The sequence below is a fragment of the Perissodus microlepis genome, chromosome 16 (assembly GCF_051167445.1).
Source record: "Perissodus microlepis isolate ML-2025 ecotype Zambia chromosome 16, ASM5116744v1, whole genome shotgun sequence".
Lineage (NCBI taxonomy): Eukaryota > Metazoa > Chordata > Actinopteri > Cichliformes > Cichlidae > Perissodus > Perissodus microlepis.
In genome coordinates this window covers 5719393-5791481 of record NC_140476.1, presented here as the reverse complement: position 1 = coordinate 5791481, position 72089 = coordinate 5719393, and the positions used below count along the sequence as shown (strand labels likewise).

Below are 72089 nucleotides of genomic sequence, written 5' to 3'. Positions count from 1 at the left end.
AGTTGCAATTCCTGTGTCTGAGAGCACAGAAAACCTTTCTAACATGTGTTCATTAAGGTGAAACGATATTTAGCACAAATTAGGGACTCCAGGATGACGTGTGACAAATGCTTTGTGACATAACGATTGCGCTGGTTTAAAGCTGAAGCAGAGCAGATGCTCTGTGGAGAGTCCAAAATAGCCCCACCACACTGGAGGTTTTTCTGACTTAATAATGTCAACACCAGAGCTCTCAAAAAACCAGATGGAGCCACTTTATTTGTTGGACTGATTGCACCTACTCGAGTTTATCTCCAGCCGTTCACAAGGCGGATACAGTATATGAAGGGAGAGATGTCTGGTCCAGTCAATGCTGTAATTTATGAAGTGCTTTTAAAGGCCAGGATTGCCACAAGGTTCTGTGTAACAAAGCACATAAATGCATGATAACAACATCAGAGAACACTGCATAAATTTTAACATATGAGTCCAGATTTGTCTCCCCTCCTCTCATTCTCTGAGTGGAAACATGTGAAAGAATAAATAGTAAGGTGACGAAGTTTGTTTCAACCAGGATGACAACTGGAACCATTTAAACCTACTTAGCATTTTTTTCCCCCTTCTTTTCTTTATTGAATTTCTTATTTTTATTTGTTTAGTTTTTCCTCACTAATAAATCCAGGAATCTCTCTATGTGTGTCTTACCATCTGTTTTTCATCTACCTCAAAAACCTAGTTCAAACCTGGTGAGTATATTGGTAGGCACTTAAGTGCACTCTCGAGATCGTTTGGATGGGGTGGTCTCATTTTTGGGGTCTTCTCCCAGCTGCTTGGCAGTCACTGGGTAGAGCCTGTTAATGATTTTGTGACTCCAGAGATGATTTCACACGTCTATATGATGTCAATAATCTCACCAGTTCAGAAAACAGTGTTTGTTGTAGAAACAAACCTCCACTGACTGACATCCATCTTTGCATGATTAAAGTCTGGGATAGACTAGAGCCAGTAACCATTGTCTGCTTTAAAGATAATGTATTTAGAGTGCAAGGGGACAGCACATTTGGAACAGCACTACGGCGAGGTCCATCACCAAAACTCCTCTTATATGAGAACTAAAAGGCTGACATCCTTTTCTAAATAACACTATCTATTGTTCAGGTGAAACAGTGTGATCTAACAGAAAGTTGTATTAAAATTATATATATATACACACACACAATCATGTATTGTGAATTAAATTAAGGAAATTGTCTCTTTCTGGGTTTGCAATCGGAAAATGGATATTAATCCAGCCCTTCTGCTGAGGGAAATATCAGGATCCTTATTGGCAAACTGCTCCAGTATATTCATCAGGAAGTTCAAATTGTTTTGATTTACTGTTTGGCGCTTCTAAAAAACAAATTCCAGCAGCAATCAAAAATAACAGAGCAGCAAAAGAGTGCCGGAATTTTAAAGTAGCATTGCAGTACACAGTTCCTTTCACATCATCGCATAATTTCCCAGATATTATCCTTTGAGCAGTTTTTTGTCCTGACACCTACATTTGTACTTGATGTGATACAGCTGGGACACAAACATCCATTGGTGAAATAGAGTGGTAGCTTTGACTAACACTATTTATCTAGTCTGACTAGCTCAGGGGTTGCTATTGCCTAAATGTTGCCCATATTGCAAAAGTCTATTTTTAAATCACAAGAGTGATCACACAAACATTCACACACATCACATTTACCACATAGACAGACGGTTTTTAAAGAAAGGGAAAGGGCTCATGAAAAGAGTTGTTAGTTTGTCTTTTTTTTTTTTTTTTAAGTCAACCTCACGCCAAAGTTGCAGCACGACATTGTTGCTGTCCGACTCCAGTCCCTACGTTATTCCTTCCCAGCCTCATCTGCATGGAGCCTACCACTGGACCAGATACAAAAGGGATGAGTGAAAAGAGAATAAAGTAACAGCAGACAATTGTTAGACAATAAATTGGTTCCTCCAGGTGTACACCTTAAATATAAGTGTGTCATGAGTATGTACATGAAATTTCCTGTTCTATTTTCCCTACTGCTAAAGCAGGGGTGTCAAACTCCAGGCCTTGAGGGCCAGTGTCCTGCAGGCTTTAGATCTCACCCTGGGTCAACACACCTGAATCAAATGATTAGTTCATTACCAGGTTTCTGGAGAACTTCAAGACATGTTGAGGAGGTAATTTAGCCATTTAAATCAGCTATTTTGGATCAAGGACACATCTAAAACCTGCAGGACACCGGCCCTCGAGGGCTGGAGTTCGACACCTGTGTGCTAAAGGAACAGTGAGGAGACAACCCTTTAAAGCAGGGGTGTCCAGGCCTCGAGGGCCAGTGTCCTGCAGGTTTTAGATATCACCCTGGGTCAACACACCTGAATCAAATGATTAGTTCATTAGCAGGCCTCTGGAAAACTTCAAGACATGTTGAGGATGTCACTTAGCCATTAAAATCAGCTGTGTTGGATCAAAGACACATCTAAAACATGCAGGACACCGGCCCTTGAGCCCTGGAGTTGGACACCCCTGCTTTAAAGAATCATATGTACTGACAGGGACTAGAAGGAGAGAGCATATTTCTCCTGTTTTGGCTTCCCTTCATTGGCTTCCTGTTAAGTCCAGAATTGAATTCAAAATCCTGCTCCTCACATACAAGGTCTTAAATAATCAGGCCCCATCTTATCTTAATGACCTTGTAGTACCATATCACCCTATTAGAGCACTTCGCTCTCGCTCTGCAGGCCTACTTGTTGTTCCTAGAGTATTTAAAAGTAGAATGGGAGGCAGAGCCTTCAGTTTTCAGGCCCCTCTTCTGTGGAACCAGCTTCCAGTTTGGATTCGGGAGACAGAAACTATCTCTACTTTTAAGATTAGGCTTAAAACTTTCCTTTTTGCTAAAGCATATAGTTAGGGCTGGACCAGGTGACCCTGAATCCTCCCTTAGTTATGCTGCAATAGACGTAGGCTGCCGGGGGATTCCCATGATGCATTGAGTTTTTCCTTTCCAGTCACCTTTCTCACTCACTATGTATTAATAGACCTCTCTGCATTGAATCATATCTGTTATTAACCTCTGTCTCTCTTCCACAGCATGTCTTTTATCCTGTCTTCCTTCTCTCACCCCAACCGGTCGCAGCAGATGGCCCCGCCCCTCCCTGAGCCTGGTTCTGCCGGAGGTTTCTTCCTGTTAAAAGGGAGTTTTTCCTTCCCACTGTCGCCAAAGTGCTTGCTCATAGGGGGTCATATGATTGTTGGGTTTTTCTCTGTATCTATGAAGCGCCTTGAGGCGACTTTTGTTGTGATTTGGCGCTATATAAATAAAATTTAATTGAATATGTGACAGGTTTCTTTTAACAAAAATGTCGAACTGGCAAGAAAAGCAAGAAAATTGTTGCATTACTTTTCCATCCATCCATCCATCCATCCATTTTAGAGTCTTCGAGGTGCTGAGCCTATGCCACTTGTCACAGAGTGAGACTTGGGTCTGGACTGGTTGGCTGTTCGTCACAGTTCCTTCCAATACCACCAGAACTTCAGGTTTTGTCTGCAGACTCTAAATTGGTTTGAAATTTAGTTGATAAGAAAACCAAAGGTTTTGAAATTCATCTGCTCAGTTGCTGGTGAATCAAAAACACCAGCCTGAAACACCAGCACGGAAAAGAATAACTGCCTGAATGTAAAACCAAAGAAATCCAGCCACACCTATGATTAACCTTATCTACTATCACTTGCCCTCCCCCTCCATAACAGCAAATGATTCCCCACGAGCAAAGATAATAATGATACACTGAACTGAACTGAGCAGTAGATGAATGAGTGGGAAGATCTCAAAGGTCAGGAAATATAACAACAAAACCAGAAGTCTCACACGTGACATGATGAGCTTATTTTGCTGACAGCAAAATCCAAACTGATGTGTGATATCTTGGCAGTATGATCGAAAGCCAATAAGTTCATCGTGCCTTAATTATTGCGTGAGGAAGACGATGTTCCAGTAGAGGAGGAATGCTGAACTCCTCACAGAAGTCAGTTATGCTTCGTATTAAGTTTTTAAGAAACGTAATCCATTGGATGGTTTCTGCCTAAACAAACATTCTGGCTGGATCTGCTTACATCGAATCAAAGTCAAGGCCAAACCCTTCAGAATCACATAATACATCTCCTTTTTCTGTCTCTCTCTTTCTGTCATCACCGACTTTGTGCTGTCACTTTTATGGTATGCATCTCACTGTGTCAATTTCACACCCACATTTTGATTCCTAAAGCCAAGATACAACTAAGGTTATATTAATTCATGACACGTCACAGAGGCCACAAGCAAAAGACATGCAAAGCTTCATCCTGTACAAAAACAATAAACCACTTCCAGGTACAAGGTTCCAACATACATCGCAGATTTCCTTCTCCTTTTATTTAAAAAAAAGCATTTGGCTCTGTGCTGCCAGAGGCTTCCTTGTAAGCTGGGTTTGAAAATGAATGCCTTTATGTTTTGGTTTGGACCCACTGAATAATTTACTATGTAATTACATACTCTGCAAAAGCCTCCGAGTCCACTTGGGCCCGTTTGGGATTCTCTGTAGCGTTGCAGTCACAACCAGAGCCTTGACCAAATCAAAATTCAAACCCACTCTCTAATCAAAAAACCTGGAAAACTCACATCCAGAGGCTAAGTTTTATGTCTGCAGTTTGCTAAATACCCTTACACCAACAATTGGGATGTAATTTCTGATTTGCAGCTCAGCCAACCCTTTTTTCCCCCTTTTCATTTGAGCCAGTGCAAAACAGCACAGTGCAAAACATGTCCCGTCATTACAGTTGGCCGCGGCTTACTGAGTAAAATCACAATACACTGCATGCAGCATGTGATGGGAAGCCCCCGGGAAGACTCAAAAATATGATAACATGATAAACAACAGTCACGCAGATGATTATTTAGGTTGAAGAAAACAAAGAATAACAGATTAAAGCTCTGGCAATGGCCACGATCTGTCAGCAGTGTTGAGAAACACACTTTTAAAAGTACTTAAAGAGAAATCTGTTTCATTACATCATTACCTACTGACAAACACACAAGCTGAGACAGGCTCATTATACATCCAATACGTGTGTAACCTCCTGTACCTCTGAGTGTCTTGACTTTTCCTCAGTGAAAAGCAAGTAGCTAACGCCAAGCTAGCTAGTTTCCCTCAGCTTTAGCCTAACTAAAAGCTAGCCATAAAGAGCTGCAGCATGGGCATCATACACCTCTTCAATGAGCTCCCCATCAGCATATATTGTATACTTATGATTAACTCAAAGGGCTTCCTAAAAACAGAAACCACAACAAGCTTCTTAATTAATAGTTGTGACTGGCTCACTTTTGAAGCCAGCCTTAAGTGGCCATTAGAATAACTGAGAGCTTTTGCCTCTTCCACGTTGGCTCCATTTTAAAGCTGTGGGGATTGCTCCTTGTTTGATAGCACAATTCTTCTTAATAACAGCCTGGCTACAGTATGTGTGCATTCATTCAGTCATCCATTCATTTCCCAAACAACTTTTCCAAGGATTGAGCTTATCTGACAAGCATACACCAGGTTAAACTAACATTCATATTTTTGGACTGTGGGGGGAAACCAGAGCTTTGAACAGCAGGTTCAAACTAAAACTGCACTAATTTGATTCTGTTCCAATACCTGGGTTAGTAAACAAAACAGATTTGCTAAAAAATGTCTTATCTATGGTCTGTCTTTCATATTAGCAAACAATCTGCACAGTTTACACTTTTAAACAGATATGGCTTGTCATAATCATGTAGTAGAATGATAGTTCACCAGTGGGAGATTACATCACCTCAGATAATTGTTAAGGAAGCATTTATCTTTAGCTCGTTTTTGCAGTTAATCTGTGAAGTAACTGCAGAGTGATGTGTTTTATGTCCTGCTCATAAGTTTACATGAATTTCAGAGCTCCCATGGTCCCAGTCAAAATGTTGTTTATGTCATATAAATGACTGAAATTGGTACACTTTTTCATTTTCAGCCCAAATCAGCATACAATTAAATATTTAGACATTGATATCATATTTGTATCATATTTGATACATATAGTTTACAGAGACTTCTATATCATCAGTGTGACCTAGATAAACTGCACAGCACATTTTTAAGCCATTTAAAAAAAATTAAAAAAAAAATGCCAGATTTAGCAAATACAATACAAGTTACAAGTCATTTATAGAAATTGATTTTTTTTTTTTTAAACAAATCTGTCAGGTGGTTCAATAAACTCTCCATTTTCAAAAAAAGATGGATTTTTATGGCAATTATTCCATGGTTCAGGCTTTAAAGGGTCAAATATCTGTCTAAATATGTTGCAGAATAGTAATTCAGTACAAAATAAACTTGTGCACCACCACTTGAAATGCTAGCAACATTTTGTAATATTCTGATTTCTTGTCGACTAGCCTGTTTGACCACATTGGGAAAAATCCTAGAAATGCCACTCTTGTGTCCCCAGATGTGTAATAATTCATGGAAATACAGCCAATGCATGTGTATTTTAAAAAACTTCCATACCTGTGTATTACTACTCCAGGTTAACACATCTGGATGCATGGTTTTTTTTTTCCTTAATAAAAACAGACTGTGGGGGTTTCTTTCACTGAGCCACTTACCTTGTAAAACTTGGTTTTGTGGTTGATTTGTCAGCAACTATATAACTATATTAACATAAGTGACCTTTTGTTTGCAGGTCAGACATTTGGAAAGGTTAGCACTTAGTTGTAATTTATCCTGAACACTGTTTGCTTCACTGGAGTCGTGGCTGACATGGAGCTCCTAGGGCTTACCTCCTCCTCCCATGTGCAAGAGCAAAAATTAACTCAGCAGCTACATACTGATTTTATTTTAACTCCCTGTATAAATAACTTGCCACAGTTGTGAGAACACAAACTTACAGGGATACAGAAACTTACCATTGCATATTCACTACTTAAACTCTACTGACCCACTAATTGATCAGATGTCACAAACTCAGCAGCTTTATTCAGACCTGAAAAGATTAAATTTATGTTTCGGTCAAGACCCAAACAATCTGTATCTGAAGTTCTTCATTCAGTATACCTGTTCAACTGTTCATTAGCTATCTAATGAGTCAATCACATGGCAGCAGTTCAGTGCATTTAGGTTAATACGACCTACCAAAGTTCAAACTGAACATCAGAACCGGTAAGAAAAGTGATCTAAGGGACTTATAAACATTGCTGGTGCCAGACAGGCTGCTCTGTGTATTTCAGAAACTGCTGATCTGCAGGGATTTTCCCATACAACCATCTCTAGGGTTTACAGAGGATGGTCTGAAAATGAGAAGCTACCAGTGAACAGCAGGTCTCAGGGTGAAAATGCCTTGTTGATGTCAGAGGTCAGAAGAGAATCGGCAACACTGCTTCAAGGTTAGAGGAAGCCCCGGGTAATTCAAATAACTACTTGTTACAGCCAAAGTGTGCAGAAGAGCATCTCTGAATGCAGAGTATGTTGAAGCTTGAAGCAGAAGACCACACTGGATGCCACTCCTGTCAGCTAAGAACAGGGTACAATTCACATGAGCTCACCAACAGTGGACAAGAAAAGATTGGAAAAACGTTTCCTGGTTTGATGAGTTTTGTTGTCTTCTGTAAAATTTTGATGGAATGTGGTGTAAAAAGATGAAAGCATGGATCCATTCTGCCTTAATAGTTCACGCAGGTGATGATGGTATAATGTGGAGTATATCTTCTTGGAAAACTTTGGGCTCCTTAGTACTAACTGAACACAGCCTACTTGAGTTTGTTGCTGAGCGTGTCCATGCCTTTATGACCACAGTGTACTTCTGATGGCTGCTTCCAGGAGGATGACGCGGCATGTCACACAGCTCAGATCATTTTGTACTAATTTTCTGAACATCACAGTCAGGTCACTTCCTCAAATGACCTCCACAGTCACCAGGTTTCAATCCAACAGAGTGTAGTGAAGTAATGGGAGATTCACATCACGGATGTGCAGCCGACAACTGTGTGATGCTGTCGTGTCAAAAATAAATATCTGAGTAATGTTTCCAGTATCTTGTTGAACCTGTGTGATGAAAAATTAATGCTGTTCTGAAGGTAAAAGGGGGTCCAGCCCAGAACCATCAAGCTATACCTAATAAAGTATACAGCATGCCTTTGCACTGACTGGCTTTACATTACAACATACATATTTAAAATGTTTATTCATTACATATAGAACTTTATTTGTCATACACACTGGTGGATGCTTCAGGGGTGACTTGGGGTTCAGTATCTTGCCCAAGAACCAAACTGGTAGCATTGTTACTAATCTGAATGCTGGTGGTTTGATCCACAGCTACTTCTTTGCAGCGTGAAGTATCTGTGGGTAAAGCACGAGACCTCAGATTGGCTGTGATGCATCTGTCACTGTTTACACGAGTATATTATATCACATCACCATTTACCGCATTGCACACTAATCTGCACCAAAGAGCCACGAGTATGAATGTAGGTTCTTCTTTTGCCTAAATGTTCTCAAATGTTATGCTTATGATATCTGATCTCAGGTTTGCTTATTTTTCTATCCAACTCACTATCCGGCTCAAACTCATCACAATCATAACTCATCTTGCACACACCGAGCCTGGCACAACATGCTAGTATGTTAATGTGCTTGATGTGGTCTCCAGCTGGATCCTGGCAGTGAGAATCAGCCTCTGCCAACATGTCTCCTAACATCCAAAATGCCATTCATACCCAAAGGTTGGCACATACCTGAGCTGCTCAATATCAGGTCTTTTACCCAGAGCTGTTGGCGAGGCCCGGATGAAAGTATTAGGCATTAGATTTAGCCCCTGAAATGAATAACAGACACTTAGCTTGCTTGGGAAAGTTTTCTTTTTCCCTAGACTGTTGGTTTTAGATTCATTAGATTGACATTTTTATATAAATCCAATTCACTGCTTATACACCATTTCCACCCTGACATTTGCTGTTAGCTATTCTAATAAAACACACCTCTGTTCCATAGTGCAGTGAACTGGAATGTCAGTCTGTGAGTTTGAAATCTTTATCTTTAGCTCTTCAGCTTTGCACTGCTCAAACACTGATGATGGATGTGCCTTTTTTGTTTTATTCTGTATGTAGCTGTTTGTGCTTTTGCTTGAAATGTTGCCAGTGAAGGAATTCCATTTAATTTATAGCCGAGGCATTTTTAATGTTTATCTTAGTCTGAGACATTCTGCATGAGAGCATTGGCTAAGTACGGACTAACTAAAGTGTCTAAAAGTGTTTAAAGAATACTCGAGGAGTACTTGATGTAAAAAAAAAAATTTAATATTTGTAAGCTTGATTAGTCACTTTTGACCCGGCCTGCCGCCTTTATGCAAACACGCATATTCACGTACACATATCAACAAAGACAAACATCTTGTGTGAGGTCAGTTGCATAAGATGCCCTGTCAGTTAAAAGCACGAGGAATATGATAGGGAATATGCAGGTGGCAATGAGAAATGCAGCCTTAAGTAAATCATCCTCAACCATCCACAAATACATTACCTTTTAACAAAGCCCAGATTAGCCATTTCCAGCAAATGGTTTGGCACGAGACCAGTCCTCAAAGCAGGACCGTCTCTAAATGGGTTTTGTTTTGGAAATGCTGTAGGCCAACCATACATTAATAGACTATAAAAAGAGTACCACTTGTGTAGGGTTTTACGCCACCAGCTTATCTCGATCTGCAGAGTTTCCATCACAGCGCTCAGATAAGCCTTCGCACCGACTCACGTTACAGGATCATGCAGGTCTTCTCATGGTCACATCCAGGCGTTTCGATGTTAATGGAAACCTGCGGGGCGATCATCATCCCAAAGTTCACCGTGCTGTTGACAATGCCACTATAGCAACACAGTCAACTATCAGGAGATGCGATCCAAGGGGCCACGAGCTGAATATTTCTCACTATTTGGTGAATTAAAAGCTTTGTCCACACTTCCAGTGAGTGGATGCTTTGAGAAAAATAAACCACATTGCTAAGATTTATTTGCATGTTGCTTTCATTGAGCCAATGGATATATACAGCTAAAACCACCAGCTTTTCTTTCCAGTCATCTTCCAAATGGTTTTAAATGCTTCAAGGCCGATATTGATATCAGTTTTTTGGTATTGGATCTGTCAATAGCTCATATTTTGCGTTGACATTCAATATGGTTCATTAACATTTGACCAAAGTCAGGCACCAAAATGTCAATTTTTTTTTTTTATTCCTGACAGAGAAGAAAAGACTATAGCAGCATTCATGGGTAATAAGATATTAAAGTGTTCCAGACAACTGAAGCCCAGACAAATGGAATAAATAGGTTTAGTGGCTCCCTGTAGCATAAGAATCCATTGCTTTCCTAAAAAATAAACCCAACCTTCTCCATTATTCCTTAAATCAAAGTTCCTAATAAGCTCAGCAAAATGGAAAGCTCTCTTCGTCCCTGCATCCTTGTGTCTTTTTCCTTTTTTTCTACTGATTTTTGACTCAACGGCCTCCAGTTTTATTCAGCAGTTTAAATGACACAGTGCAGACGGGACGTTTGAAATGCTGACAATGCTAACAGGTTAATTCCTGGAGCCACGCTGTCTGGTCTCAACAGATATACACAACAACACCTTTCTGTATGTCCTTGGAAGTGAAACTGTTTGTGTGCACTAGAGTGTTTGTGTATCGCGCGCTCCTCGCGTGTATATGTAAAGTGCCGACTTGATGAAGTGGAAGAGGAAAAATTACGAGCTGCGTTCTCTGCTGTTCGTTATTTTCCATCTAAGGGGAACGCAAAGACATGAAACACAAATACACCTGCCCACACAAAGACTCACGCACGCACGCCGTCTACAGCATATCCAGGGCGACTTGAGCACATAAACATAAAATTGGAGCACATGTGCATACGCACACTATTAGACATACATAAACTCACAGAAGCAGAAGCAACATTTGATATGTACACTCTGTACATGTACGCTACAAGAGCTGAACGTGGCACATAGTGCTGACAATGACAGTACTTTAATTTATATAAGCACCATGCAAATTAAGCCAGTTGGCATGAAAAGCTGAATAACTTTATGCCTTGTGTAATGTAGATAGAAAGTCCCCAAAAAGTTTCCTTTTCTTTTACTGTCATTGTTTGAAACTTAGTCAAAGGATTTCATGTGCAAAAACCATTAAACCATTGTACAAAGTGCCATAACTGTGCTGTGGTTACAGTACACAATTTGAAAAACTGTAACTGATATGTTGTAAACTTTGTTACAGCTCAGCTGATCCAAAAATTGCGCACATCAAAACGTGTTTACCGGTCTGTGGCAGACACATCCGCATGTGTCTAACAAATTCCATAAAGCGTTTTGGAGCCCCAGAGGGAGCCATGTGAAGCCTGAAACATGTCTTGAAATGATTTTTGCTTGGGCCAGCATCAGCTGGCGTAGAGGACAACATATGTGCAGATGAGGAAAAAACTTAAGGTATAAAACTGCTCAGACAGTGTTTCAGTGTTTTGTTGCTGTGTTGGGGAGGAGGGTAACAGGCTGCGTTGAAAAAACACATTTTGATTATCCACACAGCCTGAAATTAAAAGTTTGTTTTGGTGCAAATTGTTCAAGAAAGACTAAAAGGTTTGGAATCGTTGTTGCACTGACCCCTGTGGGTTTAAGTTGTCCAGTCACGCCCATCATCTGCGCAGTGATGTCTTAGTTAGAAGCACAGATCTGGATTCCAACCTTCTAGTTTCTTTCTGTGTGGAGTTTGCACCTTTTCCATTTCCCTGTGTGGGATTTCTTCCAGGTAGTCTGGCTTCCTCCCGCAATCCAAAGACATGCATGTCAGGTTAATTAGTTATTAGGAAGCTGCCATAGGTGTGAATGCTGCATCCTTAAAGTGCTTAGGAAGAAACTAAAAAGTTCAACTGTGACTTTGTACAATACCATATCACAGTTATGGTTTGAATAATTCCACCACTAGGTGGCAACACATGCAGGATTTTCTAAGCAATTTCAGTGACTCCAAGGAAATGTATTAAACACACCAACCTTTATGAGTGCTTATTTAAAATATGGGGGTGGGGGTTGGGTATAATTTTAACTCATCAATCCTAAAGCTCACTTGAGATCCAACAGAAATGCCTCTGAACAAAAAATAATTGTGAGAGCAGAGCTTTAAGCATCTGTTGCTGAGATGTTCTGAGATGCTGCTTGATCCCTTGGACTGCAGTTGCAGTGCTGAGCAATAGAAAATGCTGGCAGTTGAGCAGTGTAGATGCACTCTGGTAAACTCTCAGATGAGTCCTCTGGCATTCAAAACACACCACCACCCAAAGAAGACATCTAGTCACGGGTTTGCACACTTTGTGCAAACTTTGTTATTGTTCCTTTAAGTCAGAATGATGCATGGAGAGGAGGAGGGTGGGACAGAGGGAGTAACAGATGGATTGATGCATGAACAGATCTTTGGGGAACCCGGATTTGCATTGAGAAAAGAATGAGAGCAAAATAAGGAGAAAAAAAACAGGAACATCGTGTCCCCTCGGCAGTGATGATATGTTAATGTACAGCCTTAACTGGGGCTTGTTTTGGGAGCATATTTTCTTTGTAATTTGTCATCCTCTCTTCATCCATCGTCTCATGCCCAGCTGAGATTTAGTGGATGCATCATTAATCCACTCTACTTTACTATCTTAATCCGGCTCATTATCGCTGCTCTGGTTTGACTAAAGGAGCTCAGATTTATGTCTTGCAGGGTTTTGCCGCTCCTGTTGGTTTTGGAGGGAACACTGACTCACCGCAGCTCTTCGCCCTGGAGCTGACTACTGAGACATTTAACCATCACAGTTCACCCTGTGCAGTTTTCTGTGGCTTCTGGAGTCCTTTGTGACCACCTTTTTTCCCCCGCTTTTATTTCTTTGTGTCAAACTCTGACAGAAAAAAAAGCTCACTCCGTTTCAGATGTGTATGGTTGAAAGCAAGAGATGTGAGGGTGATAACACTGATGGAGGCATGTAAGGGAAACCAGAGAAAAAGCCATGGGGGAAAACAGTGGTTATGAAAGCTTTCAACATCTTCTGTAAACCAAGTTTGAAACAATCACGGCTGAAATGAAGCGAAGAAAACACTAAACGTGTGCAACACTAACTATGGGGTGCAAACAAATCACATGTATCAGAGCGATTAGAGAGAAAACGAGGTGCCCTGTGGATCCAGCTTCATGTAAGTGAGATTATGTAATCCAGGCACAAATTCTGAGAATTGGCTACAAATAAATATTGATGTAGTCTTTTTTGTTTTAGATTCATATGCACTAATACCATAGCACCACATACTCTGTGCCTTTGGAACAAAGACATGATTTCAGTTATGTGCAAATAGAGATTTCAAAAGCACAAACGTTATCAGGGAGCTCATGTGGAGTTTGTGACTGCTAACAGCGCCTTCTAGTGTTCAACACCTAAACAACAAATCACCTCCGTGGATCCTCAGCCTGCAGGAGCAGGATGAGATAAACCGATAGCCACGTTTAGGAAATGATTGTGGGCCAGTTTATCAAGCGGTGAGTGAATATGGGAAGGAAAATCGACACGGCTTCCTGACTCTCTGCTGGTAGTGAAGAAAGAAAGAAAATCTGTCCTAAAAGCTGCAGAGATGGGAATAACAGCCCCGAGTGTGTGATCGAGAGTGCATATGTGGTAGACACGCACACACAGACACACACGCTGAAGCAATCAGGCACTGTTCTGCATACAGGCTATAAAATAATAGAAGCCGGCTACACTTCAGTTGTCAGCCTCAAACCCAGAGTTCGTGACATCTTCCCCTTCTCTACCCCTTCTCTGACTCTGACTCTTCTTTCTCGAAAACATGACTCTGGGTTTCTTATGCGCGTGCGCGCACGTGTGTGTGTGTGCGTGTGCGTGTGTGTGAGTGTGTGTGTGTGTGAGAGAGAGAGAGAGAGGGAGAAAGGTAGCACATTGGTGGGTTTCCCTTCTGGCTATATTTCTAACGCAAATGGTGCCCAGTAGAAGCAACAGGTGCAGGCTTTAGAGTGGAGAAGGTATCCCTGTGGCACATCCCTGTGAGTGATATCTAAACGTGTGTGTGTGTGTGTCGGGGGGGGGGGGTAAAACTGGATTGAAAAATGGCAAATCTTCTAAATGTTACTGTTCCAACCGTTTTATAGCCCTAAGTAATGATATCACGCACCTTCTCCCGGTTTCCACCCTGAACGCAGCATTGACGATATTCCATCCAACCCCGTGGCAAACACACAGCATTATGACTCAAGTAGGGGGTTACCGATGATCCCGTTTTTATGACCGCGGGGAATCGTTATGTAACGTAAGGTAACGATGTTTCCTTGAGGCTTGAACAAAAGTTTTCGGGATAAAACGTTCACATGTTAGAATGGATTTAAAGCTCATTATTTTTGCGCGTAAAAACGTATTTTCCCCTTTTTGTTTGGCGCCAAAAATCTTGTGTGAGGTTTTCCCCAGAGTTTATTTCTGAGAATCAACAGCTGAAATATCCGTCTCCCTGTTTCGTTTCTTAGTGTGAGAATTTATTACAGAATACAAGTGTGAAAATCTATAGGCAGTACAGAAGCCTACAGGTTTCGACTAGCTGAAATGCTTTGATGAGGGCTGCTGTTGCCTTTTGCCTCTTGCACCTCGACATCAGCTCAGCCTTCAGGGTGAAAGAGCGATCCTCCTGCTCCTGAAAAAAAAAGTTTGGCCACGTGCCAAACTGCGGAACAAGTGCGCCTCCCCTCCCTGCTGTTTAGCGTATTCATAGTTAGGGGTTTGGGCTGTTTTTTAAAAGGCAAGGCTGCTCTCAAGTTGATCAGTCTGCTCAAGAAACTTGTAGTGGAGAAAGTACCGGAGTCCAAACAGACGGGGGAAGAGATTTTGTGCGCAGAATTGCTTTGCTCCAGCAGAGGACAACATTTCGGGGGGGGGGAAATAGCGCACGTACTTTTAATTGGTCCTTTAAAGTCCTTCTGCAGCGTTCACAGAAAAAACCTTACCATTAATGTTTTTTATAGATAGCAACACTCTTGGATAAAGACTCTTGGCTTTAACTGTAAAAATCGGATTATCTGACTGAGGCATTGTGTTCATTAGACCAAGCTACTTTTCCCCTCCTCTTCGCATTGAGGTTAAGCTATAGCTGAAGAGAACGCCAACAATGTTTCTGAGTTTTTGCCTCCTGGTGACATTTATCTTGGGGCTGTCCGGGTGCTTGGGCTCATACGTTCCGTGCGAGCCTTGTGACCAGAAGGCGCTGTCCATGTGTCCTCCGGTGCCGGTCGGCTGCCAGCTGGTCAAGGAGCCGGGCTGCGGCTGCTGCCTAACGTGCGCACTGTCTGAGGGACAGGCGTGCGGCGTTTACACCGGGACGTGCGCCCAGGGCCTCCGCTGCCTGCCGAGGAGCGGGGAGGAGAAACCCCTGCACGCCCTTCTCCACGGCAGGGGACTGTGCACCAACGAGAAAGGATACAAACCTGCCCACCCGCCCATAGGTAAGACGCTCACTGCTGGGTGACTGAATGCATGCTTGGGAGCGAACATGGGTTTAAAATGTGTGAGAAATGTAACTTCTCATCTGCATCGGGACCCCCTGGGTGTTCTCTCTCCTTGTTTATCAGTGTTTGTTGACATCTTGTCCCACGCCGGGATCCAGCGTGTGTTACTCTGAGAAAGGCTCCTGCAGCCTGAGGGACCAACCAAAAGGCAGCACAGTAGCCTGCTCTGTTTTATTAAATGCAAAAATCTCCCTCTTAAATGAAATTCAACCCCTTTTCCCAAGTTCTTCCCTCCTCACTTAGACCACCCGAAATAGTTCTCTTCCATGCAAAAGAAGCGCAGAGCCCTGGAGCGCGAGCAGCCGGTACCGGCGCGTTTGTTTGACATATGGTTTGAGGTGGCATCTGATTAACTTTTATCCACCGCTTTGAATCAACTGACTGTAGGAGCTCATTCCGGCTCTCTGCGCAGATCACACATGCTCCTTCTGGTGTCAGGCTGAGCATCTAGCTGTAACACAAAAGTTTTAAAGGGCTGAATCTCCACAATAATAACACGGCGTGAACAAACACTCCGCTCGTGTCGCCCGGTGCCGGTTAATCTGCTGCGGGATCGACTCTTAGCTGTGGAGAACGCACATGGCGTGTCCCGGCTAAGCTGCGCCTGCAGTGCGGGGCAGTGGCTGTCAGACTGCGGTTTAGCGAAACCCGAAAGTGGTTGACAATGATCCAGACAGTCTCCGCTTTAAAATGTTTACAGTCTTTTTGAAACAGTTTTCACGAGTCTCTTGACGCACGCACGAAAGGTGGCCGTTTACTGAATGTTGGTTTATTCTATGTAAGTAATATTCAGATGAAAATAGGGTTCATGCTTCAGCCTCCTTTAACATCCAGCTCTAACAAGTGTCTGTCAAAGCCCTCGATTTTCCATCCACACGCCAGAGCTGTTCTCTGTTTTGCGCCTTTCCTGTCCAACTGCTTAAACTGTGAAATCGATCGAAGGCTTCTACTGTATGAGACAAAATGAGCTGCCACTCTATAAACTTTGGATCTCTTTAAAGCAGAATTTAGGCAGATTTGGGGCTGCAGGCTACCCCTATGGGTGGTGTTTCGAGTCGGATTACCACTAAATCTGTGTGCGTGAGAGAAAAGAGAGAAAGACCGATATAGACAGACAGAAAGAGAGAGAGGGAGGGAGAAGGAGAGCTGGGCCAACAGTCTTGAATGATTTAAGATATTTCTGAGGGAAGCAGACAGGTCCACCTTCACTCAGAGTTTTAGCAGCTTGTCAACAACTAGATAAGTAGGTGGAAACCACAAAGATTTTGGCTACAAGCCTCACTCTGTAAAATAGGCTTCGACTGGGCTCATTTATACTATTGATGGAGTCATGAGGTTATGTCCACCCTGTGAGCAACCCCTCATCTCTCTTCTATGGGTCCATCTATGACTGCTGTTTCAAAACACTCAGGCAATCACAGGTTTGGTAAAGCTTCAGTCAGTGTGTGAAATGATGTAGTCTTTTGTGTTTGTTTTCCAAGTTTGTGTGTATTTGCTGCCACATATACTTGGGTGGGGCTGTGCGGGTCTCTGGGTGTGTATTGCATGTGATGACACCTCAGGCAGTTTTGTCTCACTTTGGTTTGCGCCGACACACACACACACACACACACGCGCACGCACGCACACACACACACACACACACACACACACACACACACACACACAAGCAGAACCTGGCTTCTGTGTTGGTCCACGGAGGTAACCGGAGCATCTTTTCCTGCCCCGGGCGGTGCATTCATTGCAGGGCTCTCAGTCACAGCGCAATGATTCAGCAGAATGCCTCCGGCACGCTCTTTCCTCTGAAGGGCCTTCTGTCAAACAGCTCTGCGGACGGGAGCTCATGAGGTGAGCTTCTGGTTTCCTGTCGTGTGGGGTTGCAGCTGTCTGCGCGCTGTACCAGCTGAGCAAGGCAAACACAGAGACACAGAGAGGAGGAGCTCAAGTGTCCACCGCACTCGTGAGGCCACGAGAGCTGCGGCCCACTAAATACTGACTGGGACAGTCAAACAATGGCGGGGAGGAATCTTTGCTATCCTCTAGTCCCCCACTCCCCCCTCCCTTTTAAAGAACAAGAATCCTGGCCATCACTCTGCGTCTGGGTTCATGTCCCAGCAGTGCATTAATTCATGTTTTGCTCTTGCACTGTGATCCCAGGAGTGGCTTGGATTGTAAGGCACAGGAGGTGGTATGTGCTCCCGGGGCACTTAGACTTTGTTAGCCCCCTGTGAGTGAATCAGACCCCAGAAAGCTTGCCAACAGATATGACTTCATGGCAGCAGGCCTCCCGTCCTTCAAGCTTCTGAAAAGGCCTTATGTTTTAACAGATTGCTCTTTGCCAAGAAACAAAAGATGATTAGGGAGTGGTTCCAAAACCAGAATACTCTTCTCACACATGGACAGAAATACTATGCTCCTTATTAGCCTAGCAACAGAAAACCTGCTGCCTTTACTGACAACTTTAATACTTTTACATTTGCCCAGGTCCTTAATGTGTGTGTAGATGCAGTTTTCAGCCGCTGCCAGACAGTTTCAGCCTCGGTGACACTTGTTGTCGCATAATTTTAGAATGCTATTCAATTCATGAGCATTACCATCTGCTTTTTCCACGTTCACATCGTCCCTGGCACGGCGGGTTATTCGGCTGTAGCTGAGAAAATGATGCAAACGCTGACTCTCTCCAACTGTAGACTAATGACAACCAGCCACCGTACTCTGTCTAATGTGTACGTTGCATAAAGGCATGCCACGTTAGATATATCTCCGGTCACGAGTGACTCCAGCTGCCTCACAGCTTCATGACAGGCTCATGCTAAAGGAAAGACTGTATGCGGCTCTCCATCCATCTCACCTTGAACATCTGAGACAGTGCAGTGAAAGCTTACCATGCTGCAGCTCGTGTGCTGCAGGTGCTAGGCAGAGTTATTGGAAAGATCATTTTCCAAAGATATCACATGACCACTTGAAAAGCTCGCAATTCGTGGCAAAAGATAGCGAAGTGATTTCTCGGATGAGACACTGATACTACTGAGTTTTTTTTTTCCAGGTACAGAATGAGAGTCAACACCACTGGAGTTGTTGCTGGCAAGCAAATACCCTCTTTGGCATGCTTGCTTGAATTCTCCCAATAAAATTTTACAGTGGTATTTGTACAGCTTACCGGTCACTGACACCTAATCTGCCGGTGGCAACGGTTGTGAAAGAAATCAACTCTCACTGTAGTGCAGGATTTTATGATGATGTCACATGTGTTTAGGCCTGATCTGGATATTGTAATCTCACTCCAACACCTGGTTACATTCTAGACCAATAATCATATTATTGTCCTTATAGAGGACTATTTAAAGTGAGCAGTACAACAAACTTCTAAAAAGTTTGGCTCCATTCTCCTAAACGGCCATGTAGTGATTCCTTAAACTGTACGAAGACTGATTCTCAGTTTTGATTTGAAGAAGCAGCTAGCTTCTCATCCACAGTGGACTTCTTTTCCTCCCCTCGTTCTCCCTATACAGTACATCCACTCTACAGCGCTTGATGCTCGCCAAAATAGCTTCTTCTGCCACTGGGGAGTCAGAACGTCGTCACACCCAGCAATTGTGTTGTGGTAATGGTGACCCAAAAAGAGGTTGCGTCTGTCCATGTGGCTTGTTGAAAACCAAGTTCAGATATGGGATGAGACCTCAGACCAAAATTAGCAATGTAGAGTAGAGCAGCCATGCGCCTTACTCTAATAATTTACTTTTCGAATGCTCTGCAACATAAAACTGAACGTTTAGCGTCACGGAAGCTGTAAACAGGTCAGGAAGTTTGCTTACCTATAGCAGCATTTCCTTCTTTGAAAGCTTTTGCATCCTCTCATAGGCCCTGTTTTGCAATTTATAATCCTTGAATTGTTCTTGCTGCTATTTATACCATGCATTCAGAAAAGCAGGAAACTTTTTGATTGCAATGAACATATTCTGCGTGCACAATACCATGGGAAGTGTTATTTCCTGCATATTCAGAAGCTGATTGAGAGTGTGCACAAGGCCGAACAACAGAAATCCCAGTGAAACAACAGGACATGCAGGTCAAAACATAATTCACTTGCACTTGTGGTAAAAAAAAAAAAAAAACCTGGACAGAATATTTGATAAAGTCCAGATTTTCTCACTGTTCCAGCTGGTTTGGAAGTGAGCCTTTTTCAGTCATCGGTCTCTTAATCCTTCTCATGAAACCACTGCGCATCTGTCATGTCATGTGCAGAGGATGTATCTTGTTGGCCTGTTTGGATCAAAATCTCTTAATGAAACCCCAAATGGCTGTTGGTGCCATTTCATTACTTTTTGCCACTGAAACGAACTCTTCATTTTATCTGAAAACTCTTTTGCCACAAAAGAGCTCTGCAACTGGCAACGTTGCCATAATTTGGACCCATTTCCTTTTCTCATCAGATAACTTTTATGCTGCTGCACACACTCCTTAGCGACTCCCACAATCCCTCTTGGCTTGTTCACACCTCCTTTTCTGCTCTAGAAACTGCGGGGTTATTGGGCCGTGCCCTTGCTTTCAAATATTAAGTAGCGGAGGCAGTGTGACACAGAGGGATGGCTTACTAACGTTGTGCTTTATATAACAGATGCCCTTAGGCTCATTTATCCCCACAATTATCTTGTCCTACCCCCAGATGAGATTAAACAGCACCTCTATTCACTGCTCTCTTACATCTTGTAAAGATGTAATTTCAGATGCAGGGCACAGACTGACGTTATCAAAGGCAAGACGTAACAAACGTGGTGTAATGTTGGGAAATCCAATGGAAGGTGGGAGAATCCATTGTCCTGTTTTGTTTTTTCTCTAAACGATGTTGTCACAGTCTTAAAGACCCAGTGGAGAGAAAAATCAAAAGAAGGGGCAGCTTATCTTTCATTCTTGGACTTGTGCCCATAAGAAACTTGGGATATTCATGAAGCATAATTGTGTGCAGATGTTAATTTTTAAACAGAGGAGTATCAGGTGCACCTCCTTTGGCTACTCCACTCCTCTTGCCCTAATGAAATCTTTAGCTCGAGCAGAGGGAGAAGCGATAGCAGCACGGCTTTGGGCTCGGCTGAATGGAAGAGATGCACATGACTTGGCTCACTTGGCCCCCGTCCAGCATCTTGGCCGAGTTTCAGGAGTTAAACACAGACCCTCTAAGACTCCTTTACAAGCTGGGTACCCTTAGCATGGAAAAACTGAGTTTTTGTGGCAGAGCTTAAGAGGCCACATCAGAAAAGATGAATTTTTGTGATTTTTGTGATTTTTTTATTTTTTTCAGCGCCAGCATGGAAGTCAGGCACCATTGTCTTTTCGAAAGCTGCATGAATTTTTTGAAAACCTTCATCTGTCCCGCATTGTTAACCGTATTCTCTCCAGACAGGCATGTTCTCAAAGCGACCTACTTCGACCATTTATATGCCCCAATGAAATTACACATGAAACAAGAATGCACGTTTAAAAAAACACAGAGCGTTTATTTTCACCAGGATATTTTATTGCCAGATATGTGGCATTTTAATCAAGCGCCCTGAGAAAGTATTAGACTGTACAGCAGAAATAAAAAGGTTTTCCAAAGTGGTCACATGCACGGTGTACATGAGAATGCTTGTTTGACGTGTTTATTTATAGCACGCAATAGCCCCTTAGTCTGAGCGGGGAGACACAAGGACATATCTAAACACAAATTGAGGCCTGCCAAGTCATGAGTTGCGAGATTAATTTCAAAGAGACGGCAGTGCAGCGCAGAAGCCAAAGACCCAATTCTGGTAATCACCCTGCCTCCAGCCCCCACCTCCCCCTCCCAAAGACTCCCAGACACTCATGCTGTGTCAGGCTCTTTGAACATCAGTTTCTCTGAGCTCGTATCCTTGTTACGTCTCAGCGCCTTTCTCCAGGCTGGCTCTCTACCAAGAGGCCAGTCAGAGTCATGCAACTTGTTAAGTCACATTTCTAACATATTGTTATATTCATAAGTAACATATTCATGTATGGAAGTTGATTTGTCTTCCAGCAGCAGTTGGCCATATAGTTTGCAGCCAACATTCCTCTTTGGTTCAGTGCGCCTGGCCTCGTGCACCACGGCGGGTTTCCTTGTCAGATAAATATAACCAGGGTCATCCACTGGCACCATGGCTTCAGCCATTTGGGGCCTGGCAAAGTCCCCACAATAACTCAGTACTTATGGTACAGCTAAGCCAAGAGGGGGGAAGTGGAGGGCTTGTTTCTGTGGCCTCAAAGAACCTCTGGCTGGGGGTCCAGGCTTAAGAGGCTGAGCCCCAAAGATGGGAATAGGGGGAGGGGAGGGTTTGGGTTAAGGATAAAGGACCTCAACCTGTAAATATCCTGTCAGAAGGGACTTTCAGATCTCTGAGACTACAGTGCCCCCTGGGGGAGCTGGAATTACATCTAAGGAGTGCATACAGTGTGACACAAATGTACAAGCATTTATATGATTCCGTGGTGCAACTGGATTTTCCTGAGCTTGACATTTGAATCAGTTTAATGTGGGACACGTCGCTATAAAGTTACTACACACAGGGGCCTCAGGCCCGGTTGCAGTTTAGCCCAGATAACATGTTAGCAGTTTTTTCCATGCAACACGTGATCCAGGCTTCCCAATTAGTAGAGCTCTTTATGCTCATAAATATCAGTGTGTCTGGATTCATGTGTGAAGACCGGCATGTCTCACTTTTAAACTTATGAGAGGATGTGTTGTTGGTAGACTGTTGAGCAAAAATGTTGTGCATATTTTTCTACATATTTTGTGTCTTTTTCCCTCACAGATAGCCCTGAGCTCAAACATGAATGCAGGATTTCAAACTTTTCCAGTTATAAATAGAGCAAAGGGCCTTTGATAAGTGGGGTTGGGTGAGAAAAGATGATTTAAAACTAAGCTCTTACCAGGAGTTCATCAGCTGTTGGCCAGAGCTGCAGCCTTCTCTCCTCCCTACACAAATGTTAAACAACAGTTGGCACAAACTCTGTGAAAAGCACCCACCTGTTATTGTTTGTATGTGGAAAGGACTGACAGGCAGGATTTATCATTTATGCAGATATTATTTTACAATAATGCAAAATAATATCCTAAACTTTGATTTTTTTCTGTTTGTTAAACATTGCAAATATAAATCTCATATCACTGTTAATATTGTACATTAATATGTGATTAATGTCATTTGATAGGACATTACCTCCACAGAAATGTTTAAAGTTCCAGTCAAAACAACTACCATGAAATGATATGAGAAATGAGTATGAGATAAAAGTGAGAAGGAACTTTGTTTGACACTTAGTTGCTTCTCTTTCTCTTGCTCTCTGTGTATATAGCATATAAAAGCTAAATTAGGTATTTTAAAGATCCAAATATGAGTTTATTTTTATATTTAAAAATAGATTTCTCTGATTCTTTAACTAAAAAATCCAGTAATAATAATGCTACCACTGGGCTCCCAAAATTTTCTGACTTCTCTGAACTTTAACGTAAGAGACGAGCATATTATGCTACGTCCAGATGAACAGAATCAGCTTTTTGGGATTTCCTTACCTGAATGATTGAGCATGCATCAAGGCACTTTAACTTAAGAGAATTCCAGTTACACTTGCTGGATGCGCATAAAAATGTAATTTAAAAAAAAAAAGTAACCTTTTTCTGTTGTTGCTGTTTTTTGTGGTGCAGATCGCGAGTCCCGAGAACACGAGGACACCAGAACCACACAGAGTACCGGCGGGGTTAGACCACCACCACTCTATCCCAAAGAGATTGTGAACAGCAAAAAAGTCCTTGCAGTGCGCAAGGAGCAGAAGAGGAAGCAAGGCAAGCAGCGCATCATTGGCTCAACCATTGATTACTCTCCTCTGCCCATTGACAAGCATGAGCCTGAATTTGTAAGTATTCCATGTGCAAAGTTTCATGTGTTTTTTTGCGGTGTAACATGAAATCAGGGCATATATTTCAACGATGTATTCTTTGAAATATATGTATATGTATATCTCAATATACAACTGGTAGTTGTTTGGTTAATAATCCCGTGCTGCATTTCTCTAAAGGGTCCATGCAGGAGAAAACTGGACGGGATCATTCAGGGAATGAAGGATACTTCTCGTGTAATGGCGCTGTCTTTGTACCTTCCCAACTGTGACAGAAAAGGATTCTTCAAACGCAAACAGGTCAGCCATGATTCTTTAAACCTTATATAGCCTCACATCACCCTTTGAGCAAGCATTTGACCAACATTTAAAACTGCATAATTTCATAGTTATTAAACATAGTTATTTCAGTGGAATGACAGCAATCAGTGGACTTGCTTGCTAGCTGTTAGCTTTAGCCCTTTAAGAATTCACTCAAGCTACTAGCCTATATCCCCAGGAAAAGCAAATAAACATTGTTATGATGATAGTGGTAAGTTCAGGTTAGCAAGCTGCCTCCAAATACTGCATCATTCTACCACACAGACACAGATGTCTGTGAATTAGAGCTAAATAACTAACAAATAGTTCACTTACAAAAAGCAGTGCACAGACCTCTCAAATGGAACAACATCAAAAATGCTCCAAAGGACATGAACATCCTAAACCAAAGAAGTCAAATACAGTGACTCCAATTAGCAGTGCTGGAGGCTAGCAGAGAGCTAACTATCATTCACCAATAACTCAAGGCAGCCCCAGCTAAAAATGCAGTTTATCCTTGCTAAAATATAATTCTCCCCCATAATTCAGAGTTACTAAGAAAAATCCCCACTTTGTGGTTATTACATAGTCGGAAAATAGCTCATTTAAATGTAGGCCTTTTAACATGGGACCTTGCTGGATTAACTCACTGTTTTCTTCTCCACAGTGCAAGCCATCTCGTGGCCGCAAACGAGGCATCTGCTGGTGTGTTGACAAGTACGGTGTTCAGCTCCCCGGCACAGACTACAGCGGAGGTGATATTCAGTGTAAAGACCTGGAGAGCAGCAGCAATAACAATGAGTGAAACTGGGAGGGCCATTTTGACCTCCCCCATCCCCCAACCCTTAACCACCACGTGACCCAGGGCCCACGCCTCCTCTCTGAATCACACCTGTATGCTCCGCCCTACGTTCACTTCAAGATTTGTTTTTTCAACTTAAAAAAAGAAGAAAAAAAATCCAATCGCAAAACAACAGGCTGAAAAAAGACACCTGTATTTTTTTTTTTCCTTTCTTTTCAGTTGACCAAGCACTCTTCTCTAAATGAGGGTGAAAGTCCCAGAAGATTTACTAGATCCTTTGACTATTATGATCACGGGACCGCCCTTCTATGAGCCTGGTCCCTTGGCTGCAGATCCATGAAAATATATGCAACTAATGGATATATTTTTATAGAAGCTGTGGGTTTGTGTGAGGTGAAATTAAAACAATTGTAAAGAAGAAAAAGAGAGAAACAGCATCAGGCTTATTGATTGAAAACAGATCAGTTTTAGGCCATGGAACATGATGCCACTGTGGAGCTGACGATTGGCCAGAGTAATATGTTTTTATCTGTTCTCCAAAAGAAAAAAACAAAGAAGAGATAGGGATATGCTGTAACAGTTGAGTCTATCTGGGTTCTGTCAGAGCACTTATGAATAGGGGAACCTGCTTGGATATGTGTAAAAAAAAATCACAAAATGATGCGTGCATGGACGCGTGCATGTGTACAGTTTGAATGTGTGGTATGTATGTTGGTATATGACGGAGTGAGCCTATTACAAAAAAGAATGTCCTTTTTTTTTCCTTTTTCTTTTTGTTTTTTTTTCTGATTTCGTCACAAGTATTGCTAGAGCTTGAAGTGGTATCGGGACTGGCCTTCTCTTAATGTAAAAGCGTATCTTGGAAAAACAAAAAAAACAAACAAAAAAAAAGCAAGTAGACCATCACAGATGAATCTATGTATGTGGCTCTTTGACAATGTAGCTAGCCTGATATGCCAACTGTGCCTATTTGAACAGACATTGCCATGCAGGGCGACACAGAGCTTAGAGAGCACCGCTGGCTCTACTGGTGAACTAAACGTTTTCAGCTTAAGTCTGACTCAAGTCTGACTCCGATCATGAGTGCATGCAATCCAGCTTCCCAGTCGGGCCGGCCGCTTCTCTGATCCATTTGTGTGAAGTGTAGTTTTGTATGGTTTTGTTTGTGCTGTTTTCTTTGCCTTCAGTGAAGTAAAGACCACCCACTTTTGAGCCATGTTTCTTTATCAAGTGGTTCCCCCTCAGTACTGCTACTACAGTGTAACCATGGTGTATTACATTACTTTTAAATATAGTTACTGAATGTTTGTTTTTCCTGTAGAAACAAAGTATGAGAACAATGTAATTGTGCTTGGGGGGGGGAAAATAGCCTGTAAAGAATTTCAAAGGATTCTTGTAGGTCAACTACAGGGAAGTCAAAAATGCTAACAATCTGAAATCCTTCTGCTTACATGCCTCCACACGGAGGTTATCTACCTTTATCTAAGTGGGGCATGATCCAAACAGAAAGGTTACAGGTTATAACAGGGTCTTTAATAGAGTCGCTCTCTCTGTGTGCAAGTCACAGTGCCTTCCTATATGCAAAGACATTTAAATACTGACGTGAAAGTGACATGGATATCATGCGGGGCAATTTTCAGATACTTGATACGACAATAGAGGTTCTGATTAAGAGAAGAACAGTGAATGTGGTAGGTCCTTTGAAATGGTGTCGATAATATGTTGCAAATCCATTTGTAATCTCCGCCTGGGGGTAGTTCTGGACAAAAATGATGTGTAAGGAACTGCAGTCCGTTAAACCTCCTTCTTCTCTTTGACAACCAATAAGCTAAGATTCATGCTTCTTCATGTGAATGCCAATGTATATGATTGCCAGAGAGGGGAAGCCAAAGGATGTTTGGAGGTAAATCGTGTTTTAGGGCTTTTTTTAATGCTTCTGCAGATGTGTGCATCCTAAATGGCTTCCAGTTGGGAATACATTGTCAAGGCTCCTTGCCCCACTTCCAACACCAAATCCCCGCTACCACTTTCGAAAATAAGCAGCTTGCACTTATTTCAGTTACTCACTATTGATATTGACACACGGCAACATCCTGAGATGTGGTATCATGAAGTTAGTTTAACAGCAAGAACAACAAAAAGTAAAAAAAGCTAAATGTTGTGTTATCTTGTGCTTACCTTTCAGAGGTGGTGCTTTGAGGTAATATTTGTTGACAGGGGCTGTGAAGCCCATGCCTGGGACCTCCAATACAGCAGCATCTTTTAGGGAAAAGTAGATTGAAAGTAACACAGCTAGAGATGTTTTCATGGCCTATTGCACAGAGATGACAGCTGAGATAGAGACAGAGGAGACAGGGAAGAGGGAGAGCGAGCGCCATGGGCAGTGGTCATGATCAGGGCCTAGCCACTTCCCCGATGTGGGGTCACCAATTGCATGACGTTAGATACAGTTAGCAGGACAATAACTGGGAGTCGTAGAAATCCGAGGAATGAAATACTGCAATCAGTTTAAATATCTGAAATTGGAACTTGGCAAATATCAACGTTCCAGGTATCTCTTTCATTTCAATTGCAGGTTGGAATTCAGGATTCCTGTTTGCGAGTAGCAGCTTCCTCAGGTTTCATATCTCCTACTTGGTTTGAATTTCTATTCACATACTTCAGTAGTACAGTAACTACAGTACAGCTTTTATTTCTGAATACATAACACTTTTTGTATGTAATGCGACGATACAATTGGTTTTCGTAATTTGGTGTTCACTGGCTTGTGAAATCGACCCATCGGTGGCAGGAGGATAGCAGGAAATAAAATGGTCAGTATTTGGAGCTACATAAGACAAATAAGAAAAAAAAGACAAAAAAGCTCAAATTATTAAAGTGAATATCACTGTGTAATATTTATTCAACTTGTAATTTATGTACTCTTTTAACCTTTGTCTGTTTTTGTTATGACAAAGCATTTATTTAAATAAAGTTATGTATTCATTTAAGCATTCTGCGTGAAGCTTTCATTTCTAGTACTGCATTTTTAAGGGGAGTAAGTAGCTGCTAAACTTGCTTGAAACATACAGTTTGAGCGGGAATCTTCCTGATTGTAAGCACTAACTAATCTCTGAGGCACGAACTGTTAAACCTCTTAGACATAAGTCTGAGATACCCAGGCTACACTACAGGATCTCATCCAGCATGCAGGATGTGACTTTATAAAGCCTCGCCTGAAGGCAAGTCACCTGGTTTTCAACACCATAGTCAAAAAGATTGCACCGGAAGAAGGAAGTCATTTAACATGAGTTTGAACTTCGGGGGGGGGGGGAATAACATCTAGAGGGGCCGGCTCACTATTCAAATGACTGGGAAGAAGAGATCTGTAGCCTGAAGGAGACTTAATCATGTTATGGAAAACCTGCCTTTATCAGCACTTAAAGGAAGAATGCACTCCCTGTGACACACCTCTTTACACAGACATATATATCCAGTTGCGTGCATATGAAAGATATGGAAACAATATGGTAATCTTTGAAAGTATTTTCTGTGGATACTAAATGTGAAGCAGTTTCACCATCCAGGTGTTTGTCACAACCATCTTTTGAAAAACATGATATAAATGCACTCAAAGAGCACAGATACCAGTTTTTGATTAGCTGTTGGCTTTCAGTTAAACATTAAAGGGCTCTAAGGACATGTGCATGCATCTCTGAAGATGGGTGTCTGGTCATTTTTATTCTCTTGTGGCTTTAAGGAAGTGACAGAATAGGACTTTTCTTTTTTTAGGGGGCCACCAAAATCTTTCTCTGGGGACCTCAAGACTTTGACTGACTCCAGATGTGGGTGACTGAAGCAGGGCATGAAAGGGTAGAAGGATCCAGGAGTTCCTGTGTTGCTAGCAGATCAAGGCTGCTGTAAAGGTTGTTGTGGTATGTTTCCATGAGTCTGTGTGTGTGTGTGTGTGTGTGTGTGTGTGTGTGTGTGTGTGTGCGCGTGGACCAGGGGCAGTGCATGCTTTGACTTCAGGGAGGAGGAAACATGTGTAGAAGATTTGATTTGTGAGGTAGTGTACATGACAATTACTATTTGCCTTCAAAGAAACTGACAACTGCACTTAGGACTTCAAAGCATTTATGCCCCTTTTATTAGATAATTAGGCCAACAACGTTGGACGTCTACATCTAACATCAACTCACGCACCTCACTGCATCCCAAATCCAGTCAAACTGCTGTGCTGTGCACTTTTCTGCCCATGCAAGACCTAAGGTGGGATACTTTTCTGTACTGTATTTCAATTATACAATTAAACAAATGATCAGTGCTGAAAAATCCCAAGCAAAAAGCTTTGGAGATGCTTTTAGTTGCTTGTGCATTGCGTTGCCTGTGGCTCACTTCATTAAATGTGACTTTTAGACAGGATGATGGGACATTTAAAGACATAAGCTTACAAATGGCATGCAGATGTTTACACTACGTATTTAGGATCTCTTCAAATCACTGCTTGTGCTCTTGTATAATACTATCTCTTTAAGAGGTAATAGTGGTTCTTGTCATCACTGAGATGGAGATGAAAGGAGATTTGAAAGAAAGTACGGCAGTTGGGAGTAAATCACATGACTTAGTGATAGAATCCGCCAGTGCTGGTGGTAGAAGACGGCAGACAAGTGTCTGCTAGTTTTCTAGTTTTCATCCAAGGCCTTTCATCCCAAATGGACTAAGACCTAGAATCCCAAATGGTGGGTTGTTCATCGTGGATCGGATGTGACAGTGAGACCCACAAATGTGTGTTAAGTAAACCATATTTAGAGATTAAGATTTGACGTCCCTCAAGCCAAGAAAGGAGAACCTTACGGTGCAGTCTAGTAGACGTTCTCAATATTATGGGAGATTCCAGCAATATAAAAACGTAATCTGCATCATTCTAACAATTGAATGAAGTTTTATATTTTAAACAATTGTTTCTAAAAGGAATCAGAGCGAATCTGTGAAATTTCATCAACAAAAGTTTTAAATGAGACAACGAATGAGATTGGGGGCTCTATGGTCTAGGTATTTTTGATTTTCTCTGACAGCAGTTACTTTCAATCACAACAATAAACTGTTTCTTACACAAGCATACAGTTTCTAGTTTAACTTAGCAAGCAAATTAATTTTTACCTGGAACTTGGTACCATCAAGAAAGGGCACTTTATCACAAATCCTTAACTGACCAATCAACACGCATTACCAGAATCCATTTATGAGCGAAATCAACTTTCATGTAAAAAAAAAAAAAAAAAGTCATAGCATTATTTTATTTGAGTTTGGGTATTTATCTGATTACATTAAAACACTTTTTTGCCCGGAAGAAAGTGTATAAGAAAGAGTTGTCTAGAGGTGATTTATATCATAAAGCAAAAAACCCTACAATGTTATAGAGAGAATAAGTGCTTGGTGTTGGTGGGGAGAACAAACTCCCTTTATACAGGAAAAGATTTCCATCAGAACCAGACCTCATGGATGGGCAGAAATCTTCTACGACTGGTTAGTGAGGGAGTGGAAACAGAAGACAGAAAGAGGAGCATGGAGAAACAATGGGCAATAACCAGGACAAAACACAGAATGCAAAAGGCAAAACTTACCTATTTGTCTCTTGAAGACTGCACGGTTCACTGTAACGGTAGTATAGTAGTGGGGTGGGGTTTTGGCTCAGCTGCAAGGGAGGGGTGGAACAGAGGGTTCAGGAGCAGCACCAGGAGAGGCTGGCTGGTACATCTGTCAGCCATCATCTAATCATGATTCTCCTATTTTACACAGTAACATGCAGGGACTGCAGTGTGTGTATGTGGAGAAGCTGGAACACGGATGACCTGGGTAACATTTGATGACGTCTGAAAAGACAAACTGCTATAAGCTGAGCACACATGTAAATAAACCAGCACTAACTAAATCGCCTAACCTGTGTGTGGCAACTTGCTACCAATAACGTAAAAAATCGGTGCATTTTTTAATACACCGAGTTTTTTTTTTTTTAAAAAAACCTGAAGACCCATTAGTCTGTTTTACCTTCTGTTGTGTTAGGTGTTATTGCCTTTTTGTCTCTCTGATGTGTTTGTGTTTCAGTACGAATATGGTCTAGCTTTTTGTTACATTAGACACTTGGCAAAACATTTTGATGGAAGACTCTCTATAAATGCATTTCATCACTATTATTATTATTATTATTACATGCAACAGTTGCATGCAAATGCATGGGAAGCAAGAAAAAAAGAGGGAGAGGATACAAAATGCTCAACGCATCATGGAAAATTCCCCAACAAATTGAACTAAGGGATTGTTCGGGGTCACGTGATCAAGCTTAACTACCATCTTTGTCAAAAAGGAAAGTTTGTAGAACAATCTTAATAAAAGTAAAGAGGCTGCCTGTTTGAAACTCGAGGAACCACAGCATTCACACTGAAGGTGAAGTGCTTAGTTGTGATGATATGGCACCATGACGTGCTCAAGATATGATGGGCCTGATCATTTAGGACTTTCTTTGTACGAGAAAGGATTTTAAATTCAACATAACAGAGCGGCAGATCAGCGCTGCTAGGAGAGGTACAGCCTGGTCAGGTTACCAGTCTATTACAAGGCTAACACAGTAGGAAGAAGACAACTATTTTTCTCACACATATTGCCACAGCATGCGTGTCTTTGGACTGTGAGAGGAAGCCAGAGTACTCACCAAGAGCCCATGCAGGCGCAGGGAGAATACGTGAACTCCACACAGAAAGGCCTGGTGGTGAATTCAAATCCAAGATAATCATGCCTTGATGTTATAAACACTGTACCAACGTGTTCCCTAGTCTTTAGTGTACCTTACCTCTCTCACCATGATAACTGGATTTCTCCAGTCCCGTACGACCCTGAATAAGCGGTAAGTGGAAGCTAATTGCCAAAAGCCTTGTTTCTTGTATTTAGCAGAAAGCTAACTTCCTCTTGTTTTGGCCTTATGGAATCCACTTCATGCAATACCAGAGTGTTCAGGAACTCTGGTATTGCGTGAAGGTAGTAGTTAAAGTGTAATTCCCCTTTAAGATACAGCTTCATTATCTGTTCCTCTATTCGTGCCCCTGCATAACCACATCTGTGCAGATTCAGCACTGTTACTGTCTTCCCTGCCCTGCTGAGCTGAAACATAATAATTGGCTTTTTTGTCCATATTGAGAGTTAATGTTTCTACTTCCTGCTAACATGGGAGCACCTTATCATTTCAGCACAGATAAAACAACAATTATTTTGTTAACATTCAACAAGTACAGCTTCTGGGAGTCTTAGTAACAGACCCACCATCAACATATCAAGGGAAGTTTGTTGAATGCTAACAAAAGAAATAGTAGCCTGAAAGTAGGGCGGATCTTGGACTCTCTGTGCCAATACACACATACAGTACGTGTGCTTTTGCACATACACATGCACTCACACACTCAAAAACACCAAGCAAGCAGAGATTCTCACCCCCACTCTCAATCCTTCTGCAAAACTACCCTCCTTAGCTCATTGTGCCAGATCTATTAAAGCCCAAACAAAAGACACTTGTTTTGATTCGTGTTTTTGCAAAAGACCAGCCTCGAACTACCATCAGATGTGCCGAAGGATCCGAGGATCCACGGACGACACTGAGCCAAGCTGTCAAACATTTATGACAAACTCTCTTCCAAAACAAGGCATAAATAAAAAATAGATAAAATATGTCACAAAAACTGAACAAAGCTGTGAGGCTGTAGCTAAAGGAGCAGGAGTGTGATTAAATACAGCATTGGACTGGTGTTCAGCTAACTGGCACATGGGCACAAGTATAAGGTTACGTGGCCAAAGCCAGTCAGGAGTGGTCTCATATGATACACTTTTGGCCTGGACTTCAAAGAAGTCTCTTTTTACACCCAAGTCTTGAATCATTTTGATGGCAAATCACTGGTGACTGTTCTTGGAGACATTTCCCAGTGTTTGCAATTTCTACTTGATGTCACATGTACTTCAAAAATAAAAACTTAACAGATGTCCAAGGAAGCCTAATCATTCAGTGCAACTTTTATTAGCAAACGTATATTTCATTTATTGAGCAAATCATATATATGCAAATTATTTAGGCTTTTAACCCTGTATACATTTGTTGCACATCTGCAAGCCACTTTTCAACCCACCTGCTCTTCCTTTTCTGCTGTGTCTATCTTAACCAGCCTGATATCCATTGTCACTGCCGCTCTGTTTTGTGCCAGGCTGTTGCTGGTGCTCTCGCCGCCTCTGGCTTTCCATGTATGCACATGAAAAAGCAGGGAGGTGTGAACTGCCAGGCCTCAGAATGGAGCCATGCCACCAAGGATAAATTACTCCAGATGGTGTCACGAACCAGGCTCAAAGGGAAAGACAAAATATGGAGAACACATATCACTTGTATGAAAAGTAAAATAAGTAATTAAGTAATCTGTTATGTCTGAATGGCTGCAGATGGCCGGGGTAAGTAAATAAAGAAGTAAATCAAAGTCAAATGTAAGTCAAATGATATGAAGGGAGAAAAGAGTGATTGACTGCTGAGGAACATAAAGTATATACCTGCAGATGAGCAATCTGCAAAAAACACCCATCCTGCTTGTTGAGTGTAAAATTACATTTAGCTGGAACTGACATGAAGCTTAAGAGCCTGAGTGCCACAAATCAAAGGACCATCTTCTAAGTGGCAGCTGCTTGGAGGTTTTTGCCAATGCCACTTTCTGGCTAGAAACCTTCAATTTGACTAGAAGAAAGAAGTAAATGTGGCTGATGTAGACACAAATATTACATTTGGAACTAAAATATCAAAATATATCACAACAGAGTTGTTTTTGTTCAAGCCGCTAAAAGTACCTGCTGTGAATACTTGATAAAACTTATTATCAAAGTAGTGTCTAAATTCTGTGGCTCCACAATTAGCTTCAGCACAGTTTTGATGCTCAAAATTTGTCCCTTGGCTTTCAAAGGGATCAACTCATATTCATTCTAATCAGGAGCAAATAAAAAACAAATTACAAATAAACAAACAAGCCCCCTAGTTGCAAAAAGAAATCCAGTGGTATAGAAATCTAAGGAAAAATGATCTTGAGATTCAATCCCAGTAAACACTTGATAAGTTTATTGCTCGGGAGTTTCACTTCTTATTAAATACAAACTGAATTTATTTAGTAAATTATTGTCCCCAGTAGAGTCAAAAAGTGTGATAGATTATGTTTTAGGCAGGCCTACCTCATGAGTGACTAGTTGCTACTCTATGACAGTGCAGTAGGTCAACTTTTTTACACTTTCAGTAAAACAAGACAAGGTGAGTATAAAGCAAACAAAAACTTAAAGGAACACTTTTTAGTCAGAGTATAGTGTCAAATTAATTAAATAGCTAGTAGCAGAGGGGGTTGGTATTCAGTTTTAACAGCAGGTGCACTAGAGGGGCAACAATGAAACAACCCCAAAACAAGAACAGTTTGGCAGGTGGAGGGCACTGACATTTTCACTAGCTCTGTATTTGACCAGGGTCAGTGTCACTACTTTAGAGGTTGCACAAGTAATCCAACTCCCCCAGGATGGCACATCAATACATACCTTTGTCAGGTTTGCTATGTCTCTCAGCACAGTCTCAAGAGCATAGAGGAGATGCCTTGAGACAAGCAGATACTCTTGGACAGGACTCCAGAAGCTCCTTAACCCATCAGCAGGACCAGTATCTACTCAGGAACAGAAAGAGCCACAAAATTAGATCCTTCAGGTCACTCGTGTAAATCCTCTAGTGTGCCCTGTGCTCATGTCCACTGCACCATGGAGCCAGGTTGGATTTTGCCACCCTGTGCTTTTCACAGATGAGAGTAGGTTCACCCTGAGCACATGTGACAGACGTGAAAGGGTCTGGAGAAACTGTGGAGAAGGTTATGCTGCCTGTAACATCATTAGGCATGACGATGGGAGGCATATCCATGGAGAGACACACAGACCTCTATAGGCGAGGCAGCAACGCCCTGACTGTCATTAGGCATGAGTGAAATTTCAGCAAAATGGGCTAGCCTTCCACTTTGATTTTCAGGGTGTCTTTGAATTCAATCCTCTTTATGTTGCCCATTTAAATTTTTCATCAAACATTGTGGCATCCTTTCATTCCTAATACACTAACCAGTACCATATTGGCACAGCTATCCTCTGACTTGAAAAAATATCTACTGACATGGCAAAAAGATTTCCACTTACACGAAAGCTATTCATTCGTGTAGTTAAAGTGTCAAATTAAACGTAGATAACAACTTCACTATCCTGCAACTTCTTTGATTCACGCACTGCTATTTTTACAGTGGCAGTGGCAGTACATAAAATCAATGAGAGCACTTGCCTTAAGGGCCAAAAACTGTCTGCAAACATTCTTCCTCTCAGCGTGTATGAGTGAGACAGCACTGTACAGTAAGTTACAAATCATGTCAGAATAAGTATTATCCTTACATTTACACTGGTTTCCTCTCTTAAAGTCATGATGTGCAGCAGTACAAAAGTGTGTGTGCATGGGTTTTTGTGTGTGTAGGTGTTTGTGTGTATGTGTGTGTATGGATGGGCTGGTTTATTCATAGACACCTTTACCACTTAGTATCACATTTGTCAATGTCAGCCTAATCCTTCCTCATGTCAACACTTAATTAGTAACCCTCGCAACACACACACACACACACACACCTACACACACACACACACACTCACAAGCATGTCAGTCCACAGTATCGATAGGAATGGCCACACAGCAGTTTCCAGCGTTATTATCGTAAGTGTTGACAGGCAAACTGCTGAAAAACAACAACAGCTCTCTGCAGTTTATTATACGGATGGGTGTGGATTCCAAGAAAAACATGGATGATGTCAGATTTTACAGTCAAAGTTAAATTAACACAACATTTTCACTGCAAAATCTTTAAAAAAAAAAAAAAAAGACAACCAAAAACTGCAAACAAGTCTGTTCCAGTCATGGGCAGAGCATTTTATTTCATTTTGCACATCAACATGAAATTTTGCAAAAGGTAAACAGAGAAAGCATTACTTGAAATAAAAACTTAATTATCTACTTGTAAAGTATCATAAAAAACAGTGTTCACCAAGTATTACTGCTAAAATATGTATGAGTATAGATAGTATACACATCATCTTCAGCGATTCAAAGATTCTCCACTCAGCTAAAGAAAAAGTGGGGGTTTGTCCCCATTTTGCCATTAGAATAACATTTAATCTGTGTCATTTATTATATTTATATAAATTAATAATAATTTATTGATTTATGCAACAGAAGCAGTGTAGATTAATAAACATAAATGTAAAGTTATCCAAAATGCTACACTGTGAGTCTAAATGCACCAGCACACTAGGATTTCATTGCTGCTCATTGCGAGCTACAACTGTGCGATATGGACGGAATAAATTTGAGCGGGACATCGAGTCTGATGCTTGTAGACCAGGGGTGTCAAGATAAGGCCTGAGGGCCAGAAATGGCCCAGCAAAGACCCCAATTCTTAACACTTAAGATCAAAGTGGGCTGTATGTGGCTCAATATTTAAAATGAGGTTTATATCCCTGTTGTGGGGTGTCCACCATGACGCCGTTGTGGGAACAGCTAGTAGAAGCATCATACAAACAAGCTTTTGCTATCACAATTCAGCTGTGTTTTCTGCTCTATCAGAAGCACAAACATTTTGTTTTGCACGTTTAGTTTTTCATTTATTCTCTTTGATAGCTGGTAAGTTTAGAATTTTAATGCTCCATTCCCATTGGTTGATTCCTAGACAGTAATTATAATGGTAGACTCTCATCTTCAATTTCTGAAATTGCCAGCTTTGGGCTTCGATCACTGAGTAGTGTAAGACTTCTGATATGGAGGCACAACCAATACAATATTTAGTCTCTTAAAAAAGACTAACTACACTTACTGAGATCCTACATGAGACATTTAAATGCAGATAAAATCCTTAGTAGGTTTAGGCTGAAAGTCTATATAATTAACAGGTTTATGCTGATTTCATCAGACTAGGTGTAATGTCAAAGAGCTTTCTTATAATGAAAAAAAAAACAGAAAATGAGCTGACTCTGCAGTTCCCCTTAGCATTGCAAACCAGTTTAGCCCCTTTTAGATGGTTATTTTGCTTTTCTTGTCTCTGAATGACCTCTTTACTTGTAGCCCTAAAAGTTATGCATTTGCCTTATATTCCTTAAAAATCTTTACTTTCGGACAGCTGTACATTAGCTGAAAATCACCAGAATGATGGACTGACAGAGCTGATAACAAGCTGAATAATATGGGGAACCACCTATCATTTAAAGACCTCAGCATGTTATTTTCAGAAGTTATAATGACACTGAGGATGAATATTAAAGGAAATCCAGATTTTGTCTGTGTGTATTAGATGGACACTTATCATGATCTAACTTGGTGACGACCCTAAGCCTAACACACATCAGAATGTATTTATGTCCCCCTGCCTCGAACTGTTGTTGCTTATGCAATGACTGACATGTTTTTGACTAGAATGAGCATTGTAGTTTGAGTGGATTATAATACATATCATACTGCTGAAAAATGTCCATTTACCAGCAAAAATACTGTAGTTCACTCTGCATTTATGCTCTTTTACTGAAGCCACTTTCCTAAAAAAGTATTATATCATACGAGTATGAGCTTAGTCATCACCCGTTGATGAATAATCCTCATAAATTTGGAACTGTGAAGAAAACCCAGCCCCATTGTGATGGTGCGCTAGTGAGATGCTTCTGCAGTGGGCATCGCTCTGTGCACCTCCTGAAACTGGTTACAGTTGGGATCCCCTCTGACTTTAGGTGTCTCTGGTATCTGGACTCCTGTTAAAGGGTCAACACACCAGCATTCTCCCCGCTGGCCGTGGGTGGACATGTTGCACTGGAAGGAGAGAAGAAAAACACAAACTAGGCAAGATGGAAAACACTGGGAAAAAGAGGCGGGAGGGTAAGGAAACACAGTGAAAGCAGGGGATGCATTAATGAAGCATGGCGTAGGGTGGCTTGAGATTTGTGTTCGTGTGTGTGTGTGTGTGTGTGTGTGCGAGGATCTTCTGGCGGCGGCGGGTCATTGGATGAGAGTGAGGACTGTGGTTCGGGTGGGACAACACTCACCCAATAACAGCCTGTCCTCAGGTTATGCCCCCTACACACAACACACAACCCATCCACAGCCACACATGTGATCGCAAACACTCCCACACATACACGCACAAACGGAGGCATGCCAGCAGACTAGCTCCCCCGCAGAGCCCACCCTTCCCCCCCAACCCCCTGAAATGAGGTCGTAATTGAAGTGGACACAGTTTACGCCCCGCGCGCAGGGCGGCTGGGTAGGGGACGGCGAAAAGAATGAAGAGCTGGGGGGAAAGAAAAGACTTTCCATTTTCTTCCTTCGATGAGAAAGAACAAAAAAAGTGACAGTTACAGTAATTACCGCGCGACAAGGAGGGACAACTCCAAAAGGGAGCCGAGTGTTGAGGAGGTACAGTGTTCCTCCCTGGGAACCGTGGACTCTAGTCCAAAACAATGCTGTTGTTTGTGACCAGTGATGAAAATTGGCTGAGTGGTTGAGAGCCCTGCTTTAGGAAACGGTGGCGCCTATTCAAATCTTCTTTTCTGCTCTACTATCCTCGTAAGAAAACACTGGATATGTGACCTTGTTTGTCCTCCCCTGTCTGATTTCTATGGATGGGCATAATACAAATTCAAGCCCCCAGTCGGAAGCACAGTTCGTTCCTCGGCTTAACAAAAGTCTTCCCATGAAGTACGCCAAACAGTTTTATTGCCTTGTAACCTTGAGCTCAGAAGCTTGTTGCCTCATTCATGATGACAACATCTCCCCATGCATTTGTGCGTTTGTGTGTGTGTTTAAGAGCAGAGCGCTAAGGAAGAGGCGGGTGTGAGAGTTTATTAAGAAAAAAGACAGGGGGAGGAGGCAGGTGGCAGGAGTGAGAAGGAAGTTATACTTTTGCCAGGGTGATTTTGCCAGGCTGATACAAAGGAATTGTGTGAGTGTGACTCAGACAATGAGAGAAAAGAGAGGGGAAACCCCACAAAGTAATACGTGGGTGAAAGAGGAAAAACCAAAAAGAAAGTCTGAGGAACTGAAATGAAAATGTGAAAAGCGAAGGAGGAAACATAAATGCACTCAAAACTTTAATGCGTTACACATGTATAGGCACAAGAATCTCCACCGATACCGAAAGCCACAGAAGCTCTTTCCCATCATCAAAGTCAGCGGTCATTACTTACAAGAACCACCAGCAAAGTTTAAAACCTGTTGACATCTGCAACCACTTGAGTTTGTTATGGTCTTGTGTTACAGATCACCACGAAACAGTAAGTCACCAGCAAATCCCACAGAGCATAAAACCGCCATGTATCTGCTCACTATGGGCTGAATCACCAAAACATGTCACAGCAATAGCAGGAACCGTACGAGTGATGTCACAGCAGGTGTGCTGCTTTTTGACAGCAGATGGAAAACACCTGCTGTGACAGCACTGACTGGGGTGTGGCCGTTATTGTGAAACTCGTGAGTTTCTTGATGCGTGTTTCAGTGTTCGTATTATTCAGCAAAGATGACAAACGAGTTTACAGTACATGTGAGTAGATCTGAATAATGGAATTAGTCCAACGACAAGAACGTTTTTTGTTGTTTTTTTTTGAGTAGTTCAAATGAAGGATGAGGCGTGAAATTCAGTGGAACAATGTGAAACACTGCTTAGACACCAGTGTTTTCATTTGGTTTGGTGGTTTGTAATTTTCTATGATTTTTAGTTTTACTTAACAATAACTGTAAAAGATTTTATTGCCATTCTGAAACTGAAATGTGGCCACAACTGTATAACCTGTGTCTTCTGTGTCCTTTGGCTTTTTGTATAAGCAGAGTGCGGCTCTGAGCACTGTAAATGGTGCTCAGCAGTGGAAGATTTGATAAACAAAAGGGTAACTGGTCAAGAAATGATGTCTCTCAAACTGAACTTTTAGACTACCCTGGGCAAAGAATGGAAAACGAGGCACGTGGCATTGTAAAGCGCTTTGGGTGCCTTGAAAAGCGCTATATAAAATCCAATCCATTATTATTATTATTATTATTATTACTTGGACAACAAAGGTGACCTGTTTGGGCTTGCTACTTTCTGTTTCCACCTTCAAACTGGTTACGGATTTAGATGAGATTGTTACTCTAAAAATAGATAGATACATTTAGTGACTCACCTGACATTTGTATACACCCCATAAACAGAATCACATCAAAATAAGCCATAAGCACACAATACTCAGTCACTTGCACTCTCCTTGAATTTTAGAGATCATTTTGGGCATACCAGTATGTGTTGCACATGTTCAGAGTTTTGATGGTTTGATGAATGAAAGATAGTTTGGACCTGGTTTTCTGAACAACGGGGGCAGCAATTTAGATTTCCCCTTGATGGATGAAAGTTTCCTCAAAAATATATTCTTTGTTGTGCCTTTCTGCTCAGGCATTCAGTTCAAGAATCCTATTCCAGGATACCTGTACTCAAAATTAAATGAAAATGCTACCACATTAGGCTGTGTCCATGCAGGAATTAATTCAAGGTGAACAGAGATCATAAAAACTAATGACATATGGCACCTTCAACCTGGCAAGATAACTGCTTGGTACCCAAGATAAACTTTTCTCAACTTCCAGTTCGGTGATTGAAGCAAGTACCAATGAGTGTGTAAGGTAATGCTGATTGACACATTACCCAGCAGTAGATACATAACAGTATAACCTTCTATCATCTCTTTTGAGTCTGATTTCCAGTGAGAGGATGAACATAAATATGCAATAGATCACATTTAGTTAAGGTGACTGATGGACTCATCACACAACAACCCCCAACCAGGAGTCTAAGACATGTCTTTAAGATGTGTATCATAAAACTCGCATTATTAAACATCTTTGCTTCTGCGTGTGATCAAAAAGGTTCTCAATTCTAGTAACTTAGCTAATATCCTTTTTGAGATTTTGTTGCCAGTGCCTGGCTCTCTTGCCAGTTGCTGTTGGGGCAGATCGATCTTAAAGTAGAAAGCTACTCTAGTCACAGCTTACAGCAGTTTGGCTACACTGACCACATCAAGGCTGGACAATATGTGGAATAAGAAACTCACTGGAGAGGCAGTCAATTATACTGTTGTGAAGATATCAGTGGAATCCACACTGACAGTCTCACCCTGAGAGACTAAATAATAGCAGCCCATCATCCTGCTGGTTGCACTCATGACCTGATGCATCATGTTCATGCTTGGATTCTCGGTCTTAGCTGAAGACAGCTGACATGACCAATAATTATCCTTTAAAAGAAAGTAACATCAGTTTGACACACGGGTGGCTGAGATCCACAGACACAGAAAGTTCTACTGAAATTTAACTTGAAGAAAGGATCATCTAAAACCATTTTTTTTTTTAAATTTACTTGACCAAATTTGCAGATATTTTTCGTTTGCTTCTCAGGTTTTCCAGCATTGTTTGGCAGGCTTTTTGCAACAAGGGCTATTTCTTTCTTCCTTTTATGCCTACGCTCTCGTCAATGGGAAGTCTCAATTTTTTCTTTATTATGCTTCAAATTATATCCTGTAAGAATCTAAAACATAAAATAACAAAAACGTGAAAAGTCTTACCATACATATATCATGGATGGGTCTTTTGTGAATTTATCTGACCCAAATGTTCTCTTTTGTAAAATAATGTGACGTAGGACAGGTGATATGCCAGCAGCTCACCTGCTTGAGGTTATACAGTCCATGTTTGTCACAGTTTGGAAACTTGAGCTCATACAGGTTCTCCAGAGGGCCTCTGTTATCCTCTGAAGTCATTTTAGCAATCTCCTCTAAGACCCTGTCCAACTCCTGCTGACAGGCACTCTACATGATGAGGGAGAAAAACAACAGTAAGTAATTAACATGTACAAATACACCTGTAGTCACTTTTAGGCAAGGCAAAAAAGAGAGGTAGGTTAAATTTGACTTGTGCTGGAGGCCGAGCAAAATGTTCTCCAACAAAAAAACGAACAGTGAAATAAAATACATCTGTGTATCTTGTAAAAATGTCACAAATATACACATTTATAGTTAACATTTTTATGAGCCACAGTTAGACAAGCAGCAGTTCAGCCAATATTATTGATGTGAGTCTGCTGGAGCGGAACGTAACTGACTGGGCTGCTTAACTCAACTGGTGGCCACGACCATGACCACACACACACACACACACACAAAAAAAAAAAAAAAAAACCTGTGCTTTCATGCACGCACAAAATTCTTAGCACACTTTTCCTGTACTTACTCTTCTTGTTCTGCACATTTACAGTGTATTCAAGTGTGGACTGTAATGCAGACACACACACCGAGTGCCAGTCTACCCGTGGGATCAAAGGGGTCTGTTCTTATGATTAGTTGGCTGAGGATGAGAGAAGGGAGCGGGAGGAGGCACAGTCTGCCACGAACCTTATCAGACATCTGAACATATGGATGAAAAGCCCTCTCCCCCTCTCTCTGTGTTAGACTCCTTTTCTTTTTCCTAATAAAGACATACATAAACCAACATGTCAAAGACAGCTTTTAGTTTCAGAGCAGAGTCCCTGCTCCTACATATTGGGATGTTAGTGGCCAGATTAAGATGGTCCCTGGACTGATTCTGGGCTGTATTTTGCCCATGTGTGCTCTTGAAAGACTCGTGTTGAGATTGATGTCTCAAGATTGGACAAGCAGTCCTTAAGTTGTAATTTAGACACCCCTTTTACAGAAGTGGTTTGGTGTAATAGTCTTTATCTTTTTATTTTTATTTACTGCAGCCTGTCACCACGACTGACCTGATGATGTGCCTGGAGTTTCTCTTCCAGTTTGGGAGTTCAGCTCCTAATGCTTCTATTACCACTTAGGACTTTAACCTCCACATCTGCTCCAGTTGTTCCTGGCACTTCTTTATTTTCTTGTGCTCCTTCTTCCTGATGTTGTGTCCACTGAGATTGCCACATCTATTAAAATTGTGGTCTTCATTGTCAACCACCACTATGTCTGATTGGTTGGCCAGCAGCTTGTCTGTCTGGAACTCGAAGTCCCACTGCACTGTTGTTCTCAACATCCTGTGGTGGTATTGGATTGGGAGTTACGGACTTCTAATCTGTATATGGTACAGATGTAACTTGTGAAATTCCCTGGAATGGGTTTATAGTGTTCTCTTCCACAGCCCCATGTACTTCCTGATGAATGTTATCAGTGCACTGTTAGCCTCATACAGTGCCAAGCATTCCACAATCCATGTGTGGGACACTGAGTCATGGGCTTTCTTGTAGTAAATCCCAGTGGGGCTCAGGTTAGCCTTCCTGGTCTTAAAGTCCTGGTTTATGCTCTGTCAGCTAGTAGCTGGTGCTCTGACCCTTTTAAGCTGCACTTATGTGTTGAGTCATGTGGCTAGTTATCTTGATTGCTATAATGCCTGAGAGGAGCTTCAGTGTTGTGTAGAGGCAAATAATTGGCCAGTAGCTGGTGATGGTGTCAATACCCTTGTGGGGATTGTTCATGAGCACGATTATTCTGCCCTACATTAGTGAGTCTGGATGAGGGCCTGCTGTTAGCAGGCCATAACCAGGAGATCATGGAGTGCCATTAGTTTCTTTAGCCAGTAGGTATGGTTCATGTCAGGTCCTGGTGCTGTTCAGCTCTTCATTCTTGAGGCTTGCTGGATGTCTGCCTTTGAAATGTTTACTGATTCTTGAGGTTGCTATGGTCTGCTCTTAGGTCCATCAGCCACTTGGTGTTGATATCGTATTATGTCTCTTTGTCCCAAATGTTCTTTGATTATTGCTCATTCTGAGCTTTGGCTGTGTCTGTCTGCATACTTGTTCCCTTGCAGTTCAGAGCACACTCTGGATGGGCCTTTGGAGAACAGATCATCTCACTTGCAAGAACCACAATTCTAAATGTTAGTTTATTGATAATGAAATTTAAAAAACTGGTCAAAAAGGCTGCAGTTTGGGGAAGGCCTTATCAGGAATCAGCAGCAGTCGACTGGTTGTGGGCATACCATGAGTCAGGCGACAATCTTCAACCTGAGCTCCATAGAAGCATCTGTCATTCTAGATGGTTAGTCATCCCAAAGTACATTTCCACTGCTCTCTTTTATCAGGGTTGGCTCATTATGTGCATACCGCTAAGCAGTGTTGGGACTAACGCGTTATTAAGTAACGCGTTACAGTAACTACGTTATTATTGTGGTAACAAGCACGGTAACTAGTTATTATGCCAAAATCAGGAACGCGTTAATCGTTACTGGGATTTAGATAGGCTCGTTATTCGTTACTTCGTGTGGTGACTATCGCGGAGCTTCCACAGATTCAGTAACATTAGCAAGTGGTGGAGGCCAGCAGGTGGATGAGGGAAAGGGGAGGCAAGAGGACAGACCCGAAGTGGCCGCCGGTCTGAGTGTCAGGTGAACTGAACTTCAGGTAAGAAGTTATGACCTGCAGTCTATCTGGGTCAGATATAAACCAAGTTTAGGTGGAGTTTATTTTCGTTATGCTGACTTTTTTGTACTGCGTATTAGCTAGCATGACGGAGTTTCTATACAGCTGGGTGGGTGCTATGATGTTACTGATGTTGAACTTTATTTTGTTCATAAGGTTAATTATTAGAGTTGCCAACCGTCCCGTAAACAACGGAATTGTTCCGTATTCAGAGAAAATATTACGCGTTTCGTATTGAGGTGAAAAGGAACACAGTTTGTCCCGGACTTCAGCTACAATGAAAAAGACACAAAGCTGGAGTTATTCTGTCTTTTATGCTGTCAGCTGCCTCTTCTTCTCTCATTCTCTCCCTCTCCCATTTCTATTTCAATCATGAAACTGATCAGCTGGTTACTGTGCAGGGGTGGGTCTAGCAAAGTTTTGCCAGGGGGGCCAGGTAGGGCATTAACAGGGAAAGGAGGGCACAAAGAAATACTTTTCTTTCTTATTCTCATTTAAAATGTCTAGCTTTTAAAAAATAATTATCTGAGTCTTACAACAAACGATTGATAGATTAATGCATATATACCATCAAGACAGTGTACATCACTGTCACAACAGTGTTTGTTTTCATTCAAAGGCTTTATGATTTTTCCTATAATGGCGGGCCAGTCTCTAGTCAAAATGCCCGGGCTGATTTTTTGTCCCAGTCCAGCTCTGTATGCAGCTCATCTGCAGTCTGGTGTTACCTACATCTTCCTATTCAGAAGGCAGAATTTCCGAGTTCTGAGTACAGTCAAAGCACCACGACTGCAGTTTTTGTGTTGGATGTAAAAAGCGCACATGACGCTGTGACGTAGGCTAGAATCATGGCGGCAGTCAACGACGGTCCAGGCGTGGGATTTCTCTCGTGGAAATATGCACATTATTTTTTCCTTTCTATTGGTAGGTGGCACAGTGCACTTGTGGCAAGTAAGCAAGCTAGAAGACTGGCACTCTTGCTGGGTATCCAGTTACGGAAGCAACACATTAACACTTTCTAAAATGGCGCCGGTGAGGTCGGCTGCCGTGCTGGATGCTCTGCCCCAACTTCTCCCTTTTTTGCGGTTTTTCGTCACTTTTTGCTATATCTGCCATAATCTTGCATGGGCATCATGCAAAACACACAAATTCGCTACAGTAGAGACACTCTGGTTTCTATTGGTCTACAGTACACGAACATTTCACCATGTTTAACTCCGGACCCAACCTGGCCAAAGGAGATCCTGAGAGAGAACAAAGGACGCGACCCTAAGCGACGGCCTCGAGGGAAACGAGTCGGCATCAGGAACAGGCTACGGGCTCGTGCACACCGCGCACCCATGCCCAGTATCCTGCTAGCCAATGTTCAATCCATCGAGAACAAGCTTGATGACCTCAGAGCCAGAATCAAGTTCCAGAGAGACATTCGGGACTGCAACCTCCTCTGCTTCACCGAGACTTGGCTGAACCCAGCAATACCAGAGGCGGGGTTCTTTTCGGTTTACCGCATGGACAGGACAATGGAGTCAGGGAAGAAAAGAGGTGGTGGAGTGTGTTTGATGGTGAACAACAGATGGTGCGACAGCACAAACATCTCCCCACTCACACGCTCTTGCTCGCCCAATCTGGAACTTTTGATCGTTAAATGTCGCCCTTTCTATCTCCTTCGGGAATTCACTGCGGTCATTGCCTGCACTGTTTACATTCCGCCTCACGCGGACTCGGACACTGCCTTATGTGAGCTACATGAGGCTCTCACTCATCAGCAAACACTTCACCAAGATGCGGCAATCATTGTTATGGGAGATTTTAACAGAGTGAATCTCAAACGGACATTTCACAACCTTCACCAGCACATCAACTGCCCCACCCGGGGCACTAGGACATTAGACCACTGCTACACCCCGTTCAAGAACTGTTACAAGGCTCAGCCCCTGCCGGCATTTGGAAAATCAGACCATGCCGCCATCTTCCTCATGCCTGCTTACAAACAAAGGCTAAAGCAGCAACCACCAATCAGGAGGGAGGTCGCTTGCTGGACGGACCAATCAGTGGCCGCGCTTCAGGACGCACTGGATGATGCAGACTGGGACATGTTTCGGCGCAGCTCTGATGACATCAACATGTTTACGGAAGCGGTTGTGGGATTTATCAGGAAACTAGCGGACGACACAGCAGAAAGAACTATCATCCGAACGTTTCCCAACCAGAAGCCGTGGGTGGATAAAAACATCCGTGACGCTCTGAGATCACGCACCGCTGCCTACAATGAAGGGCTCGTCTACGGTAATATGGACCTATACAAGGCTGCGTCCTACAACGTGCGCAGCGCGGTCAGAAAGGCAAAGCGGAGCTACGGGGAAAAACTAGAGTCACAGCTACGACAGTGTGACTCTAGGAGCCTGTGGAAAGGACTGCGGACTATAACGGACTATAAACGACCAGCTTCTTCAATGATGAATGCCGATGCTTCACTGGCTGATGAGCTGAACACGTTTTATGCTCGCTTCGACGCCGCAGCAATTAAAACAACAAACGGCTGCGCGTGCTCGGAGTGCACCAGTGAAGAAAATGCATTCATCATCACAGAGCATGCCGTGAGGAACACCGTCAGGAGGGTGAACACCAGGAAGGCAGCAGGACCAGATGCAATCCCTGGCCGGGTCCTGAGAGCCTGCGCTGACCAGCTAGCACCGGTGTTCACGGAGATCTTCAACCTCTCCCTGGCCCAAGCAGTGGTTCCCACGTGCTTCAAACAGTCCATCATTGTCCCTGTTCCAAAGAAACAACAGCCCGCTTGCCACAATGACTACCGTCCAGTAGCACTGATTTTATTTGTGATGAAGTGTTTTGAAAGACTGATGAGAGATCACATCACTTCTTCACTTCCTGCCACCATTGACTCACTTCAGTTTGCTTACCGGACTAATCGTTCCACAGACGATGCCATATCTCACCTGCTCCACACATCCCTGAGTCACCTGGACACTGGCAGAGGGAATTATGTTAGGATGCTGTTCGTGGACTACAGTTCAGCATTCAACACAATAATTCCCTCTAAGCTTTTCACCAAGTTGACGGATCTAGGACTCAGCTCATCACTGTGTCAGTGGATCCTCAACTTCCTCACAGACAGACCCCAATCAGTGAGGGTGGGAAAACAAGTCTCCTCCTCCATCTCACTCAGCACTGGAGTGCCTCAGGGCTGTGTTTTAAGCCCCCTGCTGTACTCACTGTACACTTATGACTTTGTAGCCACATCAGACACCACCTCCATTGTCAAGTTTGCTGACGACACTGTTGTTGTGGGCCTGATCTGCGACAACATCGAGACGGCCTACCTGGAGGAGATTAGGAACCTGGAGAACTGGTGCCAGGAGAATAACCTCCTCCTAAACATCAGCAAGACTAAGGAGCTGATTGTGGACTTCACTACAAAGCAGGCGAGGAATTACAAGCCCCTCATCATCAGTGGCACGCCAGTGGAGAGAGTGGACAGTTTCCGATACCTGGGTGTCCACATCACTCAGGACCGTCTCTTCTTCCTCAGAAGACTTAGAGACTTCCATCTGCCACTGAAGGTGCTCAAAAACTTTTACTCCTGCACCATCGAGAGCGTCCTGACGGCAAACATCTGCACCTGGTTTGGGAACAGCACCAAGCAGGACAGACGAGATCTGCAAAGAGTGGTGCGCTCAGCCGAACGCATCATTCAATCAGAGCTCCCTGACCTGCTGTCCATCTACACCAAGCGGTGCAAGACCAAAGCTAGGAAGATTATGATGGACCTCTCCCATCCCAACAATGGACTCTTCTCACTGTTGAGGTCTGGGAAGCGCTTCCACTCCCTTAAGGCCAAAACAGAGAGAATGAGGAGGAGCTTCTTCCCCCAGGCTATTCGGGCCCTGAACCAGGTGTAGGACTGGACTCTCCCACACACATCAGTATAAGACTGGACTCTCACACACATCACATCACCACACGCACTCTGGTTTTTCTTTATGCACACTTCCTATAATTTATAATCTTTATAATCTCTTTCTGCTATTTGCACATTTTTTTACTGTAAATTTCGAAGTTAATTTGTAAATTTTTGTAGTAACCTGTAAATTGTAAATACTGTAAAACTTTTTTCTGTCATTTAATGGTCGGACATTGCATTGCACAGCTACAAGCATTTCACCCCATGCCATACTGTGTATGGTTGTGTGTGTGTGACAAATAAAATTTGAATTTGAATTTGAATTTGAATTTGAACAAGAGAATTCTGAGTAAAACCAAAGTTACTTTCCCTAGTAACTAGTTACTTTGAAAGTAACGAATAACTTGAAGTAACTGAGTTACTTTTGATAGAAGTAACTTGTAATGTAACTCAGTTACTAATTTAAAGTAACTTACCCAACACTGCCGCTAAGTATGTTCCATTTTTTCATTTATTTATTTATTTCACACTTGGTCAACAGTTTCCACAGTTAGTTCTTTCAAACAAACCAACTACACTTTCTGTCAGTAAACCACTGCAACCACATGTGAAAAGGAGCAGGCAGAAGAATATATTCTTATTAAACCCTGCCCCCTATCTACAATCCAACTTATATTGCAAGTGGACACCAAAAGTCAAGGAACAAACTAACATTAACACTTATTTCCAGTCCTAACTCAAACCAAACAACAATTTACAATCAGAATATACCACTCCACATAGTAACAAGGAGAAAAGATAAGTAAATAAAATAAATGAAACAAAAAATAATGGATCCTTATTCAATTAACTCCAATTTCATTCACATTCTTCATATTGAGTTATCGTTTTAGACATGTAACACTTTTTAAAACAATGTAAATTTATACAACTCTTTAAATTATAATGAAGAGAGTTCCACAGTTGTATACCCCTAACCGTTGGACTCATTAATCTTTGTGTTGTCCTAGCTAGCTGATGCTTAAAATAAAATGTCCTTCTGCTGTCCTCTCCCCCCGAACACGTTAAAAATACTCTTTGTAACTTAGAAGGCAAAATATTACTTTTAGCCTTAAACATAATTAATAGTGTCGTTAGTTTCACTAAATCTCCTAATTTTAATAATTTTGATTTTATAAATAATTTATTTGTATGTCCTCTATATTTAACGTTATGAATCATCCGTATCACTTTCTTCTGTAATAAGTTTATAGGTTTTATAGTATTCTCATATGTATTCCCCCAAACTTCGACAGTTCCCAGTGCGCTCTAGCCGCTGAATCACTATCTTCAGCAGTAGCTTTCTTTTACAGATGTTAGAGCACTGAGGTACCAGGTGCTTCTTGCTTAGAGTGGATCTTTGGTCTTGGGCTCTTCTATAATTCCCACTTGTTGCATATAACCTCTCTCATTAGGTTAACAGTCAACAAAATAACAGCTGGATAGTCTAGTAGCAACATTGGATCAGTGGTTTGATTCCAGGTCAGCCTAGGCACCCAATGCTACTTGAGCCTATGTTGGAATATGAGTGAGCTGGCTTAATGAGGTCTGCATCATGTGTTAGGGAACTAGGGTACACTGATAAGAACCTGACTATTATACTTGTTATTGGATTATTGGGTTGCAGTGATTTAATCTTTATGAATTAAGTTGGATACATTATATCTTTGCTCCTAACATTTTGTTATTGGCTTTGGAAGTTATGGACACCACTCTTTCCTGTGTCCCTCTCTGTACTGTGGAGCCACAGACTGGCCCATTGGTATGTTTTTCTATAAAAATGGGCTGGTTCCCTCTTACATGTCTGCATGTACTTAATGAATATGGCTGTCACAGTTTTTTTTATTTTTGTCAAAAAGAAAATTGAGAGAGACAAAAAGAGAGAGAAATCTGTCACAACTAGAGCTCTGACAGTGAAGCCTGAGTTCAGCATATAGCTCTATGATCTCCAATGACTATTCACAACAAAGTGCATATACTCAACACTAGTCATCTGAAGTCCCTCCCCTTGCCCAGCTGCACGACTCCTTTTACTGCACTGTCTCCTTTGTTGCTTCTAATGATCTTGACATTGTATTGTACCGCCCTGCTTATTATTTCTTGGTGTATTTTGTTTTGTTTGGCTGCAAGCGAGGTTGTTAAATGAGGGAGAAAATGAGCAAAAGCATATCATTGTTTGTCTTATTGAGACATATATGGGCGTCCTTCGGGCCCAAGCTCATTTGCATGAAACAGGATATGTGTGCTTGCACGCCAGCCCATTGACGACTTTCTAGGAACTGTTTTAATTTTTTGCGGTGTTGCACTGTGAAATGATGAGTGAGTGCTAAAGAATGGAAGGGGGTGGAGTTTTAATGTAAAGACTGCATCAAACTGCCAACTGCCACTCCACTGTGGCGAGCAAAACAAGATCACTTTTCATAGTAAAGGTGCTCATTATGAGCAGTTACTGAAGACGCCCGTGGCTGAATAGGGGCACTGTTGCTTCTGCAACTTTCTATTTAATTAACAAATGCATCAGTAAATTGTCAGAGTGGAAATGTGTCATTATGTTTGAAAGCATTTCAAACACAAGGCCTTCAGCTGCCAAAACTATACAAAGAATTTCTCTACAAACAAATAGTCGTTGCATTAAGAATCTGATGTCACTGTAACTGTCACCTCGGCTCATATCAACTGATGTATTTTTCAACACTCACAGTTTCTATTAAAGCACATAAATGAGTGCTTATATTAAAGCATGGTACAGGGTGGAAAATGTGGAGCCTACCAAGTAAGCTATGAACTGAGATTGAGCTGGGCCTGTAGAATGCATAAAAATATAGAGAATGTCAAGGATTAAAAAGTGAGTGTGTGTTTATTGTGTGCACATATTAATCTGTTTGTCTGAGTAAAACAGTGCCCAGAGGAGGGCACCACTGTACCAGACATTATTGCTCACACAGCACATTTTTGACCTTGTGTCACTGCTTCTTTTGATGGGCAAACATTTCGCTGTATCCTGTAATGATTATCTTTTGTAGGCCTAGAAAGAAGATGTAACATAGGCAGGTAACGAATAGGCCCCTACATTACACACTGCTGAGATTATTTTTTTTTTCATTTCAGCTGTTTCTTTTTAACGACATGCTTCTTTGTTTCCATGTCAGGCAGATGAGCTGCAGGGGAGGTTACAATATATAATTACAACAGTTTTGCTCATATGATTTATAAAAACTTGTGGATCCAATTATGTCAGACATGGAGCCAATATAGTTCAGGTTATCAGTTAGTCTACAAAAACAAATCCCGGTGAAATGAACCCTGAATTGTTACCTGTAGCTAAATTATAGGAAAACGGTTTAACCCTGACCTGAGATACTCTCTGAGTTATCTTCATCCTTGTTCTGCGGTCCTGAAGGTGTTGTTCGAGGATGGTCTTCTGCCAAGTACATGGGTTTAGAGGCGGTCTCCCGGTGAGTGGATTTTCAGTCCCATGCACCTCTGCAGCAAATAAACACACAAAGCAAATGCAGTTAATGTGTAGCATATGTCCAGATAAACATTCAGACTTCATGGCTTTTTGGTTTTGATCCTTGCGTAACATTCAATACTTGTTAGGTTCCTAGAAAACCTTATTTTGAGTCATTTGTTTGAGTATGAAAGTTTTCTTGTGGTTTCTTTAGTTAACAAACAGATGTTGCACACACTAAAAATTGCCTCACAGTTTTTAGTGTGTACAACATCTGTGCTTACTAAAATGCTCAAGACTCATCTATATTTATCTATTCAGTAATCAAAGCTACTATTAAAAGCAATTATTTATCTAATAACAGGCCCTTTGAAAAGTTGTCTTAATCCTAGAATTAAAGGACAAAGTCATTCTGTGTCCTCAAGGCATCCTGTGTCCCTCCTGCTTCATGTGACTAATTCTGTGCAGCCAGCCGTTGTGTGGACCAAACTGTGCTAAGATGTTTTTTGTGAAATGGCCAAGTGCTACATCCAGCCCATTTAGGTTTAAAATACTGAGCTACACTGAGCAGTGGGGGTCTCTGTGAGAGCAGTTACTGCTGACTGTTATAGCAAAGTATGTTCATCATTTGGTGGCGACGGGAGAAACAAAGCACAAACAACAAAACAGCTCACTGAGGTCATTCAGGGCAGATCCAGACAGTGAATTTAACGATACTGATGACTGTAACTTTAAAACAGAACTACATCAGGGGGTTAAAACTGTATGGACTTTCATCAGCGTCGCAGTCAAAACACTCATGAATTATAGTCCTAAGGTAGACTGGCAGTCAGTGAAGGTGAGTCCAGACTCGTGAGGATGCACATCTGATGAAGGCTTTTCATGCTGAGTAAGGATTTTTTATGGCATCTAACTTTCCTGCCAGAGGCTTTGTGGGTGTGTGTGAGTGTGTATTTGTGTAAGACCGTGTGTGTCTGTAATTAGCACTGAAGCAGAAGAGGTTGTAAATCAAGCCTGAGAAGGAAGCCTTCCTCCAAATCTTGGGAGCTCCTTACACATGCCATGGCACTGTCTGAATGTGTCTGTGCTCATGTGTGCTGGTGCACGCTCTGCCAGGTGTGCAAAATGAGCAAGTCCGGCTTCTATGTTGCTAGAAACTTGTGTCTTACAAATCCCTTTCTGGCAAATTTGGAAATTTCTTCTTGAAAGAAAATTAAAGCAATTAAAGAAAAACAATAATAAAACATAACTAAAAAAACAAAAGTGAATTATTTGACCAACAAATGTTTTCAACACAATTACGCTAATTTTTATTTTATGTAGCATCAGTTTACATAAACACTTGCCTTAAGGCACTTTGTACTCCACCTGTATTACAAAGTAAAGATCCTACTATATTAGAGTGATAACCCCAAATCAGTTAATTCCCTATGGAGAAGCAGTTGGTCACAAAGGGGAAGAAGAGATGCTCAGTGCATCATGGGAAGTCCCCCAGCAGCAGCAGCATAACTAAGGGATGGTTCAGGGTCACCTGATCCAGACTTAAGCTTTACCAGAAAGCAAAGCTTAAATTATAAACCCTAGCCTTAATAGTAGAGAGGGTGTCTGTCTCTCAAACCCAGACTGGGAGCTGTTTCCATGGGAAAGGGGTCTGATACCTGAAGGCTCTACTTTTAGAGCCCAGTCTACTTTTAGAAACTCAAGGAACCACAAGTGAGCCTGAAGCCTGAGAGCAAATTTTTAGGTTGGGTTAGTATCATACCATGCAGTCTTTGTGATAGGATAGAGCCTGATTATACAAGACTTTGGATGAAAGAAGCATTTTAAAAGGACCAACATTTAACATGTAAGAAACAAAAATGTGTTCATAGTTTCCCAAATGACAGTGTTCTACCACCACTGTCTTCACTCCTACAATCACTGAACCTATAGTACTCCTGTATATATCACACAATGAGAAGTACTCATTGTGCTGTTTGGTGTCACTGTGTGAACCACAAGAGAACAGACACAACAGGACAATGGAAATAAAACAAGCTGTAATGGAATCTAATACCAACTTTCATGCAGCCTGACTTTCCAGTGAAAATCAGGTTTGGAGAATTACTAGAAATTTGAAGGTCAGTACCCATTCTCTCTAGATGTGTTCCTAGTAAAAAACTGACTCCAGGTTAATCAGGAAGATAGTCTGAGCGGTGGAAAAAGGACCAAGGAAAGGTTCAATAGGTATGTGGAAGCTAACCCCCGGGTTCATAGTTTTACAGGGTCTTGTCAAATCACATGTTGCGTCCTGAATGAAAGAAAATCCTTATTTGGAAAGAAAGCATTGTAAAGTTGATAGAAATTAGCAAAAATCTAAGATGACAAGTCACAATGCTTCTGGAAGTGTTTTTGTAAGACACATCTGCTCTTTGGTCACAGAGGAATGTAGAATGAACCCCACCCCCACTATAAAACATGGAAGAGGCTCAGTTTGATGCATCTGGGACACAATGAAATGAGAACAATGAAATTAGATGATCTCCAAGACATTCTTCAGAGAAGCACTATCCAGTGTCAGGGACCTGTTATTTTCTAAAGGAAAAGGATACCAATAATTATGGCTAGTTTTTCATTTAGCTTTGCATATCATGTCAGTTAACAGAGGCAAATGGTGGACGATGGCCATAGACCCTGCCAAAGCTGCCCTTTGTCAACAATTATGTTCATGAGTTCTACGGACAGAATTTCTGAGAGAAGCCAAAGTGTTCAAATTTGTGGTTTGGGATAGTGCAGTGAGGCAGAGCTCAGTTGTTCAAGAGGGGCTGGAGGTAAAGCCTCTGATACTCTATATCAAAGGGAGCCAGCTGAGGCTGTTTGGGAATCTCTCTAGCGTGCTTCCAAAGTGAGATGTCCAACCAAGAGGAAACCCTGGGGAAGACCTTAGACCAGCAAAAACATCCACTGGCTTGTAAACAAAACGGAATAAGTGGATGGGTGGACCAAATTTCATTGTAATCCATCCAATCTTTAGTGATATATTTTTATTTGCAACAGTACTGGACAGACTGGTTGACCAGCGTTACTATCCCTCAAGCCAAAATCGTCTTCTTATCGAGATTGGAAAGATTCACATGTGAGCTCCACGTGGACAGACTGTGACCATAAATGAGTCCTTAAGTTTCAAGTGGTCAAATTAAATTCCCTACAATCTGTCAGTGTTGACTACATGTAAAAGCTTCCAACCTCCACTTCAGCATACAAATTCAGACTTTTGTTCCAAGTTTTGTTAAGATATTCATGAACTATGAAGGAATCTTTGACTTGGGAAGGTTTTGCGGGGCAAATCATATCTGCCGTCAGAAACACATAAAAGCATTTTATAGCTTCACAACATAAATGTTAGTGGAAGAAAATGGATGGATGGGTAATGTAAAGCATTATTTCCCCTTGGCAATGCAAAAGTGAATGCAGCAGGAATGCTGTGTTGTGGTTGAGTTAAATAAGGTAGATACACAGCTTGTAAACACTTTTCTGCGGTTGTTTGAACTGCCTCTATAGACACTTATAGGAACTCATGACTGCATTTTCAAGCAGAAAAAAACCCAAACTTGTTTTTAGCCAACAGCTGTCATCACAATACTGTGTTGTTGATTCTGTCTTCAGCGCCATAGAAACTACCTGTCTCGAGCTGTTTGCAGTGTTGGCTTTGGGTATTGCCTCTATGTGAAGCTTTCACAGTCCTCTCATAGCACAGAATGAGTAATGTCTTTCCAGAGTTGCTTAATGTATTTGTCCTGTTATCATATACAGCAGAGCTGGTCTCAAATTGACTGGGCTGGGCTTTGACGTCCAAGAAAGTGGCCTCTCACTACTTTAAACCCACTGTCTGTGTAAATGGTTCCTCTTAAGCCCCAACCACTTCAAACACTTTACAGCTGGCAAATGTACAAAAAGAAACAGAATAATGAAGATCCCCTTCAGACCTTTTACAGTAAGCTCTCTCTTTCAACTTTTCTATGTGGCTGCGTGTCATTTTAAGCAATGAAGCTGCCTTTGTAGTTGTTAACAGGAAACTTTTGGTGCTTCTACACTGATTGTCAGGCTTAAAAGGCAAAAAGGTCAAAGTCAATTATTTTTCAAAACAGGCTCTCGAGTGCTGATATATTCATTGTAAACTTACCCCCAGAATGTTGTTTATATGTGATTGCTTCAAGAATATTTATCATTTATTTAAAAATTGCATTTAAGAAATAACCTTAAAACTCATTTCAGTTGATGCCCAACTCTTCAGTTTCTCCAGGAGCTTTACTAAATATACTTGATGCCATTAATTAAGAAGTAGGACCTGCGGCTTCACTTTTTCACAGCTTCTCATTAACTCTGTTTAACGGTGGAAAAAACTCTGAGAAAACCCACCAGAAAGCAGAGAAACTATGCAGGTGAGGAGGCGTGAGAGCATTTCACTGCTAAAGAGACCAGTAACACGGAGGGTTTGGCAGATTTTTTATGCAGTTGTGTTGCATGCATACGCTCATGTGCAGGTGGTGTGATCCAATATATCTACTGGTCACTTCTGTTAAAGAGGTTGTGGGTCAGTTCTTACCAATATGTATCTTGCAGAGAAAGGCCAGAGCCATGTTATAGTCTTTATGCCAGTGTGACATGTTTGTTTTTGTTTTGTTTTGTTTTCTGTGACTTTACTAAATACAACTAATATCCAAAAACATTAAAGCTTAAGATAAGTGTGTTGAATAACTGCAGGCTTATATTCCATCCCTGAACTCTGAGCTGACAATACCAACACAACGAAATGCTTACAATTTCACCAAATGCAATGTATTCCGGAAGCAGCTCTTCACTCTATCAAATGCACCATCTTATAAATCAAAATGGACCAGTTCTAGTTTTGAGAAAGCCACACCAAGATGCACAGAGCAGATGAGCAAGACAGGAAGTCAGACACAGGAATAATCACGTTTCAAAATAAAAGACCCCACTATACATGAAACTTACCAAGCTCACAATGACTAAGTTGCCTAAACTTAGTCATCTTAAGTATGCTGTACTTTTTAAGTTCTGGGAACAATTACATTTTACACTGAGAGCGATCTGCAGATGTGCGAATGCTCCTTTGTCTGTCTTGCAGTCCAAACACACACTTCTTGATAGTGCCATATTCTGCAGCAGCAGCACTTTCCCACAGCAGAGCAATGCAGAAAATCATGAAAAAGCACATGAAAAATACCCCAAGACATTAACCTGGCCTCCCTGCTTCTAATCTGATGGAACAGCTAGAGTATGCAGATTCATGGAGTCCCCACCCCAACCCCAACAAATAAACTATTTGTTGACAATGTTTTAGTGCAGAACACCACCACAAACTCCAGAGGTGCGGTTCTCAAAGCAATTGCTCAGAGTGGTTTTGGCAGCGTGAGAGGGACCAACAAAATATCAGGGATGAGATTTTAATTTTGTGGCTGATTTTTTTAAAAATTACACTAACTCTGTACAGACTTATGCTGGGCTTACACTGTGTGATTTTTGGCCCATTTTGAGCCGATTTTTGAGTCGTGCGACCGCTTTGGCGATCGGCCCGATTTTGGCCTTCATCGTGCGTCGTGCATCGTGTAGTATATGTGGGGTAACGAGAAGCGATTAACACCTCACGATCAGCTCCCGATCATCAATCGCTTGGTCGTGAGGAGGTTTGAAATCCTCGCGACCATCTTGAGGGTGTCACCGCAGTTTCTCACACTGCGCACGCGCAAACACAAATGTCAGCGAAAAAGACGGCGCAGCACAGCAGTGCAGCGTGTGATCTGGACACAAGCGATGGAGGCACAACTTGTAGAACTATGGCAAGCTCATCCGAGCCTTTTCGATGTGGCCTCACAAAATTATCACGACCACAACAACCGTGAAAATAGTTGGATCTACATTGCTGCTCAATCACAGCTGCCTGATCAATGTTTTTCATTAGCAATTTAGCAAAATTGATGGTGGTGGTGTGCGTGTCTGTGTGACTGAAAGACAGCGAGGGAGAGCGAGCGACAGAATTTCTGTTATAACTTTCATTTTATGGACGCACAGTGTGAGCACTCAGGTCGCATCAGAGCATCGGGTCGTATAGTGTGAGACCCTGCATCGTGACCTGCGAACTTCTAACCCCTGCGAGTCAATCGTACAGTTTGAGCAGGAGCTGAATCGCGCGACTGAAAAAAATCGCACAGTGTCTGCCCAGCATTAGGGGGGAAAGTATCCCTCACCTTGTTGTTCCATAGCCTGTGAGCTTAGGCAGTGTTTAAACAAGCACTTCAGTCAGTCATTGTGGAAGCTGCACGTTACTGCTGTGGTAGGGCAAGGTGGAGAAGGTTCTCAGGTTTAACAAAAAACAGATTAAAAGAATGAACTTCGGACTTCTTTTTGCCTGGTGGTCAGAAGCAAATGTTAACATCACTCTGTGCCTCCACGCAAACACAGAGGCAGCCTTTTGCAAACACTTTAGTTCAAAGTGCAGTATAATATATTGCTATACAGGCAGTGCTGTGAGCATTCATTTGGAGGCAGAATGTCGCTGGTGAAGATGCATCTATTGCATAGTTTAATCTGAAGACATCAGAATATTATGTTTGACAAACTTTATATGTTTTCTGAATCTTAATTTGATAAGTAATGCAGTATGCAAGCTGCAACTTCTCAATGTGCTTTAAGATATGAAAGAGAAGGAGAGAGGGCTATTTACACCTCAGGGGGAGTTTTCTCAGGTTTGCAGGCACCCACATGCAACTCCCACCCAAAGTGATCTGTTATAGCTTTAACTTTTCACACATTCTACTGTGTGCAGCACAAATCGACACAGAATAATTAAAGACCATAGAGTGTGAGTGAAGGAGAAGCAGCAAGTCTCAGCAGAGGAACCCCTTCAGGCCATAAAGGGCAGTCTAAGACCACCGACGGCACAAAGAAGAGACAAGGAGAGAGAAATAAACAGAAGCACAAGGAAAGTGCAAAACAGGTTTGTGCTTTGTGCAGTGGGGATTTTTCAGTTGACGACTGGCGGTCTGAGTGGTCTTATGAACGTCACTGTTGGATGACTCTGTCCAACCCACCGATGTGTTGAATGAATGGGTAGGGGTAGATGGTTATGATAATAAAACAATGGTTAATTCATGGTTGTGGTTAGGGGAAGGTTTTGGCTGCCAACATGAGAGCTACACATCAGAACTCTGAAACTTTAAACTGGATGCCACAACCTGATGAGGGAGACATGGAAATCAAAGTCAAATCAGTGTTGATTGAACAGGTATTCCTGCTGTGTGTTCTACACTCCACTGCAGTTCCAGCAGTGTAAAACACACTCAGATTAGAATAAAGTATAACAACATTTTTATATTTTTTGCATCACCAAAATAATACAAGCACATTTAGTAAAAAGATTCCAATCTCACGAGTTTCTCTTCCTGGTTGAGTGCAGCTTAATCATTGCAAATTGGTGGTCATTAAATATTTATTTTAACAAAAAGATATTGTGGACAGTATGGTGTTGGACATGGGACAAAAATCAAAAATGAAATTAGGAAGAGTAGAGGTGTTAAAGAGAGGAAACAATGGAGCCAGGTGTCTCCTATTGTCCTGACTGTATGTTCCCCCACCTGCTACAGTATAGTACTGCACCTTATAGACAGACTGGCAAGTAGAACACACATCACATCTATGAGCTTAATGCAATGACTTCCCGTATTTGTAAATAACATAATTTGTATCATCTGTACTTTAATCATTTATTTTTAGTTTATGCATACAAACAATCATCCATCTCAGTATATTATACAATATATATTATCTCTCTCTCTCTCTATCAACACCTACTCCCTGCTGGTGATCAGGTACCCTGCTAGGATAATAAGATGACAAATCAAGCTTCCAGATCTCATAGAAGCAATAACATAGCCTGTGGCTGCTGCATGTCTGTAAAATGCTTACAACCAACCTTTACTTCTCCTTTCTGACATCATCATCATGCCTGATATCTTTAAGCTCTGCTGTATCCTGGACGGGAATTTAGACGGTTTGAAAGATGGTCTATGAAGTTCTCTTCCGAAGCCTCTGCCACTGCCATCTCTCTTTTTTTCCTTTTGGGTGATGGAAGTGGGCTTAAAACTCCTCACTGATTGCCTAATTCCTCATTCGGTCATTAATGAACATAGTCTGATTAGGCCTCCTTTCTTGGATTTACAGCGTAAATGACCGAGCCCGTAAACTCATCAGGACAGTTTGTGCAGAGGTGAGAGAAGACTGTGGTTTTCTCACAGACTTCTACGGATATGAAGTCTATGAGTCTTTTTGCAACCACAGGAGATACCCTCCTGGTGGCCATTAAAGAGACACTTTAAAGGCCCTTCTGCACTGGCTTTGGTTTTCAAAATCCAAAGCTATATCCATATTTTGAGGTGTCTATGGCATGGGGTCTCACCGGTTTATGAGTGAGAAGGTTATGGTTTCCATCCAGTTGTGACCTTTGTTTTCCACATTTTTTTTAACTTCATGTTTCTTAGTCATTTTTAAACCCTGCATTCACTCACTGGTTGGATTTAGGAAGTGAAAGCTACTTTAGTTTGATTTAAAAAGGGGATTGTGGTTCTGGTTAAAACACACCCCAGTGCAACTATAGTGCACTTCAAAAAATGATGATTTTGGAGTGAAAAGTACCTCTCACCAATGCTATAACCCACCTTGTCATATAGATTATAAGGACGAGGAACAAACTACCTAAATGAGCCATCCCAGTGGCTTTGACAAAACAGCACAAGTTGACGCCCTGGAGCGGACTTCCAGGGTTTCCACAGTGTAGTACAGGATATCTTGGCAGAGACTTCCCGTTCCATGCACTGGTTACTGTCTATCCATTTAGATAAGTTAATAAAAAGACAACACTTTGGCAAGCATACTCCCGTCTCACAGGGAGCGCCTACCTGTATGCAACCAAAGTGCTCAGTTGATTAATCAGTACTACTTGGACAACAAATTGAAACTGGGAAACTGAAAAATCTTGTCCCTAGCCAACACATTTTACATATTTATACACAGATGTTTGTCTGCTGAAAGCACCAAGTCTCAGCAAAGCTCAAGGAGGTTATGAACTCTAGACTGTTTACTCAGGCTGATGTGCTGCTCATTTCAGTGACCCAAAAGACCCACGTGAACCCAGGATCACATCAAATAAGCACAATATCCTAAAAAGCAACAGTTTTTTTGTTGAACTGAAAAGTGAGAGTGTAAACTTAAGGATCTTTCCTGCAGTTAACGAAAAAATCAAAAATGAAATTAGGAAGAGTAGAGGTGTTAAAGAGAGGAAACAATGGAGCCAGGTGTCTCCTATTGTCCTGACTGTATGCTCCCCCACCTGCTACAGTATAGTACTGCACCTTATAGACAGACTAGCAAGTAGAACACACATCACATCTATGAGCTTAATGCAATGACTTCCCGTATTTGTAAATAACATAATTTGTATCATCTGTACTTTAATCATTTATTTTTAGTTTATGCATACAAACAATCATCCATCTCAGTATATTATACAATATATATTATCTCTCTCTCTCTCTATCAACACCTACTCCCTGCCGGTGATCAGGTACCCTGCTAGGATAATAAGATGGCCAAAGGAGGAAATAGAAGCCACTGACATCAAGACAAGGAAGCTCCTGTCCATGCATGGAGGGTTTCACCCCAAGTCCAAGCTCTAAGTACAAGATCCATAGAGGCTGGGGTCTACCACACCAGGCAAGACCCCAGGTGCAGAGTGTTTAAAGATGCCCCCAAGACAATCAAGCACATAAGAGCAGGGTGCAAGATGCTAGAAGTCAGTGCATACGTGGAACACCATAACCAAGTGGCCAGCATAGTATACAGAAACATCTGTGCCGGGCATGGCCTGGAAATCCAGAGGTCAAAATGGGACACGCCCGCTCGGGTGGTCGAGAATGACTGAGCTAAGCTCCTGTAGGAGGGTCCTTCCAGATACAAAAGGACCCACCACAAACACATGACCCTATGCTGTGTTCTCTGCATCTGTTCCATTTTTGCACTGATCATCACCTTTATTTATGTATATATATATCTACTTAGCACTTTTAATTTTAATTTCTATGTTTATTTGAGTGTTTCTGTTACAGTATGTTTCGCAGCAATTTCCTAATTTTGTAAACGTGCTCAACATTTGGCAATAAAACCCTTTCTGATTCTGCCCCTTACTGCCTTTTAATCCCTGGCTGTTTTATTTCTTCTGCAGTCAGGCTTTCTTTTTTTTTTTTTGCCTACACTGACTGACCTGCCATGTGTGACCTCAAACCTGGGAAAAAGGATTTAGATTTTGTACTGTCTTCAGAGAACTGTGTACTGTGTAGCAGCAGGCCTTATTCCCAGAAGACATGTTTGGCCCTGCACTGCAGGCTGACAAATTAGCTCTAATTAACGGGTGAATTTCATTTAGCTGCTCATCTCTGTGGTCCTCCCATTGTACTTGAAGGAATTGCTGGGTTTCTCTGCACAGTATTGTTAGGTCATAAAGTCATATCTAAAGAGTTTTAAATGTAATCATTCTCTGGGTTTACTGGAGCACTTAACCGGTACTTTATTTACCACTGCCAAGCAGAATATGTGATCGATTCAGTTATTTCCTCGTCTGTAAATTTGCTAGTCTATCAAAGAGACAGCCAAAAGAAAGAGCAAGTACACTGGTATATTTGTGGGAAGGCTAGCAGAAATCAAAATTAAAATCCAGTATCCACCATACACACTGCTAGTAACTCTAGTATGTCAATGGAAATTCAATTTGTTTAAATGCAGATCATGCATCATTTTCTGGCCTGTTTTTTAAGCTGGATTCGATGCAACGCACTCAGGCCAAGCCCAATCACTGATTGACTGGCCACTAGAGAAACTCTCCCTTGTACAATTCCCCAAACCGTTGGCAGCAGCAGACTTAAAATAATGTTGTGGAGTGTAAGTGCAGACTTTCAGCCTTTCAAGTAAGTCAAGCGAATTTGTTTTGAGCAAACATTCTGTGCTGCTCAACAGATCGTCCCTGCATAAATACAGTGGATGCTGAAATGTTAATGGCTAATCCAAATATTGCTGCATAATGATGTATCCATGTTTCTGACAGATCTTCCACACCTGCCATAGACTTCAGCACCTCATCGGAGTCAGTGAATTCATTTCCTTTGTCCAGAATTTAAAGGAAGGGAATATTTGGTTTGATGTCAAGACTGGAGCTCACAATCATCACCAGACTAAAACCTTAGTGCACCAAATACTCGGAGAGCCATTTCAACTGGACTGTCAAAAAAGCAATTCAGGTGGAAACACTCACGATCGTTATATCTCCCTGCTTTTCAGACTGGAAGAATTTAAGTTGGATTTAAAATGTCATTGCAGCTGATTATTGTAAGCTTGTGGACATAGAAGCTGGAAAATTGCAAAAATATTTCAAGTGACAAATGCCACTTTTTAAAGTCAGGTAGGCTCTGACAAATCAAGCTTCCAGATCTCATAGAAGCAATAACATAGCCTGTGGCTGCTGCATGTCTGTAAAATGCTTACAACCAACCTTTACTTCTCCTTTCTGACATCATCATCATGCCTGATATCTTTAAGCTCTGCTGTATCCTGGACGGGAATTTAGACGGTTTGAAAGATGGTCTATGAAGTTCTCTTCCGAAGCCTCTGCCACTGCCATCTCTCTTTTTTTCCTTTTGGGTGATGGAAGTGGGCTTAAAACTCCTCACTGATTGCCTAATTCCTCATTCGGTCATTAATGAACATAGTCTGATTAGGCCTCCTTTCTTGGATTTACAGCGTAAATGACCGAGCCCGTAAACTCATCAGGACAGTTTGTGCAGAGGTGAGAGAAGACTGTGGTTTTCTCACAGACTTCTACGGATATGAAGTCTATGAGTCTTTTTGCAACCACAGGAGATACCCTCCTGGTGGCCATTAAAGAGACACTTTAAAGGCGCTTCTGCACTGGCTTTGGTTTTCAAAATCCAAAGCTATATCCATATTTTGAGGTGTCTATGGCATGGGGTCTCACCGGTTTATGAGTGAGAAGGTTATGGTTTCCATCCAGTTGTGACCTTTGTTTTCCACATTTTTTTTAACTTCATGTTTCTTAGTCATTTTTAAACCCTGCATTCACTCACTGGTTGGATTTAGGAAGTGAAAGCTACTTTAGCTTGATTTAAAAAGGGGATTGTGGTTCTGGTTAAAACACACCCCAGTGCAACTATAGTGCACTTCAAAAAATGATGATTTTGGAGTGAAAAGTACCTCTCACCAATGTGATTTTGACCCACCTTGTCATATAGATTATAAGGACGAGGAACAAACTACCTAAATGAGCCATCCCAGTGGCTTTGACAAAACAGCACAAGTTGACGCCCTGGAGCGGACTTCCAGGGTTTCCACAGTGTAGTACAGGATATCTTGGCAGAGACTTCCCGTTCCATGCACTGGTTACTGTCTATCCATTTAGATAAGTTAATAAAAAGACAACACTTTGGCAAGCATACTCCCGTCTCACAGGGAGCGCCTACCTGTATGCAACCAAAGTGCTCAGTTGATTAATCAGTACTACTTGGACAACAAATTGAAACTGGGAAACTGAAAAATCTTGTCCCTAGCCAACACATTTTACATATTTATACACAGATGTTTGTCTGCTGAAAGCACCAAGTCTCAGCAAAGCTCAAGGAGGTTATGAACTCTAGACTGTTTACTCAGGCTGATGTGCTGCTCATTTCAGTGACCCAAAAGACCCACGTGAACCCAGGATCACATCAAATAAGCACAATATCCTAAAAAGCAACACTGTTTTTTTGTTGAACTGAAAAGTGAGAGTGTAAACTTAAGGATCTTTCCCGCAGTTAACGAAATGTAGATGTTGAAGGGTACAAAGAAAGACAGATGTTGATATTAAATAGCTGCCATGCTTGAAAAGTCAAGCTTAACAGAGTGCAACCTGCCCTATAAAACAATGCTCGTTTGTATTTTAACTGATCTGAACGCCAAAGGTGATAAATCACAGCATAGACCCCATCCCGAGTGCACTGCGCTCAGATAAAATTGCAGGACTGGAAATGGGTTTGTTTTCATTATCCCCTCCCATTTAAGTCAGTAGCCATGAGACGTAAGATAAACAAATAAATATTTAGCTCTAATTAGCTCTAAGCAGTTTATATAAATAGGTCACACCTTCTTCTTCTTCAGAGAAACTCTTTTCCAATAACAAACTGACACTGATGCTCACAACAGACACTGAGACATTTATGATTGAATGCTAGTCTTAAAAGTTTCAATGTGTATTAAATTTCCTTCTTAATACAATAGCCTACATCAAAATAAAGGCATTCCCAATACAAGAGCTTTGAGGCTACGTGGGTTACAGACATGTTAGAGTTCATCGGAGGGATACTGCTGGTTTGCGCTCACAGATGTGGGTCTGCCACTGCCTGCCAAACACATTGCATATGTCAACATTCATTTTCAGGAATCAATAGTGACCCTTTGTCCCTAATAACTGTAATGTGGGATAGCAAAGCTTAACATTTCTCTGTCCCAGCAGGATTTCTGGGTTGTTTCTTTTGGGATAGTTACAAATATGTTTGATGTAGATGGTGGTTTTTCTGACATTAAAAGAGTTCTGCAGTGAAACTGTAGTCTCAACTCTGCTAATTCTCAGTGAAGCTTTTCCTTCTCTGTTATAACTTCACGCTGAGGTATAAGAGAATATAGGAGAAGTCTCAGTTAAAGCACAGTACAGAAGATACTTGACAGAGGACAAATCTTTGGATGTACAAAACAAATGTACACAGACCCTCACATATAGCACTGTGTCAGTTTAAGCTGTAGTGATGCAGACGTAGGTGATTTAACATCATAATGAATTAGATTTCCACTCCTAGGAAATTAATATACTTCTCTGTGTTTTGGACCTTTTGAATATTGTTAAATTCATTTTTGATTTTGAGAAATGATCATATTACCTGGATTTTATATTGTTTTGTTTTCTTGTTTAGTTCCTGTGACTAGAAATAGTAGAGCTTGGTAATCCCTGGTAATTTCCCTGCTATATTGTTAGTGGTGTCAAGTTTATTTTCAAGTTATTTAAGTGTTATCAGTTTATGTTCCTGCTCCCTTGGTCTGGTCTCTTTGTTTTCTACCTTGGCGTCCCCTCCTGTCTGTCATGTCTCTCGCCCTCTCTCTCTCTTACTTGTCTGTCCTCTGTGCTCTGTCTCCATGTTCTTCTCTTTGTGTTTCATCCTTTGTCACCCCCAGTCTGTCTGTTTATCCCTGCCTTAATGTCAAGCCTGCAAGTCCTAGTCTGAGTCTTGGTATGCATGACACTTCCTGTTTTATTTTGACAGTCCGTTGTCTCATGTGGATTGTGTTCAGCTTCATTTCTCCTGACTTATTATGCCCGATTAGTCCCTCCTGTGTGCCTCCACTTTCCCTAATCATCCTCATGTGTATAAATTGTGTGAGTTCCCCTTCATCCTCACTGGAATATCAGTTCACCTCCCTCCATGTGTCTTTCCGGGTTTCACAGTCTATGATCTTAATGTTTAGCTTTGCCCAGTTTGGTTAGTAAAGTCTGAGTCTCCTTTTGTTTTGTATTCTTCTTTGGTTTTTCTCCCGGCCTAAATAAACTGTCTAGTCCTGTCTGTACGCGTCTGCGTTTAGGTCCTCTCTCCAACATGACAGACACAGAAGAAATCCAGTCTGGATTCATGAGTACTTCTCATGAGTACTAACTCTGTAAAGACTATATGCAGTGACCTCCCCTGTACCCTTAATCCCAGGTTTTGACCCCTCAATATATATCATGTACTGTATTTAAAAGATGGATGTGACATCACCCTTGACTTGATCTTAGCCTTTAGTTTTGGATTCGGAATTTTGAAGTTTCACCACCATTTTGGCTACCACTGTGTTGGCTTATTGGAGAAAGAAGTGAACATATTTGGATGACAGCACTATCAGGCAAAGCAAGCAAATTTGGTTAATGAGCTGTGTTCATTAACTTTACAGTTAAATTACACAAACACAGAAACATTTAACAGACAAAACACTGAATATACCTCGCCAAAGCACAAATTGCCGAGATGGTTAGTTCCACAGATTATCTGTTAGATAATTTAATTAAAATGTTCAAAAAGGCACCAACAGCATAAAAAAAGAAGTCCAGATTAGAGGCTCCCACTAGTGGAGGTAAAGCCCAGACAGTGATGGGCTGTAGCTGCCAGGTACCTGTCAAACATGGAGCTAACTTTAAGTCTTAACACTATGAGTTCTAAAAAAGTAAAACCCCTACCCTGTACAATGGTTTGGAAGAGATCCATGTATCCTCCAGGTCTAAAAAGTAAGGCCAATGTAGCCTTGGGGGATTATTCTCTGTTCAGTTTATTCAATTTAAATATAAAAAGCGATTTAGTGATTGAAAACAACAACTACAGATTAATGCAGCTTTAATGGTCTTTCTTTATTCTACTACTTTGCAGCAGTTTTTTCATAGAACTTACCATACCTTCTATTCTTTGTCCACATTGTCCCAAACCCTGAATGAGCTGCTGTAAAGGGAAGTCAGCATCCATACTTGGGTAGCACCTCAGACCGGTGGAGCACCTTGGCAGATAAACCCCACAGAGCTCTCCCACCTGCCGAGCACACACCGGACAGCAGCCGCAACCTGGCTCCCTCACAATCTCTGCACATAGTGGATCGATTTTGGTGCATGCCATCATATCCTCTGCGGTGCAGCTTGGGCATCGGAAAGCTAAATCACCGAGTAAGAGTCCAGGCAGCCCAACGTATGCAAAAAGCAAACCGTATAAGAAGTACATGCCCATTATAACGCTTGCTAGGTTTGTTAGTGACCACTAAAGGTAAAATGACCCTACAGCATGAACCTCTGGATCCTCTGACAGTCCTCTGTGTTTGGGTAAACACTGTGGTGACGCTGACAGGGTCCTATCTGCTCTCATATTACCAACTGACTGAGGAGAAAGAAGTCTTTCCCCCCCCCCTGAAAGTATCAAAATATAAATCCCTGTTGATAAGAAGGTTCAGAAACTGAAACTGTTGCTTTCAGGTGCTATAATGTCACTCAGTACAAGATTACCAGAGAGGAAAATTTTCAACATTTGTGTTTTTCCATTTCACTCCAATTGCACCATCTACATGTCCTTACTAGCAAAGTCCAACCAGATGTTTCCTGGGAAATGTTAAAGTCAATGCGCTTTCTGTGATTTGGCTCCCTCACTTGCTGCGTGTCAGTTAGCACTCAGTTAAAGGTAAGACTAAGGAGCCAAAAGTGCTCTTTTTCCCCCTCAGTAGCTCAACCATTTTACCTGCACACAGCACAGCTTGTATTATTTTCATTGTGTGTGTGTCATCAGGGCAGAAAGCAGCCCTTCTGACATCTACTGCGGAATTACTCAAAGGATGTTTTAATCATAATTCTGTCTGTCTGTATATGGCATGCCTGCACTTCTGTCATGTAGATAACCTTTTTCCACTCACAGTCAAAAAACTACAGGTATGTAGCTAGGGCTGCTCAATTAATCGAATTTTAATCTCGATTACGATCTGGGCTTTCAACGATCATTAAAAATGACTGAGCCGATTATTAGCCCCTCCCTCGTGCTTTACTCTCGCGCTGCTCCGTGTGGCAAATCGAGCGCACCTCTCTGCATTTCGAACACGTGTCACAACAATTAAGAGCAGCGGTTTATGCCCGACAATATTTTCATGGACCGGCCTTTAAGGTGTCCCGGATAAATACAAAATAAAACTAGTACCGGTACCGAAAAAAAGAAAATTTATTGTGAAAAGACCAAGGAAAACCGAGTAAATGATAAAAACGATAACAAAATAACGCTGAAAACCGATAAAAAGCCTGAAAACTATACATTTCACACCTGAGCCTCAACTCTCGCGGCCCGGTACCAAACGACTCACATACCGGTCCGAGGCCCGGGGGTTGGGGACCGCTGATTAAGAGGACCCGAGGGAAGCTCGGAAAGCTAAGCAGAAGTTATTTGGAGAGGAGAGTGACTGCCGTTGGTTGAAAAGAGAGGTAAAAAAAAACAAACTTCAGTGTGTGGAAACATTATGGGTTTGCGGAGTCAGACGTGGATCAAGTAGACATAGTGTGTAAACATTGCTACAGTGTCGTAGCTGCACTGCAGAGCAACACTGCAAAGTTCACTAAACATAGATGTTTACATTTTTCATTTATTTTTTATATTGCAAACATTTGCACTGTTATCAGTATTTGCACACTATTTTATATTATTTTTTTACAATCTTTAAAGTCATTATTCAATACATTGTTATTGTTAAATAAATATCGTCAAATAATCGAGATCTCAATTTCAGTGAAAATAATCGTGATTATCATTTTTGCCATAATCGAGCAGCCCTATATGTAGCTAAAGTGGACACAGTCAATGTGACACGTCCCATTGGTCCACAACATCAGCTTTGAGTTGAATATGTTGAATGTTTTTGACACTGAAACCGAACATCCCATGCTCATGAACTGCAACTGACATGATAATCTTTCTTTAAAGTGTATCCTGCTTTTTTCTTTGCATTTTAATGGGAACCATAATTTAAACAATTACCACCATGTTGGTGAGGAAAGGAAAGGACTGTCTAAGTATTGGACAGGATGAGTAGGGACCACCCTTTTATTTTGTCTCCTCCCACAAATTCATATGAAAAGGGGCAAACCGCATGCACAGGTTCATAAAAGAGATCTAGCCAGAAGTCAGACCCTTCAAACAGAAACTACGCAGGCTAGGAAGGAGGTAAAGTCATCTTGCTGTCTTACACTCCAGAACTCCACCCAAAGGCTGATGTCTAGTTGAACATTTTGACCATCGCAATTTTTGATTTTTAAAGTAAGATATAACAAGCAAGCGGTAGAGCTGATTCACTATAATGTACCATCACACTGAGTGATCAGTTGAACAAATTAGAATATATAATATGTTAATCAATTTATCTGAATGTATAAAGGTGTCCACTCCCTCCCATTATTACTTTCGTTGGGAAGAGATGGGAAGTGAAGCAAATGTTAGGATACTGAAAAGCACCTTCCTATCACCTTCCTTTTTCCACCCCCAGTAGATGGTGCTGAGGGTGTACAGGTGGTTTTTAGAGCTTTTTTCCACAGAAAATATCCACCCCGTGCTTGGAAATGAGGCTGGTGTGAGTAGCAAATAACAGGGCTGTAAAAACTAATGCAGTTGGCTGAAAGCCAGCGAAATACCCTGTAGGAATACAAAGAATTGCAGATTCAGGTGAAAATGATGTGATTCCTTTTCACAAAGAAGAGTGATTTAAGCTGCTGATTGAATCTAAAAATGCAATATTAAAGTAAACTTGAGCATTTGCAGTTTAAACAGGACAAGTCCTCTGCTATTAAAAGTAAAACTATGAGTGTAATTGTAGCACCACACCGGTCAGCGGCAGGTATTCACAGACATGACTGGGACGCCATGCCTTTAATTACAAACTGATTAAGGTGACCGCTGGACACCGGATTCATAATCAGTCCCAGAGCTTCATGCGCAGCCACTGTTTGATAAAATTAAGGTTGAACAGAGTCCTGGGTTTTGCTTCGGGCCTATTTGGTGCTCTCTGGAGTAATCAAATAATAATCTGCTCCACAGATCTGCTGCAGAGCCTGCTTCTCCAAACCCACAGAGAACATTGCAGATAGCCATTTATTTCATAAACCTTCACTTGCGATGATGTAGGTGTGTGTGTGTGTGTGTGTGTGTGTGTGTGTGTGTGTGTTCCTTCTAGAGATTCATGTGCAGAATATTAATACAGTACATTTTGTTGGATTTTTATGCTTTCTTTTTCTGAAACTAATTCTAAATTCTGCATTGTCATCAGCCTCGTGTGTATAGTTGTCTATCAGTATCCTCCTAAATATCAGCCTCCTTTTCAGTTCTGTCCTTTGAATTTATCCATGACTGAGGGAAATAACCGACTCTGGAAAATGTGACCACCTTCTGTAATATTCCATTTGTCTTAGCTAAATGACTCTTTGGGAGATGGATCTTTCAGGAGCCCAGTTAAAATATCTCTCAGCGCCGTAATATCAGGTTGTTCCGCTTAAGCATAAAATTAGACATCCCGACATTGTTCAGCCGTCGCCCATTCATTCAGAGTTGCTAAGCAGCACGTACACACAGAATATCATCGTATTGAGGAGTGGTCGTAAGAAAACATTTCCATTTCAGGAACAGTTTACAGAGCAAACAGAGTACACAGAAGGTAGACACGGTTTAGTTAACGTTGTGCGTCTTTTAAAGACGGCGCACGTGCTGTTTGGATAGCGTCTCTCATGAAACGGAGTGGAAAATGTTTTCACAGATAAACCCAGGACAAGAATGATGATGAGAGAGGTGGGAGGTTCGGGAGACAGAAGTTGACAAAACACTTTTTCCACACATTTGTTATGTACATAACCAACAGTCTTATATTTTTTTAAGGTTCTGTGACTAACTGGTATTTGTGTTAAGTTGCTTTGAAAGCTGTATGGGAGGGAATGTGATGATTTACAGACACAGACAATGAAAAGGATGTCATCACCCAAAAAAAAAAAAAAAATTGTACATTAAAGACCCGTTTAGCAGTTTGCTATACTGTTATCACTTAACATTTACTTTTAAATAAATGTGACTCTTATTTTATCAGATAAATTCAAAGATTTTTAATAGTAATTGAACCCTACAAGGCACACTGTAAAGTCCCCATTTACACTTACTGACACACATATTCATTGACGATTTATTCTGTGTTGTTCTTTGCCTGTCACATGTACATCTGATGGCTCCACTGGGGGCAATATCTTTCCTACAGGCAAGCCAACATACACGGATCAAACTGCTGACCCTCCAGTTAGGTCACTCAGTAGATGACCTGCTCCTAAGCCACAGCCGCATAGTAAGTGTTGTTATATACAAATATCAGATGAGCCAGTCAGATGGAAGCAGCTGAATGTATTTAGTAGGGGTGCAACGATACACAACGATACGGTTCGATATTTTTTCGATACAAAAAAATGTTCGTGCTTTTTTAATTTATCATTTATTAAAATTATAAATATATATTTTAACTCAAAAGTACAGTTTTTAAATTTAATGTTGCTGAAACAACAAAGTAATAAAAAAATAAATCTATCTGATCGAGAAATCACTCATCTTTGGAAAAGACAGTTTATTATAGAGAAATGGCTCTTTCCAAAATAAAAGCTATACTATACGCTTCTTCTGGGCTACATTCTCAGCAGCATATTAAACATATCAGGTCCCCATAAGGAGACTCATGTGCTAACGACTGCGACTGTGGCGCAGGAGTTTGGGAAGCGCATCTGTAACCGGAAGGCCGCCGGTTCGATCCCTGGACTCTCTGTCCTGGTCGTTGTGTCCCTGGGCAAGACACTTTACCCTACCGCCTACTGGTGTTGGCCAGAGGGGCCGATG

General features: G+C 41.6%; 2 protein-coding genes across 2 annotated transcripts; one reads left to right on the top strand and one right to left on the bottom strand.

Annotated features, from left to right (window-relative positions):
- The first annotated feature begins 14838 nt into the window (after positions 1-14838).
- Positions 14839-27595, top strand: igfbp5b (insulin-like growth factor binding protein 5b). Its single transcript, XM_084908078.1, has 4 exons — positions 14839-15553; positions 23313-23521; positions 23684-23803; positions 24471-27595. The coding sequence occupies exons 1-4, from the start codon at positions 15220-15222 to the stop codon at positions 24606-24608; spliced, it is 801 nt and encodes a 266-aa protein (XP_084764204.1). The 5' UTR covers positions 14839-15219; the 3' UTR covers positions 24609-27595.
- Positions 27596-35576: 7981 nt separating this feature from the next.
- On the bottom strand, positions 35577-67526 carry igfbp2b (insulin-like growth factor binding protein 2b). The gene is made up of 4 exons (XM_084908503.1): positions 67112-67526; positions 51442-51572; positions 41388-41528; positions 35577-37512 (listed from the first exon to the last, which is right to left on the bottom strand). Exons 1-4 carry the CDS (start codon positions 67431-67433, stop codon positions 37354-37356), a joined length of 753 nt encoding a protein of 250 aa, XP_084764629.1. The 5' UTR covers positions 67434-67526; the 3' UTR covers positions 35577-37353.
- Positions 67527-72089: the final 4563 nt, after the last annotated feature.

Excerpts from the sequence above, each read along its gene's own strand:
- igfbp5b (XM_084908078.1), top strand. The coding sequence starts at position 15,220 with ATGTTTCTGAGTTTTTGCCTCCTGGTGACATTTATCTTGGGGCTGTCC. Across the intron at positions 15,554-23,312 it reads ACCTGCCCACCCGCCCATAG|ATCGCGAGTCCCGAGAACAC; the intron begins GTAAGACGCTCA and ends TTTGTGGTGCAG. Across the intron at positions 23,804-24,470 it reads GATTCTTCAAACGCAAACAG|TGCAAGCCATCTCGTGGCCG; the intron begins GTCAGCCATGAT and ends TCTTCTCCACAG.
- igfbp2b (XM_084908503.1), bottom strand. The coding sequence starts at position 67,433 with ATGGGCATGTACTTCTTATACGGTTTGCTTTTTGCATACGTTGGGCTG. Across the intron at positions 51,573-67,111 it reads ATGTGGACAAAGAATAGAAG|AGGTGCATGGGACTGAAAAT; the intron begins GTATGGTAAGTT and ends TATTTGCTGCAG. Across the intron at positions 37,513-41,387 it reads GACTGTATAACCTCAAGCAG|TGCAACATGTCCACCCACGG; the intron begins GTGAGCTGCTGG and ends CTCTCCTTCCAG.